At 43.7% G+C, this 72089-nt stretch overlaps 2 protein-coding genes and 1 pseudogene across 2 annotated transcripts; all 3 read right to left on the bottom strand.

Annotated features, from left to right (window-relative positions):
- Positions 1–34876: 34876 nt before the first annotated feature.
- On the bottom strand, positions 34877–37088 carry LOC123405604 (annotated as a pseudogene).
- A 70-nt stretch (positions 37089–37158) lies between these two features.
- LOC123405603 lies at positions 37159–38025 on the bottom strand. Its single transcript, XM_045099233.1, has 3 exons — positions 37889–38025; positions 37622–37848; positions 37159–37523 (listed from the first exon to the last, which is right to left on the bottom strand). Exons 1-3 carry the CDS (start codon positions 38023–38025, stop codon positions 37321–37323), a joined length of 567 nt encoding a protein of 188 aa, XP_044955168.1. The 3' UTR covers positions 37159–37320.
- Positions 38026–38706: 681 nt separating this feature from the next.
- Positions 38707–39979, bottom strand: LOC123402898. The gene has a single exon (XM_045096864.1). The coding sequence runs from the start codon at positions 39488–39490 to the stop codon at positions 39065–39067; it is 426 nt and encodes a 141-aa protein (XP_044952799.1). The 5' UTR covers positions 39491–39979; the 3' UTR covers positions 38707–39064.
- Between the last annotated feature and the right edge of the window lie 32110 nt (positions 39980–72089).

The raw sequence follows: 72089 nt of genomic DNA, 5'->3' as shown, positions 1-72089 counted from the left end.
ATGAGGGACCCCCACGTCAGCCCGTTGGGCGTCGGTCGGGCCTGTCGGTCAGGATAAGTCGAGGCGCACTCGGCGCGGTGCACCTTCCCCTTCCGAAAGCGTATTTTCGGCTGAGCGCTTTTGGCGTGTCCTTCGGTGGAGGCCGAGCCGCGGGCCCAGCCCGAAGGCCTATCTAACGCTGTGGGCATAAGATAAACCACAAGGCTGAGGCTTTTCTCTTTTTCCTATTTCGAAATAACTTCAAAAATCCATTATAAATTCATTTTAGCGCCAATTCTAATGATTCAAATTTCTATAGGTTCCTAAATTCAAAACCTATCCAAATATGTGCTTGGCACATTTTTCCAGAGCAACTTCCTGTGGAGTATCTATTTAAATCCAAATCTGATTATATTTGGCCCCACTTTGTAATAATCCTAGAGGACTCAAATCAACTCCAAATGGAGTGATTCCAAATTCCAGAGCCTTCTAATATCATGCCCTATTTTTAGGACCTTGGTTAACATTTTTTTGTGAGACCTTGTTCTGTTGCATTAAATAAATAGCTCCATATTTCTATTTATTCCATATTAGGAAATTTCTAGAATATTCATTTCAACTACAAATCCAGTGAAACAACTTCCTACATATTTCTAGGATTTTTCTCTGTTAAATGAGTGCCTCCACTCATTTTTATCATAATATGTTCTCTGGGCTTCATAAAGAATCCCCTACTACTCCTTTCCTCCACTCAGAAATCCCTGATGATCCAAACCTCCTATGGCCAGCTTCAGGTATTTTTCTTATGACCAGAGAGGTCCAAGAAAAGTATAACTCCTATTTTTGTAGCACTTTTATTTCTGCCTACTGTGTGGCTTACCGTGGTTGTTTCCAACGGTAGTTGACGGGTAGATGGAGTACTCGGAATTGGAGCGGAAGACCTCGAAGACCCGAGGAATCATGTGAGCAAAGGCAAGCAGCCCTTTGACCATGACTGAGCATATGTTACTTTGCATGTTAAATAGAAAGTATTCCGTTGCATATGATCATAAGTGCCGGTAATCATTGATATGATTTTACCGATGGCTCCCCCGGAGCACATGCATTGAGCTTGATCCTACCCCTTGAGGGTCATGCTAATATCATGTTGACAAGTAAAGTTAGAAGAAGTATTATCATGAGCATGTTGATGACATAAATCAAAGAGCTTATGAAAACCCCGTCGGGTGCCACTAATGCCCGAGGGTGCATGGTTCCCGAACCCGTAGGGTCTACACACTTAAGGTTCGATGACGCTAGGGTTGTAATGGGAATAGTATGTGGTTACCGAAGGTTGTTCGGAGTCCCGGATGAGATCCCGGGTGTCACGAGGAGCTCCGGAATGGTCCGGAGGTAAATATTCATATATAGGAAGTGAGGATTTGATCGTCGGAAGTTTTTCGAGAATCACCCGTAATGTACCGAGACCACCGGGAAGGGCTACCAGACCTAAAGGGCTACATGGGCCAAGAGTGGATGGGAACCAACCCCTAGGTGGGTTGGTGCGGCACCCACCTTGGGCCCCAGGCGCACAAGAGGGAGAGGGAGGGAAACCCTAGGCGTGGGGCTGCCTTGCGTGGCAAGCCACCCTAGGGCGCGACCTCCTCCTCCACTTGGTCGTCGCCCCTCTCCATCTAGGCTGCCGCACCACCTAGCGGAAACCCTAGGTGTGGCGCACCCTCCTCCCTCTCCTCCTAAATAAACCCAAGGAGTTTTGGGGCTGCAACACACAATTGCCTCTCTGCACGGCGCATCCCTACCCCTCCTCTTCCTCCTCCTCCTCCGTAGCGCCTGGCGAAGCCATGCCAGAGTACCACGCGGCTCCACCGTCACCACGCCGTCGTGCTGCCGGAGCTCTCCCTCAACATATCCTCTCTCCTTGCTGGATCAAGGTGAAGGAGGCATCATCGGGCTGCACGTGTGTTTAACGCGGAGGCGCCGTTGTTCGGCGCATAGATCGGAATCTACTTCGATCTGAATCGCTACGAGTATGATTCCATCAACCGCGTTCTAGTAACGCTTCCGCTTACCGATCTTCAAAGGTACGAAGATGCTCTACCCCATTGCTCGTTGTTGGTTTCTCATAGATAGATACTTGTGAAGCATAGGATTTTTTTTGAAATTACTACGTTACCCAACAGATCTCCATCGTCACCTGCACGACAAACCATGATGTCCATCATTGTGTCGTCATGTGGTTGTTGCGCCAACTATTGCTTATGCTACTATTGCAAACTCATGGCAATAAAGTAAAGCAAATATCATAAATAAGTTAAAGATAACCATTCACAGATTTATCCCCTCCATTATAGTTTTTGTCTCTCCATTCACAGATTATTTTCCATGCAGTGTTATCTCTTACGCACATCCACCTCATTTCTGCCCTCCCGCTCACTCACCATGGCCGATGCGCCATACCTCATTGTCACCTCTATCCTTGGCGCCCCCGGTCAACGACATGGCCATCCGGCCCGTGCACAAGAAGCAACCCAAGTGGAGCTCACATCAAAATAGAAGGCCATCCGGTCGGTGAAGAGGGGAGACGAGGGGAAGGTTGGGGCCAAGAAAAGAGAGAAGGCTTTCGCGGCCGCTCAACAGGAGGCCACCATTAAGGAGAATGCGGCCTCATCAACAAGACCATGCAGCTGGCCCTTGCCATATTAGGTTTCATCATTGCGAGACGGCTATTCTTGTCGCCGTCATCGTGGCCAGTGCGGGCTCGTCACATGCTCATCATTGACACGTCCATTTTGCATCATGCTCTTATGTTGATATTTATCGCTTTATGGGCTGTTATTACACTTTACGGTACAATACTTATGCCTTTTATCTCTTATTTTATAAGGTTTACACAAAGAGGGAGAATGCCGGCAGTTGGAATTGTGGTCTGAAAAGGAGCAAGTTTGAGATACCTATTCTGCGCAACTCCAAAAGCCGTGAAAATCAACGAGGAATTATTTTGGATTTTATGAGAAATACTGGGCGGAAGAAGTACCGGAGGGGAGCCACCAGGAGGCCACAAGCCTGCCAGGCGCGGCCTACCCCTGTGGTCGCGCCTGGGTGGCTTGTGGGCCCCTGTTGCCCCTCCGACTCCCATCTTCTGCTATAAGGAGGGTTTGGTCCCAGAAAAAATAAAGAGGAGGCTTTTGGGAGGAATCGCCGCCGCCACGAGGCAGAACTTGAGCAGAATCAATCTAGAGCTCCGGTAGGGCCGTCCTACGGGGGAAACTTCCCTCCCGGAGGGGGAAATCGTCGCCATCGTCATCACCAACACTCCTCTGATCGAAGGGGACTCATCTCCATCAACATCTTCAGCAGCACCATATCATCTCCAAACCCTAGTTCATCTCTTGTAACCAATCTCCATCTCGCGACTCCGATTGGTACTTGTAAGGACATGGGATAAGTCTTGCTATAAGTAGTCATGTGAATTTGGTATTCGCTCGATATTTTGATGCATTGTATGTTGTCTTTCCTCTAGGGGTGTTATGTGAAAGTCGACTACATAACACTTCACCATTATTTGGGCCTAAAGGAAGGCATTGGGAAGTAATAAGTAGATGATGGGTTGCTAGAGTGACAGAAGCTTAGACCCTAGTTTATGCGTTGCTTCATAAGGGGCTGATTTGGATCCACTAGTCTAATGCTATGGTTAGACTTTGTCTTAATTCTTCTTCGTAGTTGCGGATGCTTGCAAGAGGAGTTAATCATAAGTGGGATGTTTGTCCAAGTAAGGGCAGCACCCAAGCACCAGTCCACCCACATATCAAAATATCAAAGTAGCGAACGCGAATCATATTGACTTGATGAAAACTAGCTTGACAGAAATTCCTATGTGTCCTCGGGAGCACTTCACCTCATATAAGAGTTCGTCCAGGCTTGTCCCTTGCTACAAAAGGGATTGGGCCATCTTGCTGCACCTTCTTTACTATTTATACTTGCCACTCGCTTCGAATTATCTTATCACACAACTATCTGTTACCGATAATTTCACTACATGCAGAGAATACCTTGCTGGAAACCACTTGTCAGTTCCTTCTGCTCCTCATTGGGTTCGACACTCTTACTTATTGAAAGGACTACGATAGATCCCCTACACTTGTGGGTCATCTAGACTCTTTTCTGGCGTCGTTGCCGGGGAGTGAAGCGCCTTTGGTAAGTGGAATTTGGTAAGGAAACATTTATATAGTGTGCTGAAATTTGTTATCACTTGTCACTATGGAAATTAATCCTTTGAGGAGCTTGTTCGGGGTATCTTCACCTCGAACGGAAGCACAAGGAGTTGCTCCTCGACCTATTGCACCTACTGAAAATATTTATTATGAAATTCCTTCAGGTATGCTAGAGAAACTGTTGGCTAATCCTTTTACAGGAGATGGAACATCACATCCCGACTTGCATCTAATCTATGTAGATGAAGTTTGTCGTTTATTTAAGCTTGCAGGTTTGCCCGACGATGAGGTCAAGAAGAAGGTATTTCCCTTATCTTTGAGGGATAAAGCATTGACATGGTATAGGCTATGTGATGATACTGGATCATAGAACTACAACCGATTAAATTGGAATTTCATCAAAAGTTTTATCCTATGCATTTGGTACATCGTGATCGGAATTATATCTATAATTTTTGGCCTCGTCATAGAGAAAGTATTGCTCAATCTTGGGGGAGTCTTAATTCAATGTTATATTCATGCCCCAACCATGAGCTTTCGAGAGAAATTATTATTCAGAACTTTTATGCTCGGCTTTCTCATGATAATCGCACCATGTTTGACACTTCTTGTACCGGTTCTTTTATGAAGAGAGATATTGACTTCAAATGGAATTTATTGGAAAGAATTAAACACAACTCTGAAGATTGGGAGTTTGATGAAGGTAAGGAGTCAGGTATGAATCTTAAGTTCGATTGCGTTAAATCCTTCGTTGAAACAAATACTTTTTGTGATTTTAGCGCTAAACATGGACTTGACTCTGAGACAGTAGCTTCATTATGTGAATCATTTGTTGCTCATATCAATATCCCTAAAGAGAAGTGGTTTAAATATCATCCTCCCATAGAATTAAATGTAGTTAAACCCAATCCAGTTGAAGAGAAATTCATTGCTTATAATGATCCTATTGTTCCTAGTGCTTACATTGAGAAACCACCTTTCCCTGTTAGAATAAAGGATCATGCTAAAGCTTCAACTGTGTTATGTAGGGGCTACATTAGAACACCTACACCCCCTGAGCAAATTAAAGTTGAACCTAGCATTTCTACTATCAAAGATCTCCTATCCGACAATGTTGATGGGCATGATATTCACTTTTGTGAAGATGCTGCTAGAATTGCTAAACCTCGTGCTAGAGACAAACATAGGCCTGTTGTTGGCACGCCAGTTGTTTCTGTTAAGATAGGAGATCATTTTTATCATGGTTTATGTGACGTGGGTGCTAGTGTTAGTGCAATACCTCAATCTTTATATGATGAAATTAAAGACGAGATTGCACCTATCGAGATGGAATCTATTGATGTTACTATTCGGCTTGCCAATAGAGATACTATCTGCCCTTTGGGAATTGTTAGAGATGTTGAAGTCTTGTGTGGTAAAACTAAGTATCCTGCTGATTTTCTCGTTCTTGCTACCACACAAGATAGCTTTTGTCCCATAATATTTGGCATACCTTTACTCAATACTGTCAATGCTCACATTGACTGTGAGAAGCAAACTGTCACTGTTGGCTTTGAAGGTGTTTCACATGAATTCAATTTCTCCAAGTTTGGTAGACAACCTCATGAAAAAGAATTGTCTAGTAAGGATGAAATTATTGCTCTAGATTCTATTGTTGTGCCTCCTACTAATCCTTTAGATCAATACTTGCTTGAGCATGAAAATGATATGCATATGGATGAAAGGAATGAGATAAATAGAGTTATCTTTGAACAACATCCCATCCTTAAGAATAATTTGCATGTTGAACTCATTGGAGATCCACCCCCACCAAAGGGTGATCCTCTGTTTGAGCTTAAACAGTTACCTGATACTCTTAAGTATGCCTATCTTGATGAAAAATAGATATATCCTGTTATTATTAGTGCTAGCCTTTCAGAGCATGAAGAAAAGAAATTATTGAAAACTCTAAGGAAGCACCGTGCTGCTATTGGATATACTCTTGATGATCTTAAGGGCATTAGTCCCACTTTGTGCCAGCATAAAATTAAAACCGATCCTGATTCCAAACCAATTGCCGATCATCAATAGAGATTAAATCCTAAGATGAAAGAGGTAGTAAGAAAAGAAATACTAAAACTACTGGAAGCAGGTATTATCTATCCCGTTGCTCATAGTGATTGGGTGAGTCCGGTGCATTGCGTCCCTAAGAAGGGAGGTATTACCGTTGTCCCTAATGATAAAGATTTATTGATCCCACAGAGGATTCTTAGTGGCTATAGGATGGTAATTGATTTTAGGAAATTGAATAAAGCCACTAGGAAAGATCATTACCCTTTGCCTTTTATTGACCAAATTCTAGAAAGATTGTCTAAACACACACACTTCTGCTTTCTAGATGGTTATTCTGGTTTCTCCCAAATGCCTGTTGCACAATCTGATCAGGAGAAAACCACTTTTACTTGCCCTTTCGGTACCTTTGCTTATAGACGTATGCCTTTTGTCTTATGTAATGCACCTGCTACCTTTCAAAGATGTGTGATGGCTATATTCTCTGACTTTTGTGAAAAGATTGTTGAGGTTTTCATGGATGATTTCTCCGTTTATGGGTCTTCTTTTGATGATTGCCTTAGCAACCTTGATCAAGTTTTCTTGAGATATAAAGATACCAACCTTGTCTTGAATTGGGAGAAGTGCCACTTTATGGTTAATGAAGGAATTGTCTTAGGACATAAATTTTTTGAAAGAGGTATTGAAGTCGATAAGGCTAAAGTTGATGCGATCGAGAAAATGCCATGCCCTACAAACATCAAAGGTATAAGAAGTTTCCTTGGTCATGTTGGTTTCTATAGAAGGTTCATTAAAGACTTCTCTAAGATTTCTAGGCCTCTTACCAATCTCTTGCAAAAGGATATTCCTTTTGTTTTTGACGATGATTGTGAGGAAGCATTTGAAATACTTAAGAAGGCCTTGATAACTGCACCTATTGTTCAACCACCTGATTGGAACCTACCTTTTGAAATTATGTGCGATGATAGTGATTATGCTGTTGGTGCTGTTCTAGGACAAAGAGTTGATAAAAAATTGAATGTTATTCATTATTCTAGTAAAACTCTAGACAGTGTCCAAAGAAACTATGCTACTACTGAAAAGGAATTTTTAGCAGTCGTGTTTGCATGTGAAAAGTTCAGATCTTATATTGTTGATTCCGAAGTTACTATTCACACTGATCATGCTGCTATTAAGTATCTCATGGAAAAGAAAGATGCTAAACCTAGACATATCATATGGGTTCTCTTGCTACAAGAATTTGATTTGCATGTTGTTGAGAACCCCGTAGCAGATAACTTGTCTACATTGGAGAATGTTCTTGATGACCCTCAACCTATTGATGATAGATTTCCTGATGAACAATTGAATGTCATCAATGCTTCACGTAGTACACCTTGGTATGCTGATTATGCAAATTGTATTGTTGCCAAATATATACCACCTAGTTTCATATACCAACAAAAGAAGAAATTCTTCTTTGATTTGAGATATTACTTTTGGGACGATCCTCACCTTTATAAAGAAGGAGTAGATGGTGTTATTAGACGTTGTGTGCATGACCATGAACAGGGACAGATCCTACAGAAGTGTCACTCCGAGGCTTACGGAGGACACCATGCGGGAGATACAACTGCACACAAGGTATTGCAATCCGGATTTTATTGGCATACTCTCTTCAAGGATGCCCGGAAGTTTGTCTTGTCTTGTGATGAATGTCAAAGAATAGGTAATATCAGTGAACGTCAGGAAATGCCTATGAATTATTCACTTGTCATTGAACCTTTTGATGTCTGGGGTTTTGATTATATGGGACCTTTTCCAAAGTCTAACGGGTTTACTCATATTCTAGTTGTTGTTGATTACGTTACTAAGTGGGTAGAAGCTATCCCAACTAGTAGTGCTGATCACAACACCTCTATTAGGATGCTTAAAGAAGTTATTTTCCCTAGATTTGGAGTCCCTAGATATTTAATGACTGATGGTGGTTCACATTTTATTCATGGTGCTTTCCGTAAAACGCTTGATAAGTATGATGTCAACCATAGAATTGCATCTCCTTATCATCCTCAGTCCAGTGGTCAAGTAGAGCTAAGTAATAGAGAAATTAAACTAATTCTGCAAAAGACTGTTAACAAGTCTAGAAAGAATTGGTCTAAGAAACTTGATGATGCACTGTGGGCTTATAGAACTGCTTATAAGAATCCCATGGGCATGTCTCCGTACAAAATGGGTTACGGTAAAGCATGTCATTTACCTCTTGAGCTAGAGCATAAGGCTTATTGGGCAATCAAAGAGCTCAACTTTGATTTCAAACTTGCTGGTGAGAAGAGTTTATTTGATATTAGCTCACTTGATGAATGGAGAACTCAGGCATATGAAAATGCCAAGTTGTTTAAATAAAAAGTTAAGAGGTGGCATGATAAAAGGATACAAAAACGTGAGTTCAATGTAGGTGATTATGTCTTGCTATACAATTCTCGTTTAAGATTTTTTGCAGGCAAACTTCTCTCTAAATGGGAAGGTCCTTACATTGTTGAGGAAGTATATCGTTCCGGTGCCATAAAGATGGACAACACGGAAGGGAATTTTCTGAGAGTTGTAAATGGGCAAAGAATCAAGCATTATATCTCAGGTACTCCCATAAATGTTGAAAGCAATATTATTAATACCATAACTCCGGAGGAGTACATAAGGGATATTTATCAATCTGTTTCAGACTCCAAAAATGAAGAGGTATGTGATTTGCTAAGTAAACCGACTCCAAAACTTTTCCAGTAGCAATTTTTCTCCGTTTTGGAATTTTTAGAAAAATAGAAAAATTTAAAGTAGTCCGGAAAGCGCACGAGGAGGCGACAAGCCTGCCAGGCGCGACCTACCCCCTGGTCGCGCCTGGGGGGCTTGTGAGCACCTCGTGTGCCTCCCGGACTCTGTTTTCTTGCGGAGTACTCCTTTTGGTCGGGAAAAAATCATTATCTATTCTCCCAAAAGATCTGACCCTCGTATCACGCAAATATCCTTTGTTTTTGTTTCGAGCCTGTTTTAGCAGCAGATTTAGGGCAATATGTCTTCTCAAGATTCAGAGGGGGGGAGTGATGACCCACAAGTATAGGGAATCAATCGTAGTACTTTCGATAAGTAAGAGTGTCGAACCCAACGAGGAGAAGAAGGCTCTGATAAACGGTTTTCAGCAAGGTAATAACTGCAAGCACTGAAAGTAGCGGTAACAAGTGATGGTGTAGTAAGGTGAAACGTAGCAAGCGAAAATTAACAAGTGACAAGTAGTAGCAATGGTGCAGCCAAGTGTCCCAATCCCTTTTGTAGCAAGGGACAAGCCTGAGCAAAGTCTTATAAGAGGAAAAACGCTCCCGGGGACACGAGGGAATTTCTGTCATGCTAGTTTCATCATGTTCATATGATTCGCGTTTGTTACTTTGATAGTTTGATATGTGGGTGGACCGGCGCTTGGGTACTGCCCTTACTTGGACAAGCATCACACTTATGATTAACCCCTCTCGCAAGCATCCGCAACTACGAAAGAAGAATTAAGGCAACGTCTAACCATAACATTAAACTAGTGGATCCAAATAAGCCCCTTACGAAGCACCGCATAGACTGGGGTTTAAGCTTCTGTCACTCTAGCAACCCATCAACTACTTACTACTCCCCAATGCCTTCCTCTAGGCCCAAATATGGTGAAGTGCTATGTAGTCGACATTCACATAACATTACTAGAGGAAAAGCAACATACAGCATATCAAAATACCGAACGAATACCAAATTCACATGACTATTATTAGCATGACTTATCCCATGTCCTCAGGAACAAAAGTAACTACTCACAAAGCATAATCATAATCATGATCAGAGGTGTAATGAGTAGCATCAAGGATCTGAACATAAACTCTTCCACCAAGTAATCCAACTAGCATCAACTACAAAGAGTAATCAACACTACTAGCAACCTTACAAGTACCAATCGGAGTCGCGAGACGGAGATTGGTTACAAGAGATGAACTAGGGTTTGGAGAGGAGATGGAGCTGATGAAGATGTTGATGGAGATGGCTCCCCTCCGACGAGATGAGTGTTGGTGATGACGAAGGCGACGATTTCCCCCTCTGGGAGGGAAGTTTCCCCGGCAGGATCGTCCTCCGGAGCTCTAGATTGGTTCTGCTCAAGTTCCGCCTCGTGGCGGCGGCGAATCCACGAAAAATCTCCACCCTAATTTTTCTTGGACGAAACCCTTCATATAGCAAAGGAGGGGGGCAGTGGGCCACCAGGGTGCCCACAAGCCTTGTTGCCGCGGCCAGGGGGGTAGGCCGCGGCAACCAGGCTTGTGGGCCCCTGGCAGCTCCCCTCTAACACTTCTTCCGCCGAGTATTTTTTATATATTCCCAAAAACATCCACGTTGATTTTCAGGGCATTTGGAGTTGCGCAGAATAGAGGACTCAGACTTGCTCCTTTTCTAGTCCAGAATTCCAGTTGCCGGTATTCTCCCTCTTCAAATAAACCTTGCAAAATAAGAGAGAAAAGGCATAAGTATGGTACCACAAAGTATAATAATAGTCCATAAAGCGATAAATATCAACATGAAAGCATGATGCAAAATGGACGTATCAGGGAGCTATGTGGCCGATTACCTTGCTAACCCCAAGGTCTATGGGGACTTGGATTATTATGGATGGACCACTGATGAGGAAGAAGATTATGATCCCAAGGGGAAGGAAGGAACAAGTTCCGATGAACAGGAAGCTACCCTACCCCAATCTGGAAACACACATGTGGAGTTCAAGAAGTCGAGCCTCCCCAACTCAAGGAAGAAGCCTAAGATTTTGTTTACCCCTTCTCGTCTTTTGCAGGAGAGTAAACAAGAATTATGCCAAAGGGTGTTTATGTTGGAAATATGCCCTAGAGGCAATAATAATTAGTTATTATTATATTTCTTTGTTCATGATAATCGTTTATTATCCATGTTATAATTGTATTGATTGGAAAAACAATACTTGTGTGGATACATAGACAAAACACTGTCCCTAGTAAGCCTCTAGTTGACTAGCTCGTTGATCAAAGATGGTCAAGGTTTCCTGGCCATAGGCAAGTGTTGTTACTTGATAACGGCATCACATCATTAGGAGAATCATGTGATGGACTAGACCCAAACTAATAGACGTAGCATGTTGATCGTGTCATTTTGTTGCTACTGTTTTCTGCGTGTCAAGTATTTGTTCCTATGACCATGAGATCATATAACTCACTGACACCGAAGGAATGCTTTGTATGTGTCAAACGTCGCAACGTAACTGGGTGACTATAAAGATGCTCTACAGGTATCTCCGAAGGTATTCATTGAGTTAGTATGGATCGAGACTGGGATTTGTCACTCCGTGTGACGGAGAGGTATCTCGGGGCCCACTCAGTAATACAACATCACAGACAAGCCTTGCAAGCAATGTGACTTAGTGTAAGTTGCGGGATCTTGTATTACGAAACGAGTAAAGAGACTTGCCGGTAAACGAGATTGAAATAGGTATACAGATACTGACGATCGAATCTCGGGCAAGTAACATACCGAAGGACAAAGGGAATGACATACGGGATTATATGAATCCTTGGCACTAAGGTTCAAACGATAAGATCTTCGTATAATATGTAGGATCCAATATGGGCATCCAGGTCCCGCTATTGGATATGGACCGAGGAGTCACTCGGGTCATGTCTACATAGTTCTCGAACCCGCAGGGTCTGCACACTTAAGGTTCGACGTTGTTTTATGCGTATTTGAGTTATATGGTTGGTTACCGAATGTTGTTCGGAGTCCCGGATGAGATCACGGACGTCACGAGGGTTTCCGGAATGGTCCGGAAACGAAGATTGATATATAGGATGACCTCATTTGATTACCGGAAGGTTTTCGGAGTTACCGGGAATGTACCGGGAATGACGAATGGGTTCCGGATGTTCACCGGGGGGGCAACCCACCCCGGGGAAGCCCATAGGCCTTGGGGGTGGCGCACCAGCCCTTAGTGGGCTGGTGGGACAGCCCAAGAAGGCCCTATGCGCCATAGGAAGAAAATCAAAGAGAAAAAGGAAAAAAAAGGGGAGGTGGGAAAAAGGGGAAGGACTCCACCTTCCAAACCTAGTTGGATTCGGTTTGGAAGGGGAGGACTCCCCCCCTTGGCTCGGACGACCCCCTTGGGGCTCCTTGAGCCCCAAGGCAAGGCCCCCCCCTCTCCCACCTATATATACGGAGGTTTTAGGGCTGATTTGAGACGACTTTTCCACGGCAGCCCGACCACATACCTCCACGGTTTTTCCTCTAGATCGCGTTTCTGCGGAGCTCGGGCGGAGCCCTGCCGAGATTAGATCAGCACCAACCTCCGGAGCGCCGTCACACTGCCAGAGAACTCATCTACCTCTCCGTATCTCTTGCTGGATCAAGAAGGCCGAGATCATCGTTGAGTTGTACGTGTGCTGAACGTGGAGGTGCCGTCCGTTCGGCACTAGATCGGAGCGGATCGTGGGACGGATCGCGGGACGGTTCGTGGGACGGTTCGCGGGACGTGAGGACGTTCCACTACATCAACCGCGTTCACTAACGCTTCTGCTGTGCGATCTACAAGGGTACGTAGATCGGAAATACCCTCTCATAGATGGACATCACCATGATAGGTCTTCGTGCGCGTAGGAAAATTTTTGTTTCCCATGCGACATTCCCCAACAGTTTAGGCTTGAAGAGGAAATTAACGATCTGAAGGAGTAGAATTTTGTGCTCAAGAGGAAATTAAACAAGTTCAAGAACTCTGCAACAACTCCACCACCATCACCTTCGAAAGAAGACAATTAAGCATGGGTATGGGCACGCCTCTTGGCTTGTGCCAAGCTTGGGGGAGTTGCCCCGGTATCGTATCACCATTACATCTTTTTCTTTTACCTTTATCTTAGTTCGATTCCTTTTTGGTTTTATCTTTCTCTAGTAGAATAAAGTTCTTAGTATGATCTAGGCTTGAGTTTTGCTTTGTGTTACCCCATTGTAATCGTGTTCGTGAGTCATATAATAAAGAGAGTTTTAGTTAAGGGCCTTGCTTCATGCCAGGATCTAAAGAAAAGAATAATAAAAGAAGAAAAGCATGAAAGATCATGTAATGATCTTATGGGAAGTGATGGCTTCACATATAAAAAGAATGTTGATTGGAACTTGTTGTGGGTGGACAATCGTAGACCTTGGTCATTGTTGCAATTAATACGAAGTAATAAAGAAACAGAGGTTCACATATAAATATATCATCTTTGACACCGTCTATGATTGTGAACACTCATTAAACTATTACATGCTTAGAAGTAGATGTTGGACAAGGAAGACAACATAATGAATTATGTTTTCTTGGTTCTGGACAATGTTATATGACTAGAGATCCCTTAGCATGTGACGCTTGCTTCCACCTCATCTCAGCCAAAACTCCCGCACTAAGTAGAGATACTACTTCTGCATCCATAAACCTTCAACCCAGTTTTGCCATGGGAGTCCACCATACCTACCTATGGATTGAAGAAGATCCCTCAAGTAAGTTGTCATTAGTGCAAGCAATAAAGTTGCTCCCTAAATATGTATGATCTATTAGTGTGTGGAAAATAAGCTTTGTACGAACCTGTGATGAGGAAGACATAAAAGCGATAGGCTGCATAATAAAGTTCTTTATCACAGGAGGCAATATAAAGTGACGTTCCTTCACACTAAGAGGTCACACATCCAAACCTCAAAAGTGCATGACAACCTCTGCTTCCCTCTACGAAGGGCCTATCTTGTACCTTTACTTTTTATCTTTAAAAGAGTCATGGTGATCGACACCAATTCCTTATTTTGCCATTATCTTGGCTAACGTCATGTGCTAGGGAAAGATCTATATTCATATGTCAACTTGGAAGTAAGTATTCATGAATTATTATTGTTGACATTACCCTTGAGGTAAGTAGTTGGGAGGCGAAACTATAAGCCCCTATCTTTCTTTGTTTCCAACTGAAACTTTGATCTCATGAGTACCACGTGAGTTTTAGAAATTGTAGAAGACGAAAGGATGATTGAGTATGTGGATTTGCTTTACAAGCTCTTATTTGACTCCTTCTGATGTTATGATAAACTGCAATTGCTTCAATGACTAAAGGCTATTGGTTGTTAATTCTCAATAGGGTTCTTGATCCATATTTTACTTTGTGAAGGAATTGTCACTTTAGCATAAGAGATTATATGACGATATTGCTGATCTAATTATGATCATGATGCCTGCATGTCCGTATTTTGTTTTATCGACACCTCTATCTCTAAACATGTGGGCATATTTATTGATCTCGGCTTCCGCTTGAGGACAAGCGAGGTCTAAGCTTGGGGGAGTTGATACGTCCAATTTGCATCATGCTTTTATGTTGATATTTATCGCTTTATGGGCTGTTATTACACTTTACGGTACAATACTTATGCCTTTTCTCTCGTATTTTATAAGGTTTACATGAAGACGGAGAATGTCGGCAGCTGGAATTCTGGTCTGAAAAAGAAGCAAGTTTGATATACCTATTCTACACAACTCCAAAAACCGTGAAAATCAACGAGGAATTATTTTGGATATTATAAAAAAATACTGGGCGGAAGAAGTACCGGAGGGGAGCCACTAGGAGGCCACAAGCCTGCTAGGCGCGGCCTACCCCCCTAGTCGCGCCTGGGTGACTTGTGGGCCCCCTGTTGCCCCTCCGGCTCCCATCTTCTGCTATAAGGAGGGTTTCGTCCCAGAAAAAATAAATAGGAGGCTTTCGGGAGGAATCGCCGCTGCCACGAGGCGAAACTTGAGCAGAACCAATCTAGAGCTCCGGCAGGGTCGTCCTGCCGGGGAAACTTCCCTCCCAGAGGGGGAAATCGTCGCCATCGTCATCACCAACACTCCTCTCATCAGAGGGGACTCATCTCCATCAACATCTTCATCAGCACCATATCATCTCCAAACCCTAGTTCATCTCTTGTAACCAATCTCCGTCTCGCGACTCCGATTGGTACATGTAAGGTTGCTAGTAGTGTTAATTACTCTTTGTAGTTGATGCTAGTTGGATTACTCGGTGGAAGATCATATGTTCATATCCTTAATGCTATTCAATACCTCTCTGGTCATGAACATAATTATGCTTTATGAGTAGTCCCTTTTGTTCCTGAGGACATGGGATAAGTCTTGCTATAAGTAGTCATGTGAATTTGGTATTCGTTCGATATGTTGATGTGTTGTATGTTGTCTTTCCTCTAGTGGTGTTATGTGAACGTCGACTACATAACACTTCACCATTATTTGGGCCTAGAGGAAAGCATTGGGAAGTAATGAGTAGATGATGGGTTGCTAGAGTGACAGAATCTTAAACCCTAGTTTATGCGTTGCTTCGTAAGGGGCTGATTTGGATCCACTAGTGTAATGCTATGGTTAGACTATGTCTTAATTATTCTTTCGTAGTTGCGGATGCTTGCGAGAGGGGTTAATCGTAAGTGGGATGTTTGTCCAAGTAAGGGCAGCACCCAAGCACCGGTCCACCCACATATCAAAATATCAAAGTAGCGAACCAGAATCATATTGACTTGATGAAAACTAGGTTGACAGAAATTCCTATGTGTCCGCGGGAGCACTTCACCTCATATAAGAGTTCGTCCAGGCTTGTCCCTTGCTACGACAGGGATTGGGCCATATTGTTGCACCTTTCTTACTATTGTTACTTACCACTCGTTACGAATTATCTTATCACACAACTATCTGTTACCGATAATTTCAGTGCTTGCAGAGAATACCTTGCTGGAAACCACTTGTCAGTTCCTTCTGCTCTTCGTTGGGTTCGACACTCTTACTTATCGAAAGGACTACGATAGATCCCCTACACTTGTGGGTCATCAATCATCCACGGCCGAAGTCATCATGCACCTCCACCACGATGCACACGCATGGCTTCCCTCCCCATCACGACACGATCGTGTCCCACTTCTCCATGTCTCATGGAGACATCTCACCGGAAGGGGTGTAATCATGCAAGCCACCCCCCACGCACGCGAACATCGACCTCAACACCACACGTGTGGCCGGCGGGTGATCCACTGGGACGCAAAGGAAGCAGTCTCGAGAGATCAAGAACATGGCATATAGTTCCTTCTCCTCCATTTTCATTTCCAATTATTGATGCTTGCACGCATTCATGCTGTGTACCGGAAGTTGTAATTACCACAGGAAGCGAGGATTTTCGGGACTGGCGTCATGCCGCTCTAGCTCTTGCCTCTCCTTTCTTTCTCAGCCAACTTTTTCTTCTCTCTTTCTTAGTCAGCTTCTCTTGTTGCCTAGATCTTTCTCCCTCTACTCTGCTTCTTTGTTTATTTCTTCTACTCTCCCTAGGTTGTCCTTTCTCTTCTTTGGCGTTCCTATTCTCATGTTTTGCTTGGTTTTCTTGTTCCCTTGTGAGATGGAGAACCAGCTTCATCCTAGTCAAGAGGAAGATAAAGTTTCTTCAGTCCCTCCAAGAGAAGTGAGACCACATCCAGGGATAAAGCTCACTTTATAGAGTTTATCAATACAAGATCAAGAGGTGATTCATATTGAGGCTGAGCAGAGGAGGGAAGAATAGGTGCAGGATTGATAACCCACAAGTATAGGGGATCGCAATAGTTTTTGAGGGTAGAGTATTCAACCCAAATTTATTGATTCGACTCAAGGGGAGCCAAAGAATATTCTCGACTATTAGCAGCTGAGTTGTCAATTAAACCACACCTTAAAGACTTAATATATGTAGCAAAGTATTTAGTAGCAAAGTAGTATGGAAGTAACGGTAACGGTGGCAAACGTGACAGTAGCAGTTTTGTAGTGATTGTAACAATAGCAACAGTAAAGTAACTTAGCAAAGACCAGTATGTTGAAAGCTCGTAGGCGATTGATCAATGATAGATAATTGTGTTGGATGGCATTCATCATGCAACAGTCATAACATAGGGTGATACTAAACTAGCTCCAATTCATCAATGTAATGTAGGCATGTATGCCATATATAGTCATATGTGCTTATGGAAAAGAACTTGCATGACATATTTTGTCCTACCCTCCCGTGGCAGCGGGGTCCCAATGGAAACTAAGGGATATTAAGGCCTCCTTTTAATAGAGAACCGGACCAAAGCATTAGCACTTACTGAATACATGAACTTCTCAAACAATAGGAATCACCAGAAAGAATCCCAGTTACTGTCACCCTGGGGGATGTGGATCATAACTCGTAATAGGTATCTATAACTTGCAAGATAGGATCAAGAACACATATATATTCATGAAAACATAATAGGTTTAGATCTGAAATCATGGCACTCGAGCCCTAGTGACAAGCATTAAGCATAGCAAAGTCATAGTAACATCAATCTCAAAACATAATGGATACTAGGGATCAAACCCTAAAAAAACTAACTCGATTACATGATAGACCTCATCCAACCCATCACTGTCCAGCAAGCCTATGATGGAATTACTCACGAAAGATGGAGAGCATCATGAAATTGGTGATGAAGGATGGTTGGTGATGAGCATGGCGTCAATTTCCCCTCTCGAGAGCCCAAATCACACTCCAGATCTGTCCTCACTGAGGAAGAACAAGAGGTGGCGGCGGCTCCGTATCGTAAAACGCGATGAACTCTTCTCTCTGATTTTTTTCTCCCAGGATAGGAATATATAGGAGTGGAAACAAGGTCGGTGGAGCGACAAGGGTCCCACAAGCGAGGGGCGCACCGTCGGGGGCGCCTTGCAGGCTTGTGGCCATGTGGTGGACCCCCTTCGGTTGATTATTTCGCCAATATTTTTATTAATTCTAGAAACGTTCTCCGTAAATTTTTAGGTTAATCCGAGAACTTTTATTTCTGCACAAAAATAACACCAAGGCAATTCTGCTGAAAACAACGTCAGTCCGGGTTAGTTTCATTCAAATCATGCAAACTAGAGTCCAAAAGAAGGGCAAAAGAGTTTGGAAAAGTAGATATGTTGGAGATGTATCAACTCCCCCAAGCTTAAACCTTTGCTTGTCCTCAAGCAGTTCAGTTGATAGACTAAAAGTTATAAATAAAAACTTTTACAAACTCTGTTTGATCTTGCTGTTGTAAATATGTCTAACTTATGTTCAGATCTTCAGCTAAGATTATAGACTAATCACATTCACAATAAAATTTAGGTCTTATATTTACTTATATCAATGGCGTAATCAAATAGCGAGCGATAATAATAAATCCCAGATGACAATAATTCTATTAAAACAATCATAATACAGTATGATAAACTAGTATCTCGCTAGCCCTTTCTGAGACCGCAAAACATAAATGCAGAGCGCCTCCGAAGAACAAGGATTGACTAGACATTGTAATTCATGGTAAAAGAGATCCAAGCATACTCATACTCAATATCAATTAATAACAAAGCATACAAATGATGGGGGTGCTCTCTAACTGGTGCCTTTTTATAAGAAGAGGATGACTCAATAGTAAAGTAAAATAGATAGGCCCTTCGCAGAGGAAGAATTGGTTTATAGATGTGCCAGAGCTCGAGCTTTTAAAACAAGAATGAATCAAAATTTTGGGTGGTATGCTTTCATTGTAAACATAACAACTAAGAGATCTCAATATCTTCCATGCTAAATACATTATAGGTAGTTCCCAAACAAAATAGTAAAGTTTTTACTCCCCCTCCGCCAATCGACCACATTCCACGGCGGCCGAATCCATAGGTACCGTCCATACAAACAACAATCCTGGGGAGTTTTGTTTCAATAAATTTGATTTGAATTTTGAGCATGGAACTGGGCATCCCGATTATCAGCCATTTACTCGTGAATGATAGTGAATCAACACATATCTTGAGAATAACCCACCTAGCATGGAAGATACTGACAGCCCCTAGCCACTACATCAGCGATTCGGGCATACAGAACAGAATATTTATTTGAAGGTTTAGAGTATGGCACATGCAAATTTACTTGGGACGGCAGGTGAATACCGCATATAGGTAGGTATGGTGGACTCATATGGAACAACTTTGGGTTTATGGAAATGGATGCACAAGCAGTATTCCCGCTTAGTACAAGTGGAGGCTAGCAAGAGAGTGGGAAGCGACCAACTAGAGAGCGACAACAGTCATAAACATGTTTTGAGATTAACCAACATTGAACGCAAGCATGAGTAAGATATAAATCACCATAAATATAAACATCATGGAGGCTATGTTCGTTTTGTTTCAACTACATGCGTGAACATGTGCCGAGTCAAGCCACTCGAATCATTCAGAGGAGGATGCCATTCTATCGTACTATATCAGAATCATTTTAATGTGCATGTTGGCACTCAAGACAAACCATTATTCACTCCTAGATAATTAAGCATGGCATAAGTAACTATAATCTCTAATTGTCATTACAAACATGTTCAATTCATAACAAGCTGAATCCAGAACGATGAGCTAATCATATTTACAAAAACAAGATAGGTCGAGTTCATACCAGCTTTTCTCCATCTCTGTCCCTTCATCATATATCGTCATTTTTGCCTTTAACTTGCATGACCGAACGGTGTGAAAAATAATAATAATAGTGCTTGTGCATTGGACTAAGCTGGAATCTGCAAGCAACAACTCAAAGGATAAGACAAGGTAGTATGGACTCTATGATAGATAAACGATAATGCATATGAGAGCCACTCAGCATGTCATCATGGTCTTCTCCTTGTGACGCAAAGAAGAAAGAAAAACTAATACATGGGAAAGACCCCAACAAGCAAAAGAAGAACAAAAATTTCTTTTTGGGTTTTCTTTTAACACTACAACTAATAAAATTAGAAGGTAAAGCTACAACTAATTTTTTTAGATTTTCTCAAGGTTAATGAAAAACACAATAAGAAAACAAAAAGAAGAAATAGACTACTATGGATGGTACAGTGAAAAAAGATGAACACCGACAACTGGAATGAGTGCGTGAACATGAATGTAATGTTGGTGAGAAATACGTACTCCCCCAAGCTTAGGCTTTTGGCCTAAGTTGGTCTAATGACATGGCTGGCTTGGATAATATCCAAATTCATAGTTGGGGTTGTACAAGGCTGTGGCAGCTATCGCCTGAACAGCTTCAGCATGGAGGCGAGGGGCCTTAGCCTCTCTTTCGTACTCGTGTGCCTCCTCTCTGGTTATAAAGTACCTTCGTTTTTCCTGAAAGTTAAAGAAGGCAGGAGCAGGAAGGGTAATATGGATAGCATGTTGTCTATCAAAAATTAGTCGATATAGGAGGTGTTTTTCATTTCTCTTGAGGAACAGGTAGCGAACCATAGCCTCATAATCAAGAAAAGCAGGTGGTATCTCAATATCATTCTCCCTTATAGGTATCCCAAGATAATTGGCTACACGGGTGGCATAAACTCCGTCAAATAAATCTCCGTCCTTAGCATTTTTATGTAGCCTCCTAGCAATAATAGCTCCTAAGTTATACCGTCTATCACCCATTACCGCACTCTTAAGAATACTAAGGTCACGTACGCAAAGGTGGCAATGCTCATGTTTACCGTTAATACATCTACCTATGAAGAGAGCAAGATAATCTATGGCAGGAAAGTGAATGCTCCCCAAGGTAGCATGTGTAATATTTCTAGGTTCTCCCACGGTGATGCTAGCAATAAAAACATTATATTCGGCTTTGTGAGGATCGCCATGGCTACCCCATTGTGGAATTTTGCAAGCATGGTTAAAATCTTCTAGGTCCATAGTATAAGATTCATCATAAAGATTAAATAGAACGGAATGCGTATTACGCCTGGATGAAAATTCAAACCTCCACACGAAGGAATCAGTGAGTTGATGATATTGCTTGCATTGGTCTGAAAACAAATCTTCAAGGCCAACATTTCGTACGTACGCGTAAAATTCTTCCTTGAATCCAACCTGGACCATGAATGATTCCAACGGCCATTCACAAGGCCGTACTTGAGCTTCCCTTGGGTGCTCAAAGTGAGGCTCGCGTATCGCGAGTCTCGGGGTCTTCTTGCTCGAGGAACCACCTTCGTATATTTTCCTTAACATTTTTTTTTCTTTTTCTAAAAAATAAATCTGAATTTTTTAGCGAATCCACATAAAAATGAACAAACTCAATCAAAGCTTATAGCAACTACTCCCACAAGTGCCTAGAAGCTATATCATGCATCAAAACTACTTGGACCCTACAAATTTGACATGCAAGCTCAAGAACAAGGTCACCACTGCAGCAAGATTTTGCAATATATAAAGCACAAGAACAAAAACTAATTGGACCATTGGAGGAGTTACATAACTATGATCAATCCCCTAAAATAGTTTTGGAAATGGGGCTTTGAGCAAGGAGATCAAAAATAGTAGCAAGATGAGCTAAAACACGGGTTCGAGCAATGGTGGGATTTTTTCTCGAGGAAGAAGGAGCGGATGGGTACTGGAATAAGTGAAGGGGCCCCACGTCGGACCCACAAGCCAGGGGCGCGCCCAAGGGGTGGTCGTGCTCTGCAGGCTTGTGGTCCACTGGTGCAGTTCCGTGAGGTGTTCTTAATACCAAAAATTCTTAAATATTACAAAAAAAATCATACTAAATTTTCAGTGAGTTCTAAGAACTTTTATTTTTTAGGACATTTTTCTATTGCACGGATAAAACGGAAAACAGAGAAATAATAACTTTTTACTAAAATGAAACTCAGGAACAGAAAATAAAAATTGGGTACAGAAGGTTGTGCTTTCTAAATTCACCCATCTCATGCCCGTGAAAAAGAATCCATCAATAAGGTTGATCAAGTCTTATTGACAAACTTTTTTCGAATGACATGGAACCGGAGAACTTTCGAATAACACCAGGTTACATCGATAGGGATATGCATGTACCCAACAATAAGTATATCATATTTATTTTTGACTATAGGAAGAGGGAATTTAAAGTCTCCAATAGTGAACGTCGGAATTTTTTCAATGGAGTTGCTGCTATGAACTTGAGACTGTTTCTTCGGAAAGTGTACCGTATGCTCATTACCATTAACATGAAAAGTGACATTGCCTTTGTTGTTCTCAATAACAGCCCCTGCAGTATTCAAAAAGGGTCTACCAAGGATGATCGACAAACTGTCGTCCTCGGGAATATCAAGAATACCAAAGTTCGTTAAAATAGTAACGTTTGCAACCACAACACGCACATCGTCACAAATACCGATAAGTAAAGCAGTTGATTTATCAGCCATTTGAAGGGAGATTTCAGTAGGTGTCAACTTATTCAAGTCAAGTCTACGATATAAAGAGAATAGCATAACACTAACACCAGCTCCAAGGTCACATAAATCAGTTCTAACAAAATTTTCTTTAATGGAGCATGGTATAGTAGGTACTCCGGGATCTCCTAATTTCTTTGGTATTCCACCCTTAAAAGTGTAATTAGAAAGCATGGTGGAAACCTCAGCTTCCGGTATCGTTCTTTTATTAGTAACAATATCTTTCATGTACTTAGCATAAGGAGGCATTTTCAGAATATCAGTTAAGTGCATACGTAAGAAAACAGGTCTCAGCATTTCAGCAAAGTGCTCAAAATCCTCATCATCTTTTTTCTTGGATGGTTTAGGAGGAAAGGGCATAGGTTTCTCAACCCATGGTTCTCTTTCTCTACCATGCTTCCCAGCAACAAAATCTATTTTATCATATCTCTTATTCTTAGGTTGTGGGTTATCAAGATCAAGAGCAGGTTCAATCTCCACATCATTGTCATTACTAGGTTGAGCATCGACATGAACATCGTCATTAACATTATCACTAGGTTCATGTTCATTACCAGATTGTGTCTCAGCATCATAAATAGAGATATAATTTGGATTTTCATCTGACTCTACAACAGGTTCACTAGCAACATGCAAAGTCCTATCATCATTCTTTTTCTTTTTATTAGAAGGACCAGGTACGTTAATATTAACTCTCTAAGATTCTTGCTCAATTCTCTTAGGATGGCCCTCGGGATACAAAGGTTCCCGAGTCATTATACCACCTCTAGTCACAACTCTAATAGAATGATCATTGTTCTTACTAGTCATCTCATTGAGCAAATCATTTTGTGCCTTAAGTACGTGTTCTACTTGAGTAGTCACCATGGAAGCATGTTTACTAATAAGCCTAAGGTCATTAACAGTTCTACTCATATAATCACCCAAGCGATCAAGCATGTAAGCATTATGTTTCAATTGTCTACTAACATAAGCATTCAAATTTTCTTGTTTAACAACAAAGTTATCAAATTCATCCAAGCATTGGCTAGCAGACTTATTGTAAGGAATTTCACCTTCATCAAATCTACAAAGAGAATTTACCTCTACTACATGTGTCAGGTTATCAAGACCATGTATTTCTTCAATAGGTGGTAGATTCTTAACATCTTCAGCTTTAATACATTTTTCTTTCATAGATTTCTTTGCCTCTTGCATATCTTGAGGACTGAGGAATAGAATACCTCTTTTCTTTGGAGTTGGTTTGAGAATAGTCCAATCATTATCATTGCTCAATATAATATTCAATAGTATTTTAGCTTGTTCAACATTTCGTTCCCTGAAAACACAACCAGCACAACTATCCAGGTGGTCCCTAGAAACATCGGCTAGTCCATTATAAAGGATATCAAGTATTTCCTTTTTATTGAGAGAATGATCAGGCAAAGCATTAAGTAACTGGAGAAGCCTCCCCCAAGCTTGTGGGAGACTCTCTTCTTCAATTTGCACAAAGTTAAATATTTCTTGCAAGGCAGTTTGTTTCTTATGGGCAGGAAAATGTTTTCCGGACAAGTAGTAAATCATATCCTCGGGACTACGCACACAACCAGGAGCAAGATCATTAAACCATATCTTAGCATCACCCTTTAATGAGAACGGAAATAGCTTGAGAATATAGTAATAACGAATTTTTTTCTCATGAGTAAATAGGGTGGCTATATCATTCAATTTAGTAAGGTGTGCCAGAATAGTTTTAGATTCATAACCATGGAAAGGATCAGATTCTACCAAAGTAATTAACTCAGGATCGACAGAGAATTCATAATCCTTATCAGTAACACACATAGGTGAAGTAGCAAACTTGGGATCATATTGCATTCTAGCATTCAAACATTTTCCTTCCACTTGCATAGCAATTTCTTAACATTATCTCTATCCTTACAAGCAAGAAAGTCCCTAGCTACTTCTCCTTCCATAACATAACCCTCAAGTATATTAGGAAATTCATATCTAGGAGAGCTAGGTCTAGTAGGTGCAACATGATGTTCGGTTCCAATAATTTCATCAGATTCAGAAATATTATGAGTTTCAGCATTCACTCTAGCAATTTGTTCATCAATAAATTCACCGAGTGGCACAATAGTATCAAGCAAAGTATCATCATAAGCATCATTCATAGCAGAAGTAGCAGGTGGTGGTTTCGCAAATTTACTCATAACAGACGGTGAATCAAGTGCAGAGCTAGATGGCAGTTCCTTACCTTCCCTTGTAGTTGAGGGGTAGATCTTGCTTTTAGCATCTTTCAGATTCATCATAGTGATAAACAGATATAAATTCCAAGTGACTCGGAGAATAAATCTATGCTCCCCGGCAACGGCGCCAAAAAAAGGTCTCGATAACCCACAAGTATAGGGGATCGCAACCATTTTCGAGGGTAGAGTATTCAACCCAAATTTATTCATTCGACTCAAGGGGTGCCAAAGAATATTCTTGAGTATTAGCAGCTGAGTGGTCAATTCAACCACACCTGAAAGACTTAATATCTGCAGCAAAGTATTTAGTAGCAAAGTACTATGGAAGTAACGGTAACAGTGGCAAACGTGACAGTAGTAGTTTAGTAGTGATTGTAACAATAGCAACGGAAAAGTAACTTAGCAAAGACCAGTATGTCGAAAGCTCATAGGCAATGGATCAGTGAGAGATAATTATGTCGGATGGCATTCATCATGCAACACTCATAACATAGGCTGATACAGAACTAGCTCCAATTCATCAATGTAATGTAGGCATGTATTCCATATATAGTCATACGTGCTTATGGAAAAGAACTTGCATGACATCTTTTGTCCTACCCTCCCGTGGTAGCGGGGTCCTAATGGAAACTAAGGGATATTAAGGCATCCTTTTAATAGAGATCTAAACCAAAGCATTAGCACTTAGTGAATACATGAACTCCTCAAACTACGGTAATCACTGGAAAGAATCCCAGTTATTGTCACCCTGGGGGATGCGGATCATAACTCATAATAGGTGTCTATAACTTGAAATATAGGATCAAGAACACATATATATTCATGAAAACGTAATAGTTTCAAATCTGAAATCATGGCACTCAGTCCCTAGTGACAAGAATTAAGCATAGCAAAGTCATAGCAACATCAATCTCAGAACATAATGGATACTAGGGATCAAACCCTAACAAAACTAACTCGATTACATGATAGATCTCATCCAACTCATCACCTTCCAACAAGCCTACGATGGAATTACACACGAACGATGGAGAGCATCATCAAATTGGTGATGAAGGATGGTTGGTGATGACGAGGGCGTCGATTTTCCCTCTCCGGAGCCCAAATCAGACTCCAGATCTGCCCTCCCGAGGAAGAATAGGAGGTGGCAGCAGATCCATATCGCATCTCCCTGATTTTTTTCTCCCCGGATAGGAATATGTAGGAGTGGAACCGAGGTCGGTGGAGCCACGGGGGCCCAACAAACTAGGGGGTGCGCCCTCTAGGCTTGTGGCTAGGTGGTGGCCCCCGTCGGTTGATTCTTTTGCCAATATTTTTTATTAATTCCAAAAACGTTCTCTATAAATATTTAGGTCAATCCGAGAACTTTTACTTTTGCACACAAATAACACCAACGCAATTCTGCTAAAAACAGCATCACTCCGGGTTAGTTCCATTCAAATCATGCAAATTAGAGTCCAAACAAGGGCAAAAGAGTTTGGAAAATTAGATATGTTGGATACATATCAAGGATGAGGCTTTTATATACCTATTAATAAAAGAAATAGATATTCTTAATCCATTAGTGTGTATTTTAGAAAATCCCCTACTCTTTTTAGAAAAAACCCGCCCCGGATGCTGCTCGACGATGCGGACTAGGTCAGGATGGGGAAGAAGGGTAGGGAGTAGATTACGTGGGCGGCGTTGGCGGTCGTCGGTGGCAGCTGCGGCGGCGGGGTCAGGCAACGGTGCCGCGTCCATGGCACGCACAGGGGGGCGGCGATGGTGGGGGCCCTCGGAAGGGGAGGAGGGGATAAGGGAAAGGCGGCCGAGCGAGTGAGCGAGGAGGAGCATTTTCTTTCCTCCCTTCTTCTTCTCTCTTGACCCCGTGGCGGGCTTGCCGCACAGCCGAACGCGGTGTTGGGGAACATTGCATGGGAAACAAAAAAGTTCCTACGCACATGAAAAACCTATCATGGTGATGATCATCTACGAGAGGGGAGATCAGATCCATATACCCTTGTAGATCGCTAAGAGGGAAGCGTTAAGAAACACGGTTGATGTAGTCGAGCGTCTTCGCGACCCAATCACGATCCGTCCCACGAACTCCGTCCGGATCTAGTACTGAACGGGCGGCACCTCCGCGTTCAGCACACGTATATCTCAATGACGATATCCACCTTCTTGATCCAGCAAGAGAGACGAAGAGGTAGCTGAATTCTCCTGGGTGGGTGGCCCCTTTCGGTAAAACCCCGGAACCCATTCGTCACTCCCGGTACGTTACGTTACCGGTAATGGCTGAAATCTTTCCGGAAGCCAAATGCAACAATCCTATAGATCAATCTTCGTTTCCAGACCATTCAGAGACCCTCATGACGTCTGAGATCTCATCCGGGACTCTGAACAACATTCGGTTACCAACATCAATAATTCAACTATAGTGAAACGTCATCGAACCTTAAGTCTGCAAACCCTGCTAGTTCGAGAGCTATGTATACATGACCGAGACACTCTCTGGTCAATATCCATTAACAGGACCTAGATGTCCATATTGGATCCTACATATTGTATGAATATCTTATCGATAGAACCTCTATGTCAAGGATTCAGTTAATCCCATATAATGTCCCCTTTGTCCTTCGGTATGTTACTTGCCCGGGATTCGATCGTCGGTATCTCTATAGCTAGTTCAATCCCGTTACCGGCAAATCTCTTTACTCGTTCCATAATACAAGATCACGTGACTAACTCTACACTCACATTGCTTGCAAGGCTTATTGTGATGTTGTATTACCGAGTGGGCCCCAAAATACCTCTCCGTCACATGGAGTGAAAAATCCCAGTCTCGATTCACGCCAACCCAACAGACACCTTCGGAGATACCTGTAGAGCACCTTTATAGTCACCCAGTTACGTTGCGACGTTTGATGCACACAAGGTATTCCTCCGGTGTCCTGGAGTTGCATGATCTCAAGGTCATATGAATAGATACATTGACATGCAGCAAACAGTAGTAACAAACTTACACGATCATATACTACGTTGATAATTTGGGTCTTGTACATCACATCATTCCCTAATGATGTGATCCCGTTATCAACTGACAACACTTGTCTATGGTCAGGAAACCTTAACTATCTTTGAACAACGAGCTAGTCAACTAGAGGCTCACTAGAGACATTGTTTTGTCTATATATCCACACATGCATCTGTGTTTCCATTCAATACAATTATAGAATGGATAATAAACGATTATCTTGAAACAGGAAATATAATAATAACTATTTATTATTGCCTCTAGGGCATATTTCCAACCCGCGGGGCCCACGGGTCAGCCGCACATTACACTCACTCGTGACCAAGGGTCAATTCGTCCACCAATTCTCTCTCTTTCTTTTAACGACAACTCCAACGTTGACATCCGAATTCAAAAAAGAAAGACCAACACACCCAGGCAATTTGTTCACATGTGTTTTCGTACGGAAACTATCTCATTGTTTGTTTGATCTCTGCTTTCACTTCGTGGTAAATCTTAAGATGCACGTGTTTTTTTGGTGTCAACATGTGTTTTACTTACATGGCAGTGTGTGCAGTATGGCAGTTAATTAGGGAAGCACAGCTACATGCGTGATAGTTGCTTCAATGTCGTGTGTTGGGGACAGCACTATCACGACCTCAATTTCCTGTTGTTTGTCTTTGGTGTCCAGAGTTTTACCTTTTTCTAAGTATTAACTAGTTGAAGATGTGATATCTGTTAGGATTTAATGAATTATGTTAATTAAAGGGATAAAACTCCATGTGTAATATCTCGTGTGGTTGCCTCGCCAACCGTCAGGACGCCGATTGAACCATTTGCTCTTGCTTGCTCTGTCGTTCGATTTTACATTCTAAAACGTTATTAGAACGCTCTACATCTGAGCGGTTTCGACATTGAGAAGAAGACAAGGGAAAGAACAACCAAAAGGTAAGAAGATAACCAATCGCGGACGCCCGAACAAGCCCATGGCTTTGAGGGATCGATGCGTCTGGATCAAGGCCTCCCACCGCCGCATCGCGAACACGAGCGTCGCTTCTACACGGCCAGTCCTCGTGTGGCACGACCGCTGATGGAAATGGCGACGACCCAACTTCTCGGACCCTAGCATCCCGCAGAAGCCCCTCCTTGCCGAACGAAGCCACTCGTGCGGTGTGGCTACCGATGGCGCTTGATGCGGCCTTCACGCCGCACGACGCGGCCAACTGCACCGCGCCCAGTGCCCATCCGACCCGCGGCCTCCCTGTACTGCGCCATGTGCCTATGGGCGCTCCCCATCCGTGGCCGCCAGGCCTCGAGTGGCCACCGCCCGGCAGCGCTACACCCGCACACTGTTGTGCGTCGCGCCCGCATTGTGGCCTTGCCAGTTCACCTGAACGTGGTTGTGCCCGTCCGCTACGCCCGGCCACCTCACCCGCGCCACAGCCTCACCGCCTGCACCCTCGCGTGGCCGTGGCCGCAGCCGCGCTCCCCGTGCTCCGCCGCGAAGACCCCATGGGGGCGTTGTCGTCGTCTTCTCCTCTTGGAGAGGAGACCTCGTCGGTGTTGCGCCGGTGATCCCCGAAGATGCAAGGGCAAGCGGTGGCGAACAATCCTCCCATCAGCTACGTTGGGTGGGATTGTGGGAGTGGTGGGGAGGTTTCCGACCTTATCACGTAACCGCTCCACCCCCTCCCTCCTCTTATGCGGTGTTGACTGGACTGGGTGGGCCAAAGGCCATGGCGGCCCAAGCCTAGGTGCTTGGCTGCTCCGCTTGGCTGTGGGCCGGCCTGAGCAGGATTTTCATTTTGTTTCTGTTTTCTGCTAACAATAGTTCTAGGAATGATTTCATTCATGTGTTAGTCTGCTAAATTCACTACATATAATTCAGTACCGTTTTTCTGTTGAGTACCGAGGTGTATTCCAGATCTTAAAATGATGTAATATATTTCCACGTTTGCAACATGTCGAGATTAATTACATCTATTACTTAGCAAATTGAGAGTTTTTAATCTCCTACAAATATAAATTATGTAACCCTAGAGTACTAATTTGCGATTGAGAGTTTTCTTCTCTCGCAAAAAAATCTCATTGCGATTGAGATTAATTTTCTCTCGCAAAATATTAATTCATGTTGCTGAATTATCTTGCAACTTGGTACAAGATCATCTCATTTAATTTGAGGTCTATACAATTCAAGTTTTTCACTTGAGCATCAAGTTTGCAACATCATTACTATTCATTATAATAGTAGTGTATATTTGTTGAGTACCGAGATGTATTCCAGAAGATGATGTAATATATTTCCACGTTTATCATGTGTTGACATTAGTTACGTCTATTTGCAATTCATATTTTTAATCTATTGCAAAGATAAATTCAGTACCTCTCCAGCATTGTTTCTCCGTTGAGTATGATGTATTCCGGAATGTATGTATCTCCAAGTTCGCTACGTGCCGAGATTAATACATCTATTTGCAATTGAGTTTTTTAATTTCTTGCAAATAACCATGCAAAGTTGAAAGTGATTTCTTCAAATTGATGCTTGGGATCACAAGGTAGTATGTTGAACTACTGCTCTGCAGATTATCACCACTACTGTTTAAGCCAACATTTTTCATATTTGACATTATGATTGCTTTACAAAGTGCTCTCCCATATACTTTTCTAAGTCATGACATAATGCATTACGAGTGAATATCTACTGATTTCATCAGATTATACTCCTTAGTGCTACGACATCTATCCATTTCGAAGATTATCTTCAAGGTACCATACTTAGCAATTTGAGATTCACATTGATGGTTTCAAGATGACTTCTCGAAATACCTTGTAATATTTCATGCCCCATAAGAAAACATCAGCTTCACGGCTCGAGACATAGGGATGTTACCACTTCCAAGTGGGGCCTGAACTCGTACATCCGAGTGTATTCGTTGCGCCTAGTTAGAATTCGCCCCTCCGTTCGTACCCCTAGGTACTATTGTCAGGGTCATTTCCACGATACCAACTGTCACGACGCTCCCTCGCACCTCTATGAACGGACACACCTCTCCATTCGCGTCCATTGCCTTGTATATATATATATATATATTGTTATCTTCAATGGAACAAACACAAATGAACCATTTGCTCTCGCATGCTCTTTCGTTTGATTTTATAGTCTAAAAATATCCTAGACTATAGCAAAGGTAAATGTGCTGGATATAGTTCATCTTTGCATGGGAAATTGATGATTTGCAACTTAATTATTACATCGAGAGAGGTTGTGCCAGTTAACTGTGTAGTACTACTTTTAATTCAACATGAATTACTTTGTTTTGAGAAAATTCAACATGAATTAAATTACTACTCCCTTCATTTTGATTTATAAGGCTTGCGCGTAGTTTTAGGTCATCAATTTGATTAACTAAATATCAGTTATATGTCATTAAAAGTATATCACTCAATTCTTAAACGGATGTAGTTTCTATACATATATTTTTTATCAAATGTAATGCATGTTTAGTTAGTTAAATTGTCAACTTAAAACAACGTGCATACCTTGTTAACCGAGACAGAGGGAGTAGTAGAATCTAGAAGATGACTAGATGCAAGGATAACTTCTCTTTTTTCAAAGGAACCCAAGGACAGCTTTACGAGACAAGAGACACTTTCATACATCCACGTCAAAGGGGCCTGGCGCTCCATTGACGGGGTCAGGCTCAAAGTTGTAAGTAATTAACTTCTTGAGGATGTTGGGCCAAGATACAGCCCGATCCGATGGCGCGCCCACGGCTTCATGTACCCTCTCGAGTCCCGGTTCTATTATACTTTCTCCCTTGCTAAATATAAGTCTTAGATTCCTCTATGGACTACATATGGATGTATATAGACCTACTTCAAAACATAGTTTCATTCATTTTGCTTTGTATGTACTTTCTCTGTTCCTAAATATAAGTCTTTTTAGAGATTTTAGTATGGACAACATAAGAAGCAAAATGAATGAATTACACTCTAAAATATGTCTATATACATTCGTATATAGTCTTTTAGTGAAATCTTTAAAAAAACTTGTATTTAAAAACGAAGAGGACAGTTTGTAGTAGAATTTCTAAAAAAAACTTGTATTTAAAAAGGAGGAAGTAGTTGATTAGTTTAGTACCACATCCCCTGCATAAGCCAGATCGAATATGTTTATAACCTTGATTGTGGAGAAGGTTACCGCCGACTGGCAAGCCCTGTCAGCAATCACAAATCTTGTACTCCGTATATGCAATCATACTTCATAGGCACCTCGGATGACCACACGACAAGTTGTGGGTTGCTTTTTTGCTTCCGAATCAATTTCGCAAAAATCAAGAAAGATGGGACGTGCAAACAATCACTTTTAAAAGTAGCTTTTTCCTTCGTGTGAAATCGAATTTGTGAAGAATTGCTTTCAAAGAAAAGGTAGGACGCGTGAAAAACACTTGTAAGAAAATACATGACACGACTACTATGAGTTACTTTTTTTTATTTGACTGAAATCAGATTTGTGAAGAGACCCTTGAAAAAAAGACAGGACGACAAACACTGTCGGTTGATTTTTTCTTCGACTGAAATCAATTTTTTGAAGAGCCGTTTAAAACAAAGATAGGACAAGAACGAATACAATAATCTTTTATGCGTTCGTCACCGAACAAATTGTTATGAGCAATTTTTCTTGGTACATTCATTAATTAAGAGAGTTTTACAAATTAACAAGATCGAAGGTGGAAATATACCCCTCCACCTCTGCCATGTGAACTAGTCACCCTTGCCGCTGGCGTCCGAGACATGGCGCGTGGCTGCACGGATCGCCTTTGATATCCCAGTGATATCACCTCCCTGTGAACCACAACATTCTTTGCCCACACACGCAAAGAACAGCCAACATGTTGGTAACTGGGCTCATGAAATTCTGGTGTGGAAAGGGAATGCATAGGAATTTCAAAACATTCCACACAGAACAAAAGATGAAATCAAATCCCCCCACATTTAAAAAAAAATCATCTAAACTGCTTCCTCCGTCCTATAATATTAGAGCGTCTTTTATATTATGGGACAGTGGGAGTAATTTGCAAATTTGGTTAAATCAACAATAAGCAAAAAATCAAGCCAAGGCAAGCCAATATTCATGGGAGATAAGCTTTGTTTCCAACTGTTGGGTTTAATCCCAAAGCATCCATCTGTCCATCCTCCCAGCCAAAACATGACACTACTGATCCCATACTGATCCGATCCACTCAACAACTTCGGTGGAACATGGAAGGAAGGAAGGAAGCAAATTGGTCAAAGCAACATTGACCAGCAGAACCTAGCCATCATCTCAGCAGTGAGCTGAGCGTTTCATCCATTTCCTAATGCTTCTTTACTACCGATTAATCGACCCTAGCAACGCAAAAACCCTGTTCTGTGTCGTCTGTGCGTGACTACCTACTCTGTATCACTACCATCACTCAACTGCAGACGACGCATCTGTAGGGCCGCATCGTCCAGCCTCGACTTGATCTCACCGCCTCTTCCCTCCACCCTCCGCCATGCGAGCTCATCATCACCCTTGCCACTGGGGGCCGAGACACGGCGCATGATCATCGCCAGCGGCTGCGCGGATCGCCTCTGATGTCCCAGTGATGAACACCTCCCTGTGTACCATGCATCACACACAGTTATATTACAAATAATACAACAGTTGCATCGGTTTCACAAACTGGAATCACAGCATCATTTCCCCGCATGCAAAGAACAGGAGCTAAGCACAACATTATTTCCCCGCATGCAAAGAACAGGAGCTAAGCACAGCAAGAAGTTACCTGTCGCAAGTTCCGGGCATGAACTCTCCCTTGGGTGAAATCGTGATCCAGGCACCCCTAACCTGAACTCAAAAGAACTTCCCATAAGCAGGCAATATATCCAATGTCATACATACATATGCATAAGTTTGACAAGAGGAAATCCAAAAAAAGGCCTCCACGACAATTAAACCATCTAGGACCTACATTAATTAATGGCAGTGACTCGGCGAGAATTGGCTGCCTAGCTATACTGACAAGAATAGCGCTGTAATCTCTATTGGTGTTGCTGGACTTTTATGGACTATCTTGAAAAGAAGAAACAAATCTTGCTTTCAAAGTGTATTTCCAAATGACCCCACTAAACTTGTATCATCTTTATGTTCTCTGCTTGATTTGTGGACTTCTCTACAGAAAAGATGATTGCAAAAAATGCTGCTCTCATGGTGTCTAGAAGACTTACGAGTGAAATCTTCAAGACAGGGCATGGCTGGGGCCTACGGTCAAAAGGATACAAGGCCTACCACTACCAATGAAGTGATTTTGGGTTTTGCTACATGGTTTCACTGTTTTCTCTTTACATGTTCTGTAATATATAAGAAGTCTTATTTCTGAGTTGAGTCCAGCAGTGTGTGATGGTCCTGTAGCATGTAAATCTTCAAGACTTACGAGTGAAATCTTCAAGACAGGGCATGGCTGGGCCTACGGTCAAAAGGATACAAGGCCTACCACTACCAGTGAAGTGATTTTGGGTTTTGCTACATGGTTTCACTGTTTTCTCTTTACATGTTCTGTAATATATAAGAAGTCTCATTTCTGAGTTGAGTCCAGCAGTGTGTGATGGTCCTGTAGCAGTTACTGGGTGTGAGAGGACTTGTATCTCCCCTAGTTAAGTTTCATTTTCTTCTAGTTTAGCACCCCTGATGTAGGCTGGTTCTATGTCTTGAGGGTGTATGGCTGTTATTGCTTCTTCTAAAAACACTATTTTCTTAATGAAAATGGGGGCCTGGAAGCTCCTTTGATCTAAAAATAACTGACTCAACGAGAATCGCGTCTCATTTAAGCGACCCATCTAGGCGAGAAGTTGATGGTTGCGTTTCGATGATATGGGCAATATATTCAGATATGCACACCTGTTCGATCTCCTTGATGGTCCTCCCAGCACGGCTGATGACAGCGCCCACGTGCTCGTCCGCGACACCAATGGTGAGAATCCCTAGTACGCCGCGGCCATCTTCATCAGGTGATCGGATGGACGTGTCAGGCTGGAGAAATCCAAGAAGAAAATGGTTCAGTTGGTTAACTGGGCATCAACAGGACATGGTTTGCATCCAGTATTATATATGAAAAATAAATAGTAAGGTCCCTAAATGATGATGATGATATATTAAGCAAAAAGAGACAAAGTCAGCGTTGAACAAGCCAATTATATATTAAGAAGATTTGTTAAACGGGCCAGCTATGCATGCAAAAAAAAAAACTCAGATTAAAGGAGAGGCACGAACTAGAGCAACTGTGTATGTAAACGTGTAGTTGACATTTTCTAGCAACATGAACAGTATCAGAAATATTGCTTGCAGCTGCTTGTCCAAAGATACTGTGATTGATACCAGACTATCATTCAAACCATAACATGTATCCTGGGGTGACACCTGAACTCTGGCTTCAGATACTTCAGTTAATGACCTATAAACAGTAACAAGAAGTTAATGACCTGTCAGGTAGGACCCCACGAGGAAATTCCTAAATTGCCCTTTGCACCCAATTGACCATGTACGGGAGGTCTTGATCCCCATCTCCCGTTCACAGTTCCTCTCTCTCTTTCGCGGTCGCACACACGGGAGATGGCGGCGCTCCGGTGGCAGTCCAACGGCGATGTTCTAGTGGCAGGCGACGGCAACACTCCGGTGGATTTTGACGCCAGCAGCTACCTCCCGGCAAGGTACAGCAGTAGCGGCAACCACTCAGCAGTGAGTATTCTGCTCAATAGTCTACCCCTTTCAACGCAACGACGTTGTGGCACAGGCGGCCACGGTAACTCTACCTCTTTCGACGGACTGGATAGGATATCCACGGTGAAGGGTTGCAGGATGAAGAAGCGAATGGCTCTGGATTGTGATCTAGCACAGCGAGGCTTGCTTGGAGGCATGACGGAGACGGACAAAAGTCCAAGGCTTAGTTCAGTGTTCCTTCATGTATTAGTATTATCTTGCCATTTTTCTTTCTTTCATCCAACGACATGAGCAAAGGAAGTGCACATACTGTATCGATCTTATGCAAATCTTACTAGTATCTATCTATAATTTTCTTTGGCTTGGTCAAGACTCTGTAAAGATTTCACCATTATGTGTGTTGGACTAGATTAGTAATATTAAGGTGAGGGTTGATTCCGATCTGTCTGTCACCAAAGTTCATTACATTAGCCTAGAATTACAGAGCTACAATCGACTAAGACAGGCATTTGCATTCAGCTGGAAGGAGGAGCTACTGAAATTCCGTTCTAGCAGATCAAACTGTATAAGATCGGGCTTGCTCGGAGACATGACGGAGACGGACAAAAGTCCAAGACGGTCACAATGCGGTTGGGTTGGGTAAATACCTTGGTGGCGGCCATCGTCGTCGTGGGAGGAGGAGACCGTGGATCCTCCTTGTGAGTAGCTGCGACAAAATGCTTTCTTTCAGATCAACTTTAATACTGTTAATCGGACAGCATATAATATATGCTACTAACCTGTATCATTTGCATTAAAAACTTAATAAAAGTTGCGGAATATACAATGTCTAGAGCCACACACAGCCAAAGAAAATATCTTAGTTATAATATTTTTTTCTATGCACTACTATCTCTGAATGCCTAGGTGCTGGCTGCAGTACAGATAACGCTCGGCAAGTATGGAACGCACATGGTATTGATCTACTAATAACTACAAGAAAGGAAATTAAGTGGCTTGCCTGTGGGTGAATCGCAACATTTTCCCTAGTGAGTTTCTAAACATTCATGAGCTTGAGTATCCTTTTCGGCACATCTTCTGCATCAATAAGAATAGTGAGCAACATGAGTGGCTACAGAAAAAAGGAGCAACAAAGAAGGAAGGTACTGGTAAGTTCTTACTGTCAATTCCAAGATGGTTGACAGCAGCAACAAATTTCCGATGCAGTTCAACTGACCAAACAACTTTTGGCCTCTTTGGAGCTGAAGGGTCATCATTGTCTTGACCACTGCTATCTCCGTCTTCATCTTCCTCTCGCTATGGTATTCCTTCCTCTTCTTGTTGGGTCTTCCACTTTGGTCAGATGACCCACATGTAACTTGGTCGTACAGATAGGCAGAGTCCGCACTTGGTGGCTTATTGCACTCTTCATACATATCGACATTAACAGAGTCATGGGTACTGAATTTCCTTCTAACAATATGTTGCCAGATATTCGTAAGTTCCTCGATGCGAAGGAGTTTTAGGAGATAGTCACAGGCGCCATGAATTATCCCCTTCATTACAGTTTTTGTTAGTAATGAAGGAGATAACTCATAAGTTCCTCGATGCGAAGGAGTTTTAGGAGATAGTCACAGGCGCATGAGTTATCCCCTTCATTACAGTTTTTGTTAGTAATGAAGGGGATAACTCATGGCGCCTGTGACTATCTCTAAAACTCGTTCGCATCAAGGAACTTACGAATATGACAGCATGTTGTTAGAAAGAAATTCAGTACTCGTGACTCGGTTAACGTGGATACGCATAAATAGTGCAATAAGCCACCAAGTACGGACTCTGACTCTGGCTATCTGTACGGCCAAACTACATGTGGATCTTCTCACCAAAGTGACAGGCCCATGTGATGACAGCGATGCGCCGCGCATAGCTGCTGGCTGCATTACAGATAACGGTGGTTCGCCCCGCCACCGAGAGCGACAGCGCGAGCACGGGGCGCATCAGACTGTTGCTGCCGCCGTCTTGTGGCCCCGGGGTGGGCGTGCTGAGCGGAGGGGAAAGGAGGGCTGCTAAATCGAATCAAACCGGAGCACAGGTGAGGTCCGAAGGAGGGGATGAACTGAACGCGAGGAGGCGGGGAGGAAGCAGGATGCGACTGGGTAAATACCTTGGTGGCGGCCGTCGTCGTCGTGGGAGGAGGAGACTGTGGATCCCGGCGACGGCGAGGGTCCCATGGCGATGGCGGCGACGCGGCCCGCCTCAGCGCGCGTAGGCTGCTTGCCCTCCCCGCCGCTGCCGTCTCCCTGATCCGTGGCGGGCGTGCCGGGCGAAGGCGAACGAGCTGGGGGAGAAATCGGAGGAAACGTATCAGAATGAGGAACCGAGACGCGGATGCTGCTTGCAGAACCCCCGACCCTGATGCTGCTCGCAGAACCCCCGACCCTGATGCTGCTCGACAACGCGGACGAGGTCTGGATGGGGAAGAAGGATGGGGAGTAGATTACCTGGGCGGCGTTGGCGGCCGTAGTCGTCGGTGGCGGCGGTGGGGTCTGGCGACGGCGCCGCGTCCATGGCGCGCAGAGGGGGGCGGCGGTGGGGGGTCTCGGAAGGGGAGGAGGGGGATAAGGGAAAAGCAGGCGAGTGAGCCAGGAGAAGCTTTTCCTTTCCTCCCTTCTTCTCTCTTGCCCCCTTGGTGGACTTACCGCACAGCCGGACGGGGCCCACGGGTCAGCCGAACATTGTAGACACTCGTCACCAACGGTCGATTCGTTCACCGTTTCTCTCTCTTTTTTTTTTTGAAGAGACTCCAACGCCGACACCTCAATTCAAAGAAAAAAGACCAACGCGCCCATGCAATTTGTTCACATGTGTTTTTTTTACGACAACTATCTCGACGTTTGTTTCATCTTTGCTTTCACTTCGTGGAAAATTTGAAGATGCACCTGTTCTTTTTGTGTCAGGCTGTGTGTGCATTACGGCAGTTAATTAGAGAAGCACGGCTACATGCCTCATAGTTGCTTCAATGTCGTGTGTCCCGGACAGCACTGTCAGGGCCTCAGTTTTCTGCTGTTTGTCTTTGGTGCCCAGAGTTTTACCTTTTTTGTAGTACTAACTAGTTGAAGATGGGATATCTGTTAGGATTAAATTAATTATGTTAATTAAAGGGATAATCCTCCTTGTATAATATCTCGTGCAGTTGCTTCAACTGTCACGATGCTCCCCCTCACACTTACGAACGGACACACCTTTCCATTCGCGTTCGTTATCTTGTATATATATTGTGATCTTCAATGAAATAAACAATCTATTGGACCATTTGCTCTCCCTTGCTCTTTCGTTCAATTTTACATTCTAAAACGTTATTAGTAAAAGGTAAGAACAGGTAAGAAGATAACAAGTCGCAGACGCCCGAGCAAGCCCATGGCTTCGAGGGATCGTTGCGTCTGGATCAAGGCCTCCCTCCGCCGCATCGCGACCACGGGCGTCGCCTCCGCGTGGCCAGTCCTCCAGTGGCACGACCGCCGATGGAAGCGGCGACGACCCAACTTCTCGGGCCCTGGCATCCCGCAGAAGCCCCTCCTTGTCGGACGAAGCCACACATGAGATGTGGCTACCGATGACGTTGGATGCGGACCTTCACGCCGCAGGACGCGATCACCTGCGTCGCGCCCAACGCGCGTCCGCCCAACCGTCTCCCTGGGCCGCGCCCTATGCCTACGGGCGCTCCCCATCCGCGGTCGCCAGGCCTCAAGTGGCCACCGCCCAGCAGCGCCGCACCCGCACCCGGCTGTGCGTCGCGCCCGCGCCCATGCCGGGGCCTCGTCACGGTGCCCGCATTGTGGTCTCGCGGCCGCAACTGGCCGTGGTTGTGCCCGTCCGCTACGCCCGTCCACCGCGCCGGCTCGCCCGACAGCGCCACACCCATCTGCCCGGTCGCCGCCCGCGACATGGCCTCACCGCCTGCACCCTCGCGTGGCCGTGGCCGCGGCCGCGCTCCCCGTGCTCCGCCGCAAGGACCCCATGGGGGCGTTGTCATCGTCGTCTCCTCTTGGAGAGGATACCTCGTCGGTGTTGCGCCGGTGATCCCCAGAGATGCAAGGTCAGGCGGCGGGGGGCAATCCTCCCGTTGGTTCCGCTGGGTGGGACTGTGGGAGTGGGGATCGGGGTGGTGGGGAGGTTTTTGACCTTATCCCGTAACCGCTCCACCCCCTCCCTCCTCTTATGCGGTGTTGGCTAGACTGGGTCGGCCAAAGGCCATGGCGGCCCAGGTCTAGGCGCCTGGCTGCTTCGCTCGGCTGTGGGCCGGCCTGAGCAGGATTTTCATTTTTTTCCTTGTTTTCTACTCCCACCGTAAACTAATATAAGAGCGTTTACAACATTATTTTAGTAGTTTACAACATTATTTTAGTAATCTAAACACTCTTATATTAGTGTACAGAGGGAGCACTAAAGTAGTTCTAGCAATGATTTCATTCATGTGTTAGTCTGCTAAATTCAGTACATATAATTCAGCATTGTTTTTGTGTTGAGTATCAAGGTGTATTCCAGATGTTAAAATGATGTAATACATTTTCATGTTTGCCACATGTCGACATTAATTACATCTACTTCTTAGCAAATTGAGATTTTTTTATCTCCTGCAAAGATAAATTCAGTACCCCTAGAGTATTGATTTGTAAAATTTTCTTCTCTCGCAAAACAATCTCATTGTAATTGAGATTAATTTTCTCTTGCAAAATATTAATTCATGTTGCTTAATTATCTTGCAACTTGATACAAGATCATCTCGTTTAATTTGAGGTCTATACAATTCAAGTTTTTCACTTGAGCATCAAGTTTGCAACATCATTACTATTCATTGCAATAGTAGTGTATATCTGTTGAGTACCAAGATGTATTCCAGAAAATGATGTAATATATTTCCACGTTTATCATGTGTCGAGATTAGTTACGTCTATTTGCAATTCAGATTTTTAATCTATTGCAAAGATAAATTCAGCTTGAGTATTGTTTCCCAGTTGAGTACTATGTATTCTGGAATGTATGTATCTCCATATTCGCTACATGTCGAGATTAATACATCTATTTGCAATTGAGTTTAATTTATTGCAAATAACCATGCAAATTTCAAAGTGATTTCTTCAAATTGATGCTTGGGATCACAAGGTAGTATGTTGATCTACTCGTGTGCAGATTATCACCATTACTGTTTAAGCCAACATTTGTCATATTTGACATTATGATTGCTTTACAAAGTGTTCTCCCACATATTTTCCTAAGTCATGACATAATGTATTACGAGTGAGTGTGTACTAATTTCATCATATTATACTCCTTAGTGCTACGAGATCTACTCCATTTTGAAGATTATCTTCAAGGTGTCATACTTGACAATTTGAGATTCACATTAGTGGTTTCAAGACGACTTTTTGAAATACCCATTAATTTTGCTAAGTTCATTACAACATCAACCATGATGGTCTTTAATTTACTAATTGTAAATTAATTATCTCTCGTTTACACATAGACGTAACATATGGCTATAGAATTCGAGGCATCCACCCTCAATGGTTACCACTGCCCTATCTGGGCCATGGACATGATGATCGCTCTTGTGTCTCATGGGATAATGTGTGCAATTCAGGATTCACTGCTGGTCAGGATCACACCGCTAACAGAAAAATGTTGTCTTATACATCATAAGGCACTATATTGATTCAGATCCCAGCACCTGATTATTCTGTATCATCAATTCCTGGGACACGATGAACCCCAAGGGCAAAGGTTTTAAGCTCACTTCAACCCTAAACCCGACATCACCAGTGATGATGGAACCCTATGGGCATGGAGAACATGCGGTTGAATATGCCTCAACCGACATGTTTGGAGACTATGAGTAGTCCCTCAATCTCTTAAGTGGTTAATATTTATTTATGTGCATTTATGATGTTGTAACAACGACATAAGTATTGTTATCATCATATATTGTTCATCACCATATATTTTATCAACACTTTGGTACAAATGCATTTATATGTATTCTATATATCTGACAGTGATTTTCATATTGAGAATCTTCATGTCTATATAGAGATTTCTACGGGAGTCAATTTGATGAAAGATGATATGTGCCTTGTGGACATATGCACCACAAACTCTATACTGAGGGAAGTGAAAATTTTCCACTCTCTTTGAGAGAAAGGAGATATTTTAAAATCGCTAGACACGAAAAATAATGGAAATTCCGCATTGTACGTGAAAGTTTTTGTTTTTGCACACAATCAAACAAACAAGTATCCACACTATCCCAAAGGCTTTATGTGACAGCCCGATGCCGACGTTCCAGAAGATTCCCTTTCCTTTTCGTTTTCGTCGTGTGTCTGTTTTATTTTGTCGCATCATCATCGCATCATTCGCATCATCTGCATTGCATCGGCATCTCCGTTGCCACCAGTTTTGAAACCTTGCATCCGTTGTTAGTTGCCGGTTAACGTCGTTGTTCGTTCCGAGCCTGAACGCACACGCACGCGCCTGCTGCACCGTCGTAACTCTGTTTTTAAAGCGTGTATAAAACTTTCTCTGATTAAGCTGGAATTTGTCGTGCGGTTTTATTTATATATAGGTAGGCCGTCTGTCAAATTTCGTCGCAATCGGAGTCCGTCTGGTACCCGAACGGTCGACCGTAGCGGCACCGTATTCGGTCTACCGTCGGACGTCTGTCGGTGTTTTAAAAATCGTTGCCGCGTCGCCCGTTTCCCTCTCGTCTCCGGTAAACCACTCTACACGGCCGTGTATCCGTTCCCGCGTTCGGAATCGTTTGAATCCGACCGCACGGTTGGATCCGGATCGAAATTTCGCTAAACCTAGCCCCCCATTTGCCTATATATAGTCCCCACGTGTAGTTTGTAGACAACCCCCCCTTCCACCTCGGGATCCGCGCCCGAAACCCTAGCCCCCACTCGCTCTCTCTCCTCTCCAGCCCCCCTCTCTCCCTCAGCCGCCGTCGAGGCCCGCTCGGGCCCGAGGCAGGCCCGCCAACCCCATCTGTCCGGCCGCCGCCGCCCGTTCTGCCTCACTGCCCAAGCTCCAGCCGAGGCTTCCCCCGCCTGCGTCGCCAGCCCTGCCGGTGCTCTCGCTGCCCACCGCCGGCTGTGGCCGCCCCGTGCTCGCCGAAGCCCGCCGGCCGACCTCCTCGAACCAGCCGCCGCCACATCCGGCGTTGCCGCCTTCTATGCCGCCGGCCGAAGCTCGCATGCCGCAACCGCCATGGATCCGGTGCCCCTCGCGTGCTCCGCTGCCCGTAGCCGGCCGGATCCGGCCCGATCCGGTTCGGGCTGGGGTCTCCCCGCCTCCCCGCGTCCCAAGCCGGCGCCCCGCCTCGCTGCATGGCCGCCGCCATTGCTGTCGCGAGCTCCTCGTGCGGGAGGAGACAACCGTCGCCCGAGCGGCTCACCGTCGCCCTGGCCGCGTGGGCCTGCTGCGCCCCGACCGGCCCAGGTCCCAGGCCAGCGCCAGGAGCCTCCGCAGTGGCCCAGCGCCGAGCCGGCCCAGGTCCCTGGCCGCGCCTTCGCCCCCAAGGCAAGGCCCAGTCGCCTTCTCCACCGACCTGGCCCATGGCCCCAGGTGAGTCCCGCCCCTATCCAGCGCCGCGTGCGCTTCTTAGTGTCTTGCGCTGCCCTGTCGGCCCATTTAGTAATTTAGGTTTTTATTTCGTTTTAGATAATTCCAGTAAATATACGTATATTAATATGCCCGTATCTTTTAATCCGTAAATCGGATCGCGACATGTAGCATATGTTTTTCATGTAGTTTTGCGCGTAGAATCCGTTTATAAAACTTGCATAATTGTTTGGGGTTGTTTGACGTGTCGAATGCATAGGTTAGCGTGCTGTCCCATTAGAATATTGCCCGTGTTTAATTGTCGTGCGTGCCCGATTTGCTCGTATGCCATAGTAGAAATGCCTATGTTATAGGGACCTTTTTTCCATGCATTTTAGAGCGGTCATTTGTATTTTTGCGTGTAGAGAATTGCCTCTAGTTTATTTTACCGTGTCTAGGTTATTTTCTCGCATTTATGTGTGGCTTTATTTTGTTGTGCAACTCCGTATATTTTATATGTTTCCGGGGTAGAAAATCCCATGGATTTTTCTGTGTAATTAGTTTTAGCTTTTGAGGAAGTTAGTTCGCGAGATATTTTGCTAAGTTGCCCTTTTGTTTAATTCGTAGGATTTATTCCGTGCCTCGTTTGAATTAGTTGTCAACTAGGGAGTTCTTCTTGGATGTTTTGTTTAGGCCCTGGTATTTTTGGTTGCAATAGAAATGCATGTTTAGGTGTTGTTTGCTTGCTCTCAAGTTGCTAGAAATAGTGTTGATTTGGAGGAGCTGAAATATTTCCAAGTCTGAAATCTGTTATATTTTGTTGTTGTCTTGTCTTGCTAGCATCTTGTGATCTGTAGCTCTTTTGAGGTTGGTCCAATGGAGTTAGTTGTACCCCTTGTGTTTCTCTAGCATGCTGTAAATTTTCATGCCATTCGGGGTCCTGTAGATATAGGTTTTGTTGCTGTCAATATTGCTTCAGATCGAAAACTGCACTTTCATGAGGTGTAATTTTCACTAAGTCTGAAATAGTGTGTGAGATGCCATTTTGTGTCTTCTTTTCCTAGTGCTCCTTGCTGCCACGCTAGTTGTTGTTAGTTGTTTGTAGTAGAGCGTCTTTCCCTCTTCCGCGCCATGCCTTGCTTGGGCATATCGGAGTTGTGTAGCCGTAGTTGTGGGGCGTAGAAAATGCTACGTGGCTGATTTTGGCAGGTTGTAGTGATTTCTTGTTTTGCTCGTAGTTTTTGAACCGTAGCTCCGATTTGATCGTGTCCTACATGAAACTTGCTTAGATTCTCGCGTAGTTTCATTTTCTCTTGTTGTTTGTATGTTTTGAAGTGCTCGTAGCCGCCGTTGCACACATTTTGCATTCATGCCGTCATATCTTGCGGTGTCCGTATCTTTTGATCCGTAGCTCCGTTGGAGATGTTCTCTATGTGTAGTTTTCTTGAAATGACGCGTAGAATCACGTGCACCTATTTGTTTTGCTGTTTAACAACTAATTAAATGTGTTAATTCAGATCTGGACAGAATTGTAAATTAACATGTGAGGTCGTCTCGGAGATGCTATATGTCATTTCCGACCTCATTTAAAATGCCTAGATAGGTAGTTTAATTACGCTTCACCTCTTGCCATGTTTAACCACATTTAATATTGCCGTGTACCTAATCGGGATAGAACTAAATAAATAAACGTGGAGTTTCGTCAATATGCAACTCGTTGCATATTGAGCTTCATTTAATGTGTAGTGTTTGATTGTTATAATTGTCATGCCTTGCATTAGACCGTTCATGCATCATGTGTGTCTTGCATCGTGTGGTGAATTCTGTGTGTTGATTTGTGTTTCCGGTTTGCTTCGTCACGATAGAGTCCGCAGCGTGCCGGATTGTGAGGACCCGTTCGACTACGTCGGTTCGTCTGCTTCACGGAGTCATTTTTCTTCCAAGCGGGATCTCAGGCAAGATGACCATTTCCCCAGATACCATTACTATCATTGCCATGCCAGATTTATCGTTTCTATCGTTAATGTCTCGTTGCCTACCACATGTCAAATATCAGCCTCTCAACAATGCCATGATTACCTTCAACCTGTTCGACCTAGCAAACCACTGATTGGCTATGTTACTGCTTGCTTAACCATGTTGTTAGCGTTGCTAGTTGCAGGTGCAGTTGCTTCCAGGTGATAACCTGGGTTCCTTGTTATATCACCATATATTAATGCTATTTAATTTAATGGACCTATATACTTGGTAAAAGGTGGAAGGCTCGGCCTTTCTAGCCTGGTGTTTTGTTCCACCTTTGCCCCCTTAGTTTCCGGCTACCGGTGTTATGTTCCATAAATGAGCGCTCCTAACACGATCGGGGTTGTTATGGGGACCCCCTTGATAATTTGTTTTAGATTAAAGTTGGTCTGGCTGTTGGGGAACGTCGCATGGGAAACAAAAATTTTCCTACGCGCAGAAGACCTATCATGGTGATGTCCATCTACGAGAGGGGATGAGTGATCTACGTACCCTTGTAGATCGTACAGCAGAAGCGTTAGTGAACGCGGTTGATGTAGTGGAACGTCCTCACGTCCCTCGATCCGCCCCGTGAACAATCCCGCGATCAGTCCCACGATCTAGGACCGAACGGACGGCACCTCCGCGTTCAGCACACGTACAGCTCGACGATGATCTCGGCCTTCTTGAGCCAGCAAGAGAGACGGAGAGGTAGAAGAGTTCTCTGGCAGCGTGACGACGCTTCGGAGGTTTGTGATGACCTTGTCTCAGCGGGGCTCCGCCCGAGCTCCGCAGAAACAAGATCTAGAGGAAAAACCGTGGAGGTATGTGGTCGGGCTGCCGTGGAAAAGTCGTCTCAAATCAGCCCTAAAACCTCCGTATATATAGGTGGGAGGGAGGGGACCTTGCCTTGGGGCTCAAGGAGCCCCAAGGGGGTCGGCCGAGTCCAAGGGGGAAGGTCCCCCCCCAAACCGAGGGTGACTTGGTTTGGTGGGTGGGAGTCCTTCCCTCCCTTCCCACCTCCTCTTTTTTTTTCTCTTTGATTTTCTTTCCTAGGCGCATAGGGCCCTTTTGGGCTGTCCCACCAGCCCACTAAGGGCTGGTGTGCCACCCTCAAGGCCTATGGGCTTCCCCAGGGTGGGTTGCCGCCCCCGGTGAACTCCCGGAACCCATTCGTCATTCCCGGTACATTCCCGGTAACTCCGAAAACCTTCCGGTAATCAAACGAGGTCATCCTATATATCAATCTTCGTTTCCGGACCATTCCGGAAACCCTCGTGACGTCTGTGATCTCATCCGGGACTCCGAACAACATTCGGTAACCAACCATATAACTCAAATACGCATAAAACAACGTCAAACCTTAAGTGTGCAGACCCTGCGGGTTCGAGAACTATGTAGACATGACCTGAAAGACTCCTCGGTCAACATCCAATAGCGGGACCTGGATGCCCATATTGGATCCTACATATTCTACGAAGATCTTATCGTTTGAACCTCAGTGCCAAGGATTCATATAATCCCGTATGTCATTCCCTTTGTCCTTCGGTATGTTACATGCCCGAGATTCGATTGTCAGTATCCGCATACCTATTTCAATCTCGTTTACCGGCAAGTCTCTTTACTCGTTCCGTAATACAAGATCCCGCAACTTACACTAAGTTACATTGCTTGCAAGGCTTGTGTGTGATGTTGTATTACCGAGTGGGCCCCGAGATACCTCTCCGTCACACGGAGTGACAAATCCCAGTCTTGATCCATACTAACTCAACTAACACCTTCGGAGATACCTGTAGAGCATCTTTATAGTCACCCAGTTACGTTGCGACGTTTGATACACACGAAGCATTCCTCCGGTGTCAGTGAGTTATATGATCTCATGGTCATAGGAATAAATACTTGACACGCAGAAAACAGTAGCAACAAAATGACACGATCAACATGCTACGTCTATTAGTTTGGGTCTATTCCATCACGTGATTCTCCTAATGACGTGATCCAGTTATCAAGCAACAACACTTTGTTCATAATCAGAAGACACTGACTATCTTTGATCAACTGGCTAGCCAACTAGAGGCTTGCTAGGGACAGTGTTTTGTCTATGTATCCACACATGTAAATGAGTCTTCATTCAATACAATTATAGCATAGATAATAAACGATTATCTTGATACAGGAATTATAATAATAACTATTTTATTATTGCCTCTAGGGCATAATTCCAACAGTCTCCCACTTGCACTAGAGTCAATAATCTAGCCCTCACATCATCATGTGAATTACATTGTAATAAATCTAACACCCATACAGTTCTAGTGTTGATCATGCTTTGGCCGTGGAAGAGGTTTAGTCAGCGGGTCTGCTACATTCAGATCCGTGTGCACTTTGCATATATTTACGTCCTCTCCCTCGACGTAGTCGCGGATGAGGTTGAAGCGTCGTTTGATGTGTCTGGTCTTCTTGTGAAACCGTGGTTCCTTTGCTAAGGCAATGGCACCCGTGTTGTCACAGAACAAGGTTATTGGATTCAGTGCGCTTGGCACCACTCCAAGATCCGTCATGAACTGCTTCATCCAGACACCCTCCTTAGCCGCCTCCGAGGTAGCCATGTACACCGCTTCACATGTAGAATCTGCTATGACGCTTTGCTTGGAACTGCACCAGCTTACCACACCCCCATTAAGAATAAATACGTATCCGGTTTGCGACTTAGAGTCATCCGGATCTGTGTCAAAGCTTGCATCGACGTAACCTTTTACGGCGAGCTCTTCGTCACCTCCATACACGAGAAACATCTCCTTAGTCCTTTTCAGGTACTTCAGGATATTCTTGACCGCTGTCCAGTGATCCACTCCTGGATTACTCTGGAACCTACCTGCCATACTTATGGCCAGGCTAACACCCGGTCTAGTGCACAACATTGCATACATGATAGAACCTATGGCTGAAGCATAGGGGACGGAGCGCATATGCTCTCTATCTTCATCAGTTGCTGGGCACTGAGTCTTACTCAATCTCGTACCTTGTAAAACTGGCAAGAACCCTTTCTTGGACTGTTCCATTTTGAACCTCTTCAAAACTTTATCAAGGTATGTGCTTTGTGAAAGTCCTATCAGGCGTTTTGATCTATCCCTATAGATCTTAATGCCTAGAATGTAAGCAGCTTCTCCTAGGTCCTTCATAGAGAAACTCTTATTCAAGTAATCCTTTATGCTCTCTAAAAACTTCACGTTGTTTCCAATCAGCAATATGTCATCCACATATAATATTAGAAACGCCATAGAGCTCCCACTCACTTTCTTGTAAATACAAGATTCTCCAACCACTTGTATAAACCCAAATGCTTTGATCACCTCATCAAAGCGTTTGTTCCAACTCCGAGATGCTTGCGCCAGTCCATAAATGGATCGCTGGAGCTTGCACACCTTGTTAGCATTCTTAGGATCGACAAAACCTTCGGGTTGTATCATATACAACTCTTCCTTAAGGAAACCGTTAAGGAACGCCGTTTTGACATCCATCTGCCAGATTTCATAATCGAAAAATGCAGCTATTGCTAACATGATTCTGACGGACTTAAGCATCGCTACGGGTGAGAATGTCTCATCGTAGTCAACTCCTTGAACTTGTGAAAAACCCTTTGCCACAAGTCGAGCTTTATAAACGGTCACATTGTCGTCAGCGTCCGTCTTCCTCTTAAAGATCCATTTGTTCTGAATAGCCTTGCGGCCCTCAGGTAGTACCTCCAAAGTCCACACTTTGTTCTCATACATGGATCCTATCTCGGACTTCATGGCTTCTAGCCATTTGTTGGAATCTGGGCCCACCATTGCTTCTTCATAATTTGCAGGTTCATTGTTGTCTAACAACATGATTGATAAGACGGGATTACTGTACCACTCTGGAGCAGCACGTGGTCTCGTCGACCTGCGTGGTTCGACAGAAACTTGAATCGGAGTTTCATGATCATCATCATTAACTTCCTCCTCAACCGTCGTCGCAACGACAGAGGTTTCCCCTTGCCCTGCACCACCATCCAGAGGGATGAGAGGTTCGACAACCTCGTCAAGTTCTATCTTCCTCCCACTCAATTCTCTCGAGAGAAACTCCTTCTCGAGAAAAGCTCCGTTTTTAGCAACAAACACTTTGCCCTCGGATTTGAGATAGAAGGTGTACCCAACTGTCTCTTTTGGGTAACCTATGAAGACGCACTTTTCCGCTTTGGGTTCCAGCTTTTCAGGCTAAAGCTTTTTGACATAAGCATCACATCCCCAAACTTTAAGAAACGACAGCTTTGGCCTTTTGCCATACCACAGTTCGTATGGTGTCGTCTCAATGGATTTTGATGGTGCCCTATTTAAAGTGAATGCAGCTGTTTCTAATGCATAACCCCAAAACGATAATGGCAAATCAGTAAGAGACATCATAGATCGCACCATCTCTAATAAAGTACGATTACGACGTTCGGACACACCATTACGCTGTGGTGTTCCAGGCGGTGTTAACTGTGAAACAATTCCACATTGTCTTAAGTGAGCACCAAACTCGAAACTCAGATATTCACCCCCACGATCAGACCGTAGGAACTTGATCTTCTTGTTACGATGATTTTCAACTTCACTCTGAAATTGCTTGAAATTTTCAAATGTTTCAGACTTGTGTTTCATCAAGTAGACATAACCATATCTACTCAAATCGTCAGTGAAGGTGAGAAAATAATGATATCCGCCGCGTGCCTCCACGCTCATCGGACCACACACATCGGTATGTATGATTTCCAACAAGTCATTTGCACGCTCCCTTGTTCCAGAGAACGGAGTCTTAGTCATCTTGCCCATGAGGCATGGTTCGCACGTGTCAAGTGAATCAAAGTCAAGTGACTCCAAAAGTCCATCAGCATGGAGGTTCTTCATGCGCTTTACACCAATATGACCTAAGCGGCAGTGCCACAAAAATATGGCGCTATCATTGTTAACTCTAACTCTTTTGGTCTCAATGTTATGTATATGCGTATCGCTATCAAGATTCAATATGAACAATCCTCTCACATTAGGTGCATGACCATAAAAGATGTTACTCATAGAAATAGAACAACCATTATTCTCTGACTTAAAAGAGTAACCGTCTCGCAATAAACAAGATCCAGATATAATGTTCATGCTCAACGCAGGCACTAAATAACAATGATTTAAGTTCATCACTAATCCTGATGGTAACTGAAGTGAAACTGTGCCGACGGCGATTGCATCAACTTTGGAACCATTTCCTACGCGCATTGTCACTTCATCCTTCGCCAGCCTTCGTCTATTCCGCAGTTCCTGTTTCGAGTTGCAAATATGAGCAACAGAACCGGTATCGAATACCCAGGCACTACTACGAGAGCCGGTTAAGTACACATCAATAACATGTATATAAAATATACCTAATTTTTCTTTGGCCGCCTTCTTATCTGCCAGATACTTGGGGCAATTGCGCTTCCAGTGACCCATACCCTTGCAATAGTAACACTCCGTTTCAGGCTTAGGTCCAGCTTTGGGTTTCTTCGTCGGATTGGCAACAGGCTTGCCGCTCTTCTTTGAATTACCCTTCTTGCCTTTGTCGTTTCTCTTGAAACTAGTGGTCTTATTCACCATCAACACTTGATGCTCTTTACGGAGTTCAGACTCTGCGACTTTCAGCATCGCAAACAACTCGCCGGGAGACTTGTTCATCCCTTGCATGTTGTAGTTCAACACAAAGCCTTTATAGCTTGGCGGCAGTGATTGAAGGATTCTGTCAGTGATAGCCTCTTGCGGGAGTTCAATACCCAGCTTAGCTAGACGGTTTGAGTACCCAGACATTTTGAGCACATGTTCAGTGACAGACGAGTTCTCCTCCATCTTGCAAGCATAGAATTTATCGGAGGTCTCATACCTCTTGATCCGGGCGTTCTTCTGAAAGATAAACTTCAACTCCTGGAACATCTCAAATGCTCCATGACGCTCAAAGCGACGTTGAAGTCCCGGTTCTAAGCCATACAAGACTGCACATTGAACTATTGAGTAGTCCTCCTTACGTGCTAACCAAGCGTTCTTAACATCCTGATCAGCCGTAGCGGGTGGTTCATCTCCTAGTGCAGCATTAAGGACATAATCCTTCTTCCCAGCTTGTAAGATTAGCTTAAGATTATGAGCCCAGTCTACAAAGTTGCTTCCATCATCTTTCAACTTAGCTTTCTCTAGGAACGTATTAAAATTCAGGATAACTGTAGTGTGAGCCATGATCTACAACACAAATATATTCAAAGTGGACTTAGACTATGATCAAGATAATTAGAGTTTAACTTAATCAAATTATTCGCTAAACTCCCACTCAAAAAGCACATCTCTCTAGTCATTTGAGTGGTTCATGATCCACTTACACTAGCTCAAGTCCGATCATCACGTGAGTTGAGTATAGTTTCAGTGGTAAGCATCCCTATGCTAATCATATCATCTATATGATTCATGATCGACCTTTCGGTCTCATGTGTTCCGAGGCCATGTCTGCACATGCTAGGCTCGTCAAGCTTAACCAGAGTGTTCCGCGTGCGCAACTGTTTTGCACCCGTTGTATGTGAACGTTGAGTCTATCACACCCGATCATCACGTGGTGTCTCGAAACGACGAACTGTAGCAACGGTGCACAGTCGGGGAGAACACAATTTCGTCTTGAAATTTTAGTGAGAGATCACCTCATAATGCTACCGTCGTTCTAAGCAAAATAAGGTGCATAAAAGGATTAACATCACATGCAATTCATAAGTGACATGATATGGCCATCATCACGTGCTTCTTGATCTCCATCACCAAAGCACCGGCACGATCTTCTTGTCACCGGTGCCACACCATGATCTCCATTAACGTGTTGCCATCGGGGTTGTCGTGCTACTCATGCTATTACTACTAAAGCTACATCCTAGCAAAATAGTAAACGCATCTGCAAGCACAAACGTTAGTATAAAGACAACCCTATGGCTCCTGCCGGTTGACGTACCATAGTCGTGCAAGTCGATATTTTCTATTACAACATGATCATCTCATACATCCAATATATCACATCACATCGTTGGCCATATCACATCACAAGCATACCCTGCAAAAACAAGTTAGACGTCCTCTAATTTTGTTGTTGCATGTTTTACGTGGTGTCCATGGGTATCTAGTAGGATCGCATCTTACTTACGCAAACACCACAACGGAGATATATGAGTTGCTATTTAACCTCATCCAAGGACCTCCTCAGTCAAATCCGATTCAACTAAAGTTGGAGAAACCGACACTTGCCAGTCATCTTTGAGCAACGGGGTTACTCGTAGCGATGAAACCAGTCTCTCGTAAGCGTACGAGTAATGTCGGTCCAAGCCGCTTCAATCCAACAATACCGCGGAATCAAGAAAAGACTAAGGAGGGCAGCAAAACGCACATCACCGCCCACCAAAACTTTTGTGTTCTACTCGAGAAGACATCTACGCATGAACCTAGCTCATGATGCCACTGTTGGGGAACGTCGCATGGGAAACAAAAATTTTCCTACGCGCACGAAGACCTATCATGGTGACGTCCATCTACGAGAGGGGATGAGTGATCTACGTACCCTTGTAGATCGTACAGCAGAAGCGTTAGTGAACGCGGTTGATGTAGTGGAAAGTCCTCACGTCCCTCGATCCGCCCCGCGAACAATCCCGCGATCAGTCCCACGATCTAGTACCGAACGGACGGCACCTCCGCGTTCAGCACACGTACAGATCGACGATGATCTCGGCCTTCTTGATCCAGCAAGAGAGACGGAGAGGTAGAAGAGTTCTCTGGCAGCGTGACGGCGCTCCGGAGGTTGGTGATGACCTTGTCTCAGCAGGGCTCCGCCCGAGCTCCGCAGAAACACGATCTAGAGGAAAAACCGTGGAGGTATGTGGTCGGGCTGCCGTGGAAAAGTCGTCTCAAATCAGCCCTAAAACCTCCGTATATATAGGTGGGAGGGAGGGGACCTTGCCTTGGGGCTCAAGGAGCCCCAAGGGGGTCGGTCGAGTCCAAGGGGGAAGGTCCCCCCCCCCAAACCGAGTTGGACTTGGTTTGGTGGGTGGGAGTCCTTCCCTCCCTTCCCACCTCCTCTTTTTTTTCTCTTTGATTTTCTTTCCTAGGCGCATAGGGCCCTTTTGGGCTGTCCCACCAGCCCACTAAGGGCTGGTGTGCCACCCTCAAGGCCTATGGGCTTCCCCAGGGTGGGTTGCCGCCCCCGGTGAACTCCCGGAACCCATTCGTCATTCCCGGTACATTCCCGGTAACTCCGAAAACCTTCCGGTAATCAAATGAGGTCATCCTATATATCAATCTTCGTTTCTGGACCATTCCGAAAACCCTCTGACGTCCGTGATCTCATCCGGGACTCCGAACAACATTCGGTAACCAACCATATAACTCAAATACGCATAAAACAACGTCGAACCTTAAGTGTGCAGACCCTGCGGGTTCGAGAACTATGTAGACATGACCTGAAAGACTCCTCGGTCAACATCCAATAGCGGGACCTGGATGCCCATATTGGATCCTACATATTCTACGAAGATCTTATCGTTTGAACCTCAGTTTCAAGGATTCATATAATCCCGTATGTCATTCCCTTTGTCCTTCGGTATGTTACTTGCCCGAGATTCGATCGTCAGTATCCGCATACCTATTTCAATCTCGTTTACCGGCAAGTCTCTTTACTCGTTCCGTAATACAAGATCCCGCAACTTACACTAAGTTACATTGCTTGCAAGGCTTGTGTGTGATGTTGTATTACCGAGTGGGCCCCGAGATACCTCTCCGTCACACGGAGTGACAAATCCCAGTCTTGATCCATACTAACTCAACTAACACCTTCGGAGATACCTATAGAGCATCTTTATAGTCACCCAGTTACGTTGCGACGTTTGATACAAACAAAGCATTCCTCCGGTGTCAGTGAGTTATATGATCTCATGGTCATAGGAATAAATACTTGACACGCAGAAAACAGTAGCAACAAAATGACACGATCAACATGCTACGTCTATTAGTTTGGGTCTAGTCCATCACGTGATTCTCCTAATGACGTGATCCAGTTATCAAGCAACAACACTTTGTTCATAATCAGAAGACACTGACTATCTTTGATCAACTGGCTAGCCAACTAGAGGCTTGCTAGGGACAGTGTTTTGTCTATGTATCCACACATGTAAATGAGTCTTCATTCAATACAATTATAGCATGGATAATAAACGATTATCTTGATACAAGAATTATAATAATAACTATATTTATTATTGCCTCTAGGGCATAATTCCAACACTAGCAAGGCTCAACTTTGGTACTACATTTGCCTAATAACTAATGAACTGCATAGGGAGTAATTAACCCGAGGAATTTAATCAACCCCCGGGCCAGTGCTCCTCATGAGTGTTGGTCCACCCACCTAGCAGTCGGCGGTGCCACCACGGGGCAACTCGAGGTTTGGTTCTCGTCCACTTTGCATAGACGGTGTGTCCTAAGAACGAGATACGCGGCTCCTATCGGGTTCGTCGACACACCGGGTGGCCTTGCTGGATTAGTTTTACCTTTGACGGAATATCTTGTGCATCGGGATTCCAGTGATGCTTTGGGTAATCTCAGAGTTGAGGTTTTCTACTAGGGAATCCGACGAGATCGCGAGCTTCGTGATTGATGATTTCTATGCGGCTTGTGGTAATTTGTGATGGACTAGTTGGAGCACCCTTGCAGGGTTAAATCTTTTGGAAAGTCATGCCCGCGGTTATGTGGCAACGTGGAAGCTTTGTTTAACACTGGTTCTAGATAACTTGAAGTTAACTTAATTAAAACTTGCCAACAGTGTGCGTAACCGTGACTGTCTCTTTCGTGAGTTCCTTCTCCGATCGAGGACACGGTGGGGTTATGTCTGACGTAGGTAGGTGTTCAGGATCATTCATTTGATCATCAGTAGTCACGTCCGTTATGCGTAGATCTTCCCCCTCTTATTTCTTGTACTCGTAATTTTAGCCAGCAAATATATGCTTAGCCGCTGCTGCAACCTCACCACTTAACCATATCTCACCCATTAAGCTTTGCTAGTCTTGATACCTTTGGAAATGAGATTGTGAGTCCCCTGTGGCTCACAGATTACTACAACACCAGTTGCAGGTACAGGTAAAGGTCACTTGACGCGAGCGCGTTGATTGTTCATTTGGAGTTGCTTCTTCTTCTTCTTCATCGATCTAGGATGGGTTCCAGGCCGGCAGCCTGGGATAGCAAGGATGGACGTCGTTCTTCTTTTGTCGTTTATTTTCGTCCGTAGTCGGACCCTGCTCTTACTCTTGATGATTATGTACTGTACTGCTGTGACTCTGATGTAGCTTGTGGCGAGTGTAAGCCAACTCTATTTATATACCTCTTCTTTTCAGTACATGTATTGGTAACGATATCCATTCTTGTGACACGACGAGATGCGCTTCTATCCCTGACGAGGCCTTCGTGCCAAATTGAGGATATGGTCGCATCTTGGGCGTGACAAGTTGGTATCAGAGCCGTACCGACCTAGGAGCCCCCTTGATTGATCGAACTTGGCCAAGTCGAGTCTAGTGAAAAACTACTTTGAGTCTAGTTATTTATCGGAGAGTAGGATTCTTTTTTTCTCCTCTTCCATGCTCTGGTGAGGAATCTTGACGTAATAATTTAATTCTACTCCTCTTCTCACTCAATTTTTTTTAGGATCACGCGGATATTTTGGAATCTATATGATGCCGATGTGACGGAGTTCTGTCTTGGTGCCTCCTATCTGCTCTAAGTCTCAGGGGAGTTGAGCTCCAGGGGATTCTCGAGCACATCGTTATCATTCAGATTTCTTAGTATCTCAGAACGAAGGATGTTCGTAATTGCTTCAATACTAGTAGTGGCGAGATAACCCCGATGTCCCCAGTACTGGTGCAGATTGTTCGGGAGTACTGCCATACTTTGTATCGTTGTGATCACGAGGATCTGTTGTAGATGAAGGTCCGAGATTCTGGTTGTGTGTTGACGGATGTGATACAGGTGACGGGTTAGTATAGGAGTTGTGTGATATTACTCCTTGTATCCGTGTACCAGATTGCATGACCAGATATTTCGGGAATTCATAGGTGGTAATTCAAGTAGTTGCTTATAGGACAATCTTCCAACAAATGCATGATGTTAGGTTGGGGTTCGACATCTAATGGATTCCTGTCCGCGAAAATATCGGACGAAATCTTTCTCATGAGTTTGTTCTGGCTTGTTTCATAAGCCTCATCCTTTGTTTTGTTGAATATGGTAATTCAAGTTGCTTCGATGTCAAGTGGTTCTAGTGGTGTTCTCATATTTTTATGTGAATGCTAATTCTTTTGCTCAAATCAATTCTCTTGTTAATTCTTGTCAACCGGAGTCGTCATGTTAATTCTTTTCCAACCGGTGTGGTTCTCTCCAAGTGGATTCAATCCTCTTCAATTTTTGCAAGATCATTCTCTCATTTTATTCCGGAGTTCATCTCATCTGTCCCCTTTGTTTTTCCCCACCCTCCCGCCCTTTTTCTTAGTTATTCAATTTTCGTCCAAGAGTTTTCTTTTCATTGTGCTTCCGCTGTCTGTTCTTTTCTCTCTTACCCGGTGATTCATTGTGAAGATTCTCAGGAGCTTCATGTTCATCTTTGTTCATTCTTGTCATCCTTACCGGTGAATTTAATTCAGCTATCTGTGTTCATCATATCCTATTCATCCTTGATTTCTTTCCGGTGTTGGAGATCCTTATCAGTCTATCTTGTTTATTCAGTTATCTCGAGCGTTGAAGTTATCTCAGAATTTTTGTTCTCAATTCTTTAGTTATTTCGAGGTGCTAACCTCATCTAGTTTTCTTGTACCGGTGCAATATCTCTCGGTCTAGCATTCTTTTCTAACGGTGGTTTCTTTGAGTGGGCCCATAACCCACAGGATTTTCCCAGGATCTCTTAGCTCTTGTAATCTTTCCGGAGATCATTAATTCTTTTCAACTATGACGTAAGTATGAATTTCATCAGTCATATCCCTTCTTCAAGGTCTATTCGTATTAATTCTCATATTTGGCTCAACCGTGCATTCTTCATTATTCCGGAGTGTCTCAGCTATTCTTTGTGTTGTTCCTCGTCGTCGTTCTCAGTTTGCAAATTCGAAGGAGTGTGTCTCTCAAATCTTGCTCCATTCTTGTGAAGATTCATCATTTCAGCTTCGTCTTATCATCTTGAATTTGTTCCAATCATGGGTATCCCTTTCTTGCTATCCGGTGCTTTTCTGAGTTGTTTTCATTCTCGCTCCTCCGAAGGCCATCATTTCGGAAGACTTCTTCGTTCTCAGCTTTCAGCTTTCATCCTCAATTCTTCTCAATTGTTGTCTCTTCGTTCGTCTCTCATTTATCCGGTGCCTTGTTCTAGTTTTATTTCAGGTGGATCATGATTTCTTTATTCTCATGTATCTCCATTCATTCTTGGTATCCCCATTCAATTATGAATTCTTACCGGTGCTTCCTTCGTTTATGCTTCAAGTGGTGCTTATCTATCTCTCTCTCTTGAAGTTTCTTTCAAGAAGAATAAGTTGTATGCTAAATCCGTTGCTTGTCATCAATTAAACTTGATGAAGGATAAGCATAACATAATTCTTATTCTTGTTCATAGTAATCTGAATTCTTCTTCCGGAGTGGCTCATGATATCAATTCCTTTTCTCTAGTGTTCTTATCTTTCTTTTCCGGAGTTCTAAGTTCTTTTAAGTATCTCTTTGTGAGGCTTCATCTAAATCTTGGCAAGGTCATAATCTTATTCTTTTCTACCTTCATATCTTTGCATCATTCATTTGTATACGGTGGTCCTTCATGGTGGTTCATCAAGGTTTCAATCCATTCTCAAGTGTTCTTCAAGATTCTTGTTGGAGAACCTCAAGTATCATTTCTCTTGCATTTCCAAGTGCATTTGTTCTTCCGTTATCCTTTGAGGTGGTATTATAGCATTCTTGTTAGTGTAGGAGCCTCGAAGAGATTTCCTCTCAAGAATGAGATAATTAAATCACCAATTCTATGATCATGAGATATTTCTACCCATGATTTCTTCATTGAGCTATCTTGCTTTGGTTTTCACCTAAAGCTTTTCCTATGGATTATGCTATCATGGTGCTTGTCATTAATCCCAGTTCTCAATGTACCCTCTTGGTGTAAGAAGTGTGCATTTCTTGTTGCTCCCAAGCTATCCTTGTTTCTTTTAGTGGTTGGTTGTCACCTCATATTTGTTGAGATGATTTTCATAAGCCCAATACTATCTTGTTCTTTTCATTGTTGTTTTTTCCAACAACTCCATCCAATTCTTCTTGGAAGGATGCTTGCCAAGTTCATTGGAGTTAGTAGTTGTCATTCTCTCTTCATTCTCTTCTTCCGTATGAGCTAGTTCCTATTCTATTGTTCCAGAGGCATTATGATGTTGCTCTTTTGGGTCAATCTTGTTGTTCTATCAAGATCATGGCGTTCCCCTGTTCTGTTTACTTGTTTGTTGTGATTATTGTCTAATTCTACCATCTTTTCGAATTTTTTGTCCCATTTTCCTACCGAAGTGCTGCCGAAATTTTCCGTGAATTCTTGCTTCTTTCTTATATCATTCCTTATCGCTTTGCAACCTTCAAGGATCGTTGCTTTCACTTGTTTGTCAAAGAAGCAATTAAGTTTTACCTCTTGCTTTCTCATCCTCTCCCCCTTTCATTCTTGGATCTCGGGGCGAGATCCTCTTGTAGTGTAGGAGAGTTGTGACAGCCCGATGCCGACATTCCAGAAGATTCCTTTCCCTTTCCGTTTTCGTCATGTGTCTGTTTTATTTTGTCACATCATCATCGCATCATTCGCATCATCTGCATTGCATCGGCATCTCCGTTGCCACCAGTTTTCAAACGTTGCATCCGTTGTTAGTTGCCGGTTAACGTCGTTGTTCGTTCCGAGCCTGACCGCACACGCACGCGCCCGCGGCACCGTCGTAACTCTGTTTTTAAAGCGTGTATAAAACTTTCTCCGATTGAGCTCGAATTTTTCGTGCGGTTTTATTTATATATAGGTAGGTCGCCTGCCAAATTTCGTCGCGATCGGAGTCCGTCTGGTACCCGAACGGTCGACCGTAGCGGCACCGTATTCGGTCTACCGTCGGACGTGTGTCGGTGTTTTAAAAATCGTTGCCGCGTCGACCGTTTCCCTCTCGTCTCCGGTAAACCACTCTACACGGCCGCGTACCCGTTCCCGCGTTCGGAATCGTCCGAATCCAACCGCACGGTTGGATCCGGATCGAAATTTCGCTAAACCTAGCCCCCATTTGCCTATATATAGTCCCCGTGTGTATTTTGTAGAAAACCCCCCTTCCACCTCGGGATCCGCACCCGAAACCGTACCCCCACTCGCTCTCTCTCCTCTCCAACCCCCTCTCTCCCTCAGCCGCCGCCGAGGCCCGCTCGGGTCCGAGGCAGGCCCGCCAACCCCATCTGTCCGGCCGCCGCCGCCCGTTCTGCCTCACTGCCCAAGCTCCTACCGAGGCTTCCCCCGCCTGCGCCGCCAGCCCTGCCGGTGCTCTCGCTGCCCGCCGCCGGCTGTGGCCGCCCCGTGCTCGCCGAGGCCCGCCGGCCGACCTCCTCGAACCAGCCGCCGCCAGATCCGGCGTTGCCGCCTTCTATTCCGCCGGCCGAAGCTCGCATGCCGCAGCCACCATGGATCCGGTGCCCCTCGCGTGCTCCGCTGCCCGTAGCCGGTTCGATCCGGTCCGGGCTGGGGTCTCTCCGCCTCCCCGCGTCCCAAGCCGGCGCCCCGCCTCGGTGCATGGCCGCCACCATTGCTATCGCGAGCTCCTCGTGCGGGAGGAGACAACCGTCGCCCGAGCGGCTCAGCGTCGCCCTGGCCGCGTGGGCCTGCTGCGCCTCGACCGGCCCAGGTCCCAGGCCAGCGCCAGGAGCCTCCGCAGTGGCCCAGCGCCGAGCCGGCCCAGGTCCCTGGCCGCGCCTTCGCCCCCAAGGCAAGGCCCAGTCGCCTTCTCCACCGACCTGGCCCATGGCCCCAGGTGAGTCCCGCCCCTATCCAGCGCCGCGTGCGCTTCTTAGTGTCTTGCGTTGCCCCTCTCGGCCCATTTAGTAATTTAGGTTTTTATTTCGTTTTAGATAATTCCAGTAAATATACGTATATTAATATGCCCGTATCTTTTAATCCGTAAATCGGATCGCGACATGTAGCATATGTTTTTCATGTAGTTTTGCGGGTAGAATCCGTTTATAAAACTTGCATAATTGTTTGACGTTGTTTGACGTGTCGAATGCATAGGTTAGCGTGCTGTCCCATTAGAATATTGCCCGTGTTTAATTGTCGTGCGTGCCCGATTTGTTCGTATGCCATAGTAGAAATGCCTATGTTTTAGGGACCTTTTTCCATGCATTTTAGAGCGGTCATTTGTATTTTTGCGTGTAGAGAATTGCCTCTAGTTTATTTTACCGTGTCTAGGTTATTTTCTCGCATTTATGTGTGGCTTTATTTTGTTGTGCAACCCCACATATTTTATATGTTTGGGATTTTTCTATGCAATTAGTTTTAGCTTCTGAGGAAGTTAGTTCGCGAGATATTTTGCTAAGTTGCCCTTTTGTTTAATTCATAGGATTTATTCCGTACCTCGTTTGAATTAGTTGTCAACTAGGGAGTTCTTCTTGGATGTTTTTTTAGCCCCTGGTATTTTTGGTTGCAATAGAAATGCATGTTTAGGTGTTGTTTGCTTGCTCTCAAGTTGCTAGAAATAGTGCTGATTTGGAGGAGCTGAAATATTACGAAGTCTGAAATCTGTTATATTTTGTTGCTGTCTTATCTTGCTAGCATCTTGTGATCTGTAGCTCTTTTGAGGTTGGTCCAATGGAGTTAGTTGTACCCCTTATGTTTCTCTAGCATGCTCTAAATTTTCATGCCATTCGGGGTCCTGTAGATATAGGTTTTGTTGCTGTCAATATTGCTTCAGATCGAAAACTGCACTTTCATGAGGTGTAATTTTCACTAAGTCTGAAATAGTGTGTGAGATGCCATTTTGTGTCTTCTTTTCCTAGTGCTCCTTGCTGCCACACTAGTTGTTGTTAGTTGTTTGTAGTAGAGCGTCTTGCCCTCTTCCGTGCCATGCCTTGCTTGGGCATATCGGAGTTGTGTAGCCGTAGTTGTGGGGCGTAGAAAATGCTACGTGGCTGATTTTGGCAGGTTGTAGTGATTTCTTGTTTTGCTCGTAGTTTTTGAACCGCAGCTCCGATTTGATCGTGTCCTACATGAAACTTGCTTAGATTCCCGCGTAGTTTCATTTTCGCTTGCTGTTTGTATGTTTTGAAGTGCTCGTAGCCGCCGTTGCACACATTTTGCATTCATGCCGTCATATCTTGCGGTGTCAGTATCTTTTGATCCGTAGCTCCGTTGGAGATGTTCTCTATGTGTAGTTTGCTTGAAATGACGCGTAGAATCACGTGAACCTATTTGTTTTGCTGTTTAACAACTAATTAAATGTGTTAATTCAGATCTGGACAGAATTGTAAATTAACATGTGAGGTCGTCTCGGAGATGCTATATGTCATTTCCGACCTCATTTAAAATGCCTAGATAGGTAGTTTAATTACGCTTCACCTCTTGCCATGTTTAACCACATTTAATATTGCCGTGTACCTAATCGGGATAGAACTAAATAAATAAACGTGGAGTTTCGTCAATATGCAACTCGTTGCATATTGAGCTTCATTTAATGTGTAGTGTTTGATTGTTATAATTGTCATGCCTTGCATTAGACCGTTCATGCATCATGTGTGTCTTGCATCGTGTGGTGAATTCTGTGTGTTGATTTGTGTTTCCGGTTTGCTTCGTCACGATAGAGTCCGCAGCGTGCCGGATTGTGAGGACCCGTTCGACTACGTCGGTTCGTCTGCTTCACGGAGTCATTTTTCTTCCAAGCGGGATCTCAGGCAAGATGACCATTTCCCCAGATACCATTACTATCATTGCCATGCCAGATTTATCGTTTCTATCGTTAATGTCTCGTTGCCTACCACATGTCAAATATCAGCCTCTCAACAATGCCATGATTACCTTCAACCTGTTCGACCTAGCAAACCACTGATTGGCTATGTTACTGCTTGCTTAACCATGTTGTTAGCGTTGCTAGTTGCAGGTGCAGTTGCTTCCAGGTGATAACCTGGGTTCCTTGTTATATCACCATATATTAATGCTATTTAATTTAATGGACCTATATACTTGGTAAAAGGTGGAAGGCTCGGCCTTTCTAGCCTGGTGTTTTGTTCCACCTTTGCCCCCTTAGTTTCCGGCTACCGGTGTTATGTTCCATAAATGAGCGCTCCTAACACGATCGGGGTTGTTATGGGGACCCCCTTGATAATTTGTTTTAGATTAAAGCTGGTCTGGCAAGGCCCAACTTTGGTACTACATTTGCCTAATAACTAATGAACTGCATAGGGAGTAATTAACCCGAGGAATTTAATCAACCCCCGGGCCAGTGCTCCTCATGAGTGTTGGTCCACCCACCTAGCAATCGGCGGTGCCACCACGGGGAAACTCGAGGTTTGGTTCTCGTCCACTTTGCATAGACGGTGTGTCCTGAGAACGAGATACGCGGCTCCTATCGGGTTCGTCGACACACCGGGTGGCCTTGCTGGATTAGTTTTACCTTTGACGGAATATCTTGTGCATCGGGATTCCGGTGATGCTTTGGGTAATCTCAGAGTTGAGGTTTTCTACTATGGAATCCGACAAGATCGCGAGCTTCGTGATTGAGGATTTCTATGCAGCTTGTGGTAATTTGTGATGGACTAGTTGGAGCACCCCTGCAGGGTTAAATCTTTCGGAAAGCCGTGCCCGCGGTTATGTGGCAACATGGAAGCTTTGTTTAACACTGGTTCTAGATAACTTGAAGTTAACTTAATTAAAACTTGCCAACAGTGTGCGTAACCGTGACTTTCTCTTTCATGAGTTCCTTCTCCGATCGAGGACACGGTGGGGTTATGTCTGACGTAGGTAGGTGTTCAGGATCATTCATTTGATCATCAGTAGTCACGTCCGTTATGCGTAGATCTTCCCCCTCTTATTTCTTGTACTCGTAAGTTTAGCCACCAAATATATGATTAGCCGCTGCTGCAACCTCACCTCTTAACCATATCTCACCCATTAAGCTTTGCTAGTCTTGATACCTTTGGAAATGAGATTGCTGAGTCCCCTGTGGCTCACAGATTACTACAACACCAGTTGCAGGTACAGGTAAAGGTCACTTGACGCGAGCGCGTTGATTGTTCATTTGGAGTTGCTTCTTCTTCTTCTTCTTCTTCATCGATCTAGGATGGGTTCCAGGCCGACAGCCTGGGATAGCAAGGATGGACGTCGTTCTTCTTTTATCGTTTATTTTCGTCCGTAGTCGGACCCTGCTCTTACTCTTGATGATTATGTACTGTACTACTGTGACTCTGATGTAGCTTGTGGCGAGTGTAAGCCAACTCTATTTATATACCTCTTCTTTTCAGTACATGTATTGGTAATGATATCCATTCTTGTGACACGACGAGATGCGCTTCTATCCCTGACGAGGCCTTCGTGCCAAATTGAGGATAGAGTCGCATCTTGGGCGTGACACTTTACTTGGCACTTTATAGAAATAAAAGCTATAAAACATGATTACCACAATAACTTAATCATGTTAACACACGCAAAAAGAAAGTAAAAGTGTTTAGTTTTCTCCGAACAAGCGCTTTTCTTTAATTCCTTTTTGTTAGACATGATGATTTCAATGATGCTCACATAAAAGTAATGGATTGAAACATAAAGAGAGCATCATGAATCACATGGCAAGCACATTTAATCCTAACCCACATCCTATGAATAGGTATTTTTCAAGAAAACAATACGGGAGCAAGGATCATCTAGCATAGGAAGGCAAAACAAGCATGACTTTGAAACTTTGAACACATAGGGAGGAAACTTAATATTATTGCAATTCCTACAAGCATATGTTCCTCCCTCATAATAATTTTCAGTAGCATCATGAAGGAATTAAACAATATAACTATCAAATACAACATTCTTTTCATGATGCACAAGCATATAATTTTTATTACTACCCACACAAACAAAATTCTTATCATTCATAGTAGTGGAAGCAAACTCAACAAAATAGCTATCATGAGACACTTGATTGGCATAATCAAAATAAAAATTAAAATCATGATGACATGTTTCATGGTCATCATTACTATTTATAGCATACGTGTCATCACCATAATCATCATAGATAGCAACTTTGTTGTCATAGTCAATTGAAGCATCTTCCAAAATAGTGGACTCGTCACTAAATAAAGTCATGACCTCTCCATGTTCACTTTTATTATTATGAAAAGATTCAACACCCTCAAAAATAGTGGGATCATTATTACCTAGATTTGACACTCTTCCAAACTCACTTTCAGTAATATAATTATCATAAATAGGAGGCATGCTTTCATCATAATAAATTTCCTCATCAAAACTTGGGGAACCAAAAATATCATCTTCATCAAACATAGCATCTCCAAGCTTGTGGCTTTGCATATCATTAGCATCATGGATATTAAGAGAATTCATACTAACAATATTATCATCATGCTCATCATTCAAGGAATTCACATTAAGAATTTTCATACATTCTTCCTCTAGCAATTGAGCAAAATTTTCCTTTCCATCATTTTCAAGAAAGACATGATAGAGATGAACAATACGAGACCACCTCAATTCCATTTTTTGTAATTTTTTTTACAAACCAAACTAGTGATAAAATAAGAAACTAAAAGATTTAGTTGCAAGATCTAAAGATATACCTTCAAGCACTCACCTCCCCCGCAATGGCGCCAGAAAAGAGCTTGATGTCTACTACACAACTTGTTCTTCTAGACTCGTGTTGGGCCTCCATGCGCAGAGTTTTGTAGGACAGTAGAAAATTTCCCTCAAGTGGATAACCTAACATTTATCAATCCGTGGGAGGCGTAGGATGAAGATGGTCTCTCTCAAACAACCCTGCAACCAAATAATAAAAACTCTCTTGTGTCCCCAACACACCAAGTACAATGGTAAATTTTAGGTGCACTACATCGGTGAAGAGATGGTGATACAAGTGTAATATGGATGGTAGAAATATATTTTTTATAATCTGAATAAATAAAAAACAGCAAGGTAGCAATTCATAAAACATAGCACAAACGGTATTGAATGCTTGAAAATGAGGCCTACGGTCCGTACTTTCGCTAGTGCAATCTCTCAACAATGCTAATATAATTGGATCACATAACAATCCCTCAACGTGGGATGAAGAATCACTCCAAAGTTCCTATCCGACGGAGAATATAAGAAGAAATTGTTTGTAGGGTATGCAACCACCTCAAAGTTATTCTCTCCAATCAATCTTTCTAAGAGTTCGTACTAAAATAACAAGTTATCCTTTCTGATCGATCTATTCAAGAGTTCGTACTAAAATAACAACATTGATACATATCAATCAACCCTAATGTCACCTAGATACTCCAATGTCACATCAAGTATTCGTGGGCTAATTATACGAAATGCATCAAACGATTTCAAATTCTTCTTATTCAATCCAACACAAAGAACTTCAAGGACCACCCCAAGCTTTCTATCGGAGAACATAGTTTGAAAATGTGCAATCAACCCCTATGCATAGATTACCCCAATGTCACCTCGGGAACCCGCGAGTTGATGCCACGACATATATCAAGTGAATTATTTGAATACCCCCAATGTCACTACGGGTATTCGCATGCAAGACATACATCATGTGCTAAGAAACCTGAATATTCAATCCAACATAACAAGATCCTAAAATGAAAGACTCCATTCATCACAACAATAGAATGGGACAAACACCATATGATCCAACTATATTAACAAGGCTCGTGATATATCAAGATCATAACATCTCAAGAACACGAGAGAGAGAGAGATATTAAAAAAGTTAGGTATTGGAACAAACCCTTAGCCCCGAGGGTGGAATACTCCCTCCTCGACATGGCCTCCGCCGGGATGATGAAGATGGCCACCGCAGATGATCTCCCCCTCCGGCAGGGTGCCGGAACGATCTCTCGATTGGTTTTCCGTGGCTACACACGCTTGCGGTGGCGGAACTTCTCATCTAGGGTTATTTCTGGAGGTTTCTATATTTATAGGATTTTTGGGTGTTGGAATCATGCCAAGATGGGCCACGAGTTGCCCATTAGGTACCACGGCGAGCCACGGGGTTGGCGAGCCCTGGTCCCTAGTGGGCACCAGGGGGGGCCCTCTCGTGGTTCTTTGCTCTAGTATTTCTCTTTTCTTCCAAAAACAATCGTCAACAAGTTTCGTCCAATTTCGAGAACTTTTATTTCTACATAAAAAAACAACACCATGGTAGTTGTGCTGAAAACAACATCAGTCCGGGTTAGTTCTAAATAAATCATATAAAGTGCAACAAAACTATGTAAAAGTATTGTAAACGTAGGCAAACATGGCATGAATACTTCATAAATTATTGATACGTTGGAGACGTATCAGCGGGGTCGGGCGGCGGGAGGCGAGGTGTGGAGGAGGGAGAGGTCCCTGGCGGCGCTGCTCAGGTGCAGGGAGGAGTAGCGAGCGGCGACGGGGGGTGGCTGCGGGCGCTCCCCGGACCCAGGAGGACTAGCTGCGGGCTTGTGCGGTCCACGGTGAGGTGGGGAATAGGGCGTGGTCGAGGCGGATGGGTGGCAACACGTGGCGGGCGCTGGTTGTCTGCAGGCAGCGACACCTGGTCTAGATCTGCCATGTGGCGGTGCGGGCTCGGCCGACACGTATTTTATGGTGGGAGGTGGCCACTTTAGGTTAGGGGTGGCTAGGTTGCACAAAATGGCATGGGGAGTTGCTTAAGTAGGCAGGGGTAAGGGTTTGAGGTTTTTGGGGTGTTTTTTGACCCTACAATCATGATCCGATGGCTCCAATCAGAGGAAAGGTTTGGTGGGTTGTCTTGGGCTGTGTAGTTGGGCTAGGAGGGTGATACGTCTCAAACGTATCTATAATTTTTGATGGTTTCACGCTGTTATCTTGTCAACTTTGGATGTTTTATATACCCTTTTTTATCTTTTTTGGGACTAACTTATTAATTCAGTGCCAAGTGCCAGTTCCTGTTTTTTCTGTGTTTTGACTCTTTTCAGATCTGATTTTGGAACGGAGTCCAAACGGAATAAAATCCCCAAAATAATTTTTTCCAGAACAGAAGAAGATCGGGGGACTTGAGGGCCAAGGCAGGGGGCCCACAGGGAGCCCACAAGCCCTGTTGCCGCGGCCAGGGGGCCCCGCAGCAACCAGGCTTGTGGCCTCGCTGGCGCTCCCGTGCCCTAGCTCTTTGGCCTATAATTCCCTAAAATCGTAGAAAAATCAGGGCATCCACGAAAACACTTTTCCGCCGCCGCAAGCTTCCGTTTCCGCAAGATCTCATCTGGAGACTCTTCCCGGTGCCCTGCCGGAGGGGACTTTGAAGTTGGAGGGCTTCTACATCAACATCATCGCCTCTCCAATGACTCATGAGTAGTCCACTTCAGACCTACAGGTCCGTAGTTAGTAGCTAGATGGCTTCTTCTCTCTCTTGGATCTTCAATACAAAGTTCTCCATGATCTTCATGGAGATCTATCCGATGTAATCCTCTTTGGCGGTGTGTTTGTCGAGATCCGATGAATTGTGGATTTGTGATCAGATTATCTATGAATTATATTTGAGTCTTTGCTGATTTCTTATATGCATGATTTGATATCCTTGTAAGTCTCTCCGAATCTTGGGTTTTGTTTGGCCAACTAGATCTATGATTCTTGCAATGGGAGAAGTGCTTGGTTTTGGGTTCATACCGTGTGGTGACCTTTCCCAGTGACAGAAGGGGCAGCAAGGCACGCATCGTGTTGTTGCCATCAAGGGTAACAAGATGGGCTTTCATCATAGATTCGAGATTGTCCATCTACATCATGTCATCTTGCTTAAGGCGTTACTCTGTTCCTTTGAACTTAATACACTAGACGCATGCTGGATAGCGGTCGACGTGTGGAGTAATAGTAGTAGATGCAGAAAGTATCGGTCTACTTGTTTTGGACGTGATGCATATAGATATAATCATTGCCATAAATAACGTCATGACTTTGCGCGGTTCTATCAATTGCTCGACAGTAATTCGTTCACCCACCGTCTACTTGCTTTGATGAGAGAAGCCACTAGTGAACACTACGGCCCCCGGGTCTATTCACAACTATCGTCTCCACTTTCACTTTTACTTTGCTTCGTTTACTCTTTGCTTTCAGTTCTCACTTTGCAAACAATCTATAAGGGATTGACAACCCCTTCATAGCGTTGGGTGCAAGCTCTTTGTGTTTGTGCACGTACTTGTGACTTGAACGCTCCTCCTACTGGATCGATACCTTGGTTCTCAAACTGAGGGAAATACTTACCGCCGCTGTGCTACATCACCCTTTCCTCTTCAAGGGAACACTAACGCAAGGCTCCAAGGCCGTGGGGAAATCCTTTGCATATTTGCCAAGGAAGTCCCTATAGGCGTAGCCCGTAGCAGCAGGATTCCTGGCGCCGTTGCCAAGGAAGGTCTGTTGTCGCAGTATCAGAAGGTATTCTGGTGCCGTTGCCGGGGAGGAGGATCGCTTGCTGAGGAAGATCAAGACAAGAATAATCTCCCGTCAACACTCCTATTTCTGGCGCAGTTGCCGGGGAGGAGAGATCAAGTCAAGATCTATCCAAGTAGGTGTCACAAACTCATCTCTTGCATTTATATTTTTTGCCAGTTGCCTCTCGTTTTCCTCTCCCCCACTTCACATTTGCCATTTTCATTTGCCTTTCTCCTTTGCCATTTTCATTTGCCTTTTTGCCTTTCTCCTTTGTCGTTTTCTTTTGCTTTTTGTCGTTTTCCTTTGCCAGTTTTCTTGCTTCTTGTGTTCTTGTTGGTTTGTTGAAGTCATCATGGCTGAAAACAACAAACTTTGCGACTTCTCGAGTACCAATAATAATGATTTTATTAGTACTTCGATTGCTCCTGCCACTAGTGCGGAATCATATGAAATCAACGCTGCCTTGCCGAATCTAGTTATGAAAGAGCAATTTTCTGGCCTTCCTAATGAAGATGCCGCATCCCATCTCAATACCTTCATTGAACTTTGATATATGCAAAAGAAAAGAGATGTGGATAATGACGTTGTTAATTTGAAGCTTTTTTCCTTTCTCGTTGCGAGATCGCGCAAAAACTTGGTTTTCTTCTTTGCCTAAAAATAGTATCGATTCTTGGGATAAGTGCAAAGATGCTTACATATCCAAGTATTTTCCACCGGCTAATATTATCTCTCTACGTGACGATATCATGAATTTCAAGCAACTTGATCATGAACATGTTGCACAATCTTGGGAGAGGATGAAGTTAATGATTAGAAATTATCCCGCTCATGGCTTGAGTTTGTGGATGATTATACAAATCTTTTACGCTGGTTTGAATTTTTCTTCTCGCAATATCTTGGACTCCGCCTCAGGTGGAACGTTCATGGAAATCACGTTAGGAGACGCTACAAAACTCCTAGACAATATCATGAACAACTACTCTCAGTGGCACACTGAAAGGTCACCTGCTAGCAAAAAGGTACACGCTATAGAAGAAATTAACTCGCTTAGTGCTAAGATGGGCGAGTTGATGAATTTGGTTGCTAGTAGAAATCCTCCTTTAGATCCTAATGACATGCCACTATCTTCCTTGATTGAGAGTAGTAACACTAGTTTGGACGTTAATTCTGTTGGTAGGAACAATTTTGGCAACACCAATGCTTTTAGAGGAAACTATGTTCCTAGGCCTTTTCCTAGTAACTCCTCTAACAATTATGGCAATTCCTACAACAACACTTATGGAAATCATAACAAATTACCCTCTGATTTAGAGAGTAATATCAAAGAGTTCATCAACTCTCAAAATATTTTCAATGCGTCCGTAGAGGAAAAACTACTCAAAATAGACGATTTGGCTAAGAGCGTTGATAGGATGTCTTGTGATATTGATGCTTTGAAAGTTAGATGTGCTCCTGTCAAGGTCAACTTGGATGAAACTTTAAAAGCTATGCGTGTCTCCATGAATGAGAGCAAAGAAAGAACCGCCCAAATTCGCGCTAGGCATGAATGGGTTAAAAGGGTGCGTTCTAGTGATGCGAATCATGAAGATCTTAAAGTGCTTGGTGTGACTCCTCTTGAATCTTTGTTTTCGCGTGTCAAACCTATTGATGAAGGGGCTGGATATGAATCCACTTTGGTTGAAAAACGCCCCAATGATTTGGAGTCCACCTATCTTGATGATAAAGGTGTGGAGAGTGGAGTAGAAGAAATCAAAATTTTGGGTAGTAATGAAACTCCCACTTTGGATTTCAAGGAATTCAATTATGATAGTTGCTCCTTGTTTGAATGAATTTCTTTGATGCAATCCATTGCAAACTCTCCACATGCTTATAGCCAATGCAAAGCCTTTATCGCACATACCGTAGATGCTATGATCAAATCTCTTGAAGAGAAACTCGAATTAGAAGTCTCTATACCTAGAAAACTTCAGGATGAGTGGGAACCTACTATCAAAATCAAGATCAAAAACTATGAATGCAATTCTTTGTGTGATTTGGGTGCTAGTGTTTCCACGATTCCGAAGTCTTTATGTGATATTCTTGGTTTTCATGAGATTGAAGAGTGTTCTCTTAATTTGCATCTTGCAGATTCTACTGTCAAGAAACCCATGGGAAGGATCGATGATGTTCTTATTGTTGCAAATAAGAACTATGTACCCATGGATTTCATTGTACTTGACATAGATTGCAATCCTTCATGTCCCATTATTCTTGGTAGACCTTTCCTAAGGACTATTGGTGCTATCATCGATATGAAGGAAGGGAATATTAGATTTCAATTTCCTCTCAAGAAGGGCATGGAGAATTTTCCTAGAAATAAAATATGGTTGCCTTATGAATCTATGATGAGGGCTACCTATGGTTTGAGCACCAAAGATGACTATACGTGATTCCATCACCTTATGCCTAGCTAAGGGCGTTAAACAATAGCGCTTGTTGGGAGGCAACCCAACGAATCTATCCTTTTTATTTCTCTTTTGTGTTTTCCACACTTTCATAATTCTGTTATAATTGTGTTTTTTGTGTTTCTTCTTGGTTTGTGCCAAGCAAAACCGTTATGATTAGTCTTGGGGATGATCGTTTGGTCATGCTGGAAAAGACAGAAACTTTCTGCTCACGAAAAGAATTTTCATTTTTTTCTGTAAGATCTTTTGAGTTGATTCCTTTTTCTTCTGATTTCTAGGCAAATTCTTCAGACTGTAGTAATTTTTCAGAATTTTTGAAGTACCAGAAGTATACGAAGTATACAGATTGCTACAGACTGGTCTTTTGTTAACATATTCTGTTTTTGTTGAGTTGGTTGCTTATTTTGATGAAACTATGGATAGTATCGGTGGGTACTAGCCATGGAAGATTGAAAATAAAGTAACCCAACATCAACATAAGTAGAATTTCAGTTTGCTACAGTACCTAAGGAAGTGGTGGTTTGCTTTCTTATACTAATGTTATCACGAGTTTCTGTTTAAGTTTCGTGTTGTGAAGTTTTCAAGTTTTGGGTGAAGTTCTTATGGACAAAAAGATAAAGAGTGGCAAGAGATCAAGCTTGGGGATGCCCAAGGCACCCCAAGTTGATTCAAGGATGCCGTAAAATCCTAAGCTTGGGGATGCCCCGGGAAGGCATCCCCTCTTTCGTCTTCAATCCATTGGTAACGTTACTTGGGGCTATATTTTTATTCACCACATGTTATGTGTTTTGCTTGGAGTGTCTTGTATCATAGGAGTCTTTTATTTTTGTTGTGTCACAATCTTCCTTGCTGCACACCTAGAGAGAGAAACATGCACTCACCGTGATTTTGTCGAGC

This window comes from Hordeum vulgare, chromosome 6H (assembly GCF_904849725.1).
Source record: "Hordeum vulgare subsp. vulgare chromosome 6H, MorexV3_pseudomolecules_assembly, whole genome shotgun sequence".
NCBI lineage: Eukaryota > Viridiplantae > Streptophyta > Magnoliopsida > Poales > Poaceae > Hordeum > Hordeum vulgare.
Note: the sequence above shows the minus strand (reverse complement) of the source record. Positions and strands in the feature narration are given on the sequence as shown.

Excerpts from the sequence above, each read along its gene's own strand:
- LOC123405603 (XM_045099233.1), bottom strand. The coding sequence starts at position 38,025 with ATGGACGCGGCGCCGTCGCCAGACCCCACCGCCGCCACCGACGACTAC. Across the intron at positions 37,849-37,888 it reads GAGCAGCATCAGGGTCGGGG|CATCCGCGTCTCGGTTCCTC; the intron begins GTTCTGCGAGCA and ends TTCTGCAAGCAG. Across the intron at positions 37,524-37,621 it reads CGACGACGGCCGCCACCAAG|CAGCCCTCCTTTCCCCTCCG; the intron begins GTATTTACCCAG and ends GATTCGATTTAG.
- LOC123402898 (XM_045096864.1), bottom strand. The coding sequence starts at position 39,490 with ATGACAACGCCCCCATGGGGTCCTTGCGGCGGAGCACGGGGAGCGCGG.